A 65469-nucleotide genomic window follows, 5' to 3' on the forward strand; every position below is an offset into this window, starting at 1 on the left:
AGGAAATCAAAACGTGTGAGTACTGTTACAATCAAATGACAGTCATTTCAATGCAAAAGGCACACTTATGACAATTATCTATAAAAAATTATGTAGCATTGCATGCCTCATAGAGTCATGTATGTACAGTGAGTGGTGGGGAAATACATGGATCTTTTCTTACATATATTTTTTTTTATTTCCCAAGCCCAAACCCTGATGGTCCCACTAGCAGCAGGCAGTACGTTCAGATAATTTTATAATCAGCTAGGAATTTTATCGCCTCCTGGGTTTTGTGGATCCCCAGACATTTCCAAGCCAACCTTAAGAAATAACTCTCAAGTGAGTGCTGAGTTTATGTCAAGATACATCTATAGGGACATACCTGATACAGTTCTACCAGGAGCTGATCTGGAGGCAGCACCCTTTTTACTCTTTGAATTTTGAGGATCAGCTTCTTTGCTCTGTGGCATTCCTGGCAAACTGTTTATTCTGTCATGGAGAGGAGCCCAGAGACCCTGAAGAGGAAACTAATTTCCATCATCTGGACTGAAAACCTTCAGTCACTACTCAAAGTTAATGACTAAATGTGAGGATACTAACACAGCTAGATGGATACATTAATACAGGCACACCAAACTCAATTAAATTCATTCATTATACCACTTATCCTGTACAGTGTCATGAAGCCTGGAGCCTATCCTAGGGGACTTGAGGTACAAGGTGGGATACACCCTGAACAGGGTGCTAGTGCCTTGCAGAGCAAAGAAGCACACTCACACACTACAAGAAATTTGAATATGTCAATTAGCCTACTCCGCATGTCTTTGAACTGTGGGAAGAAACGAAGTACCAGGAGGAAACGCACCAAGCATGGGGGGAAACATGCAATCTCCGCCACACACAGGCCTGAAATAGGAATCAAACCCTCAACCTTGGAGGTGCAAGTTGATAAGCAAACTGCGGGAAATGGTGGCAAGGAAACAGTGCCAGGTAGTGTCACTACAAATCAGTCCCTGCAATACCAGGACAGGTGCTTAAGTTAACATAAAGTCCACTCTCACTGATGACTTTTACTGACTAGGGTACAAAAATAGTTTGCTGCAATTTAGGTTCTATAACTACTTAGTAACAGCAGTCACACATCATCACAGAATAATTGCCCTCATAAGCCCAGTCAGCTTCATGGTCATCAAGTGGAATCGTCCTCTGTCACCACACAAGCAGACCATAAAGGCCTCCATGCTATGCGAACTCCAACCAGAAGTGAGGCACCAGAAGGATCTATGATCTGATCTCATACTCTTTATTTCTATGATATATGAGAAGATCCCAAGACACTTAAACTCATTCACCAGGGGCAAGGTGTCTACTATCATCTGAAGTGTTCATTCCACTTGTTTCTGAAAAAGTACTATGGCCTTGGACCTGGAGCTCCAAGGCAATCCAAAAGGCATGCTAACAAGACAACACCAATTTTGCTCAAATAACTTCAGTCTATCCATCCTTACTACTACATAGTGATGGTTGCCTCTAATCACCATAGTATTCTTAAATCACCAAGATGTACTCTAAAATACTAGAGACAGCGCCCCTTAAAGGACAGCACTTCCTTAAAATACTATTTCCATTATTCAACACCAAGCAGGTGTTGTTGCTTAACAGAGCTTGTACATGGAATCATCTCCCCTTTTTGAGGCATCAAATGATTTTTAACACTAGAAGCGCCGAGCAGCGGTCATTTGACCGCAAGGGGGTAAAAAAAAAAAAATACTTCACACTCGATCAATTTCCAGGACCCTCCTTTCATGACTTTTCCTAGTTCTGTGAGCTTAATCACCCTGTATGCTTAAATTTTTTAAATCGCACCAGTAAAAGCCAGTATAAAGCTATTTTGCTCTTATTTACGTGAAATCGCTGACAGCTGCGCGGCGGCATGACGTTTCCTGTCTTTTCCAACCTGCGATTCTCATTTCTCTCAGCAGATGGCGCAAGGAATCGCGCAAACTATTTATGCGTCTTTTAGTGCGTATATGTAACTATCTCAGGTTTCATTCCATATATGCGGTTTATATATATATATATGCTTCCGTAAAATATCGACAATTCGCCATTCGTTCTGGCTTGATAATCAGCGATATTTTATAAGGACATTTAGGGAATTTCGCTTTACTTAATTTTATAAGGTTTTGAGAAAATTAATTCGTTCTGTTAGAAGCCTCCGTAAAATTATCTCTAAAACAATATTGTTTTACATATTACATATGTAATGGCCCCTCCTGAGGATATAAAGCCTCATTATTGAATGTAAATAAATCAGATCTACCACAGCAGATAATAAACTATGCTATGTCATAACCGAAGCAAACACCACGATTATGCCTCGTTTCGTTTAGTGTTGCTAGGCAACGGACCATGCGCCTAATCGGCGGGAACGTGGTTCACTTGGCCGCGGTGTATTATAAACCTGCGGAATGTTTTACTGCTTATGTTCATGTAATAAACGCGAGGGAAATGTGGAGGTGATGTGTGGCCACTGTATGAGAACTAAATCAAAGATTTCGGTAACTACACTGAGTGTAACATCTGCATAGTGACACTAAACAGCTGAACACCTTCACTTTCCCGTTTACCTCTGAGAAAGAAAAAAGCTGTATGTTGTTTGTTTATATTTAGAATGTTTATAAAAGTACACGAAGTAGGCGCGCGCGCGCGCGCACACACACACACACACACACACACACACACCTCCCCTGAGCCCTCGGTCAACATCTAATGACCGTCGATATGCAAATGAGTCAAGACGTAACCTAACGTGGTGTCGTGTCGGATTTCAGCGGTCACGGAGAGGAAAGACTTTGAACAGTTGCAGCGTTTTTTTCAGTTACAACAAGCACAGCGATGAGTCCACGTTGTTTCACTGGTTATGACATAGTGACACTAAACAGCTGAACAACTTCACTTTTCCGTTTACCTCTGAGAAAAAAAGCTGTATTTAGTTTGTTTATATTCAGAGTAACACCTTCCAACCACCTCTCATAGTCTATTGTTAGTTTTAATGATTTGGCTGAAACTAATTATCACTACATAAGTACCCCAACACCATTGATCATGAGTTTCAGCTGAAACTAATTCTATACATGCAACAGAAAATGTAGATGCAGATTCCAAATGTATAAAGATACATGCTATGTATATATATATATATATATATATATATATATGTATATATATATATATATATATATATATATATATAATGTGTGTATTCGATGCATGCTATATATATGTGTGTGTGTGTGTGTAATCGAGGCTGGCTCTATTCAGGGGCAAGAGGGGCAGCGCCCCATCAACTAAATGTCTGCACATGTTAATATATTCCTAAAATTAATATATTACAATTTGATAAACTGATCTGCGGTAGCAGAGAAATCCGCTAAAAAAGGGACACTACACAATACGGTATTAGATGTCCCTCATGTCTCTGTCCCTCTGCTGTGCGTATTCATTCACAGGCTGCAGCGCGCGCGCTCACACACACACACCTCCCCTGAAGCAGTTGCGGCGTTTTTCAGTTACAAAAAGCACAGCGATGAGTATAAGAATAAAATAAGGTAACAGTTTGATCTGTGTAGTTAGTGCCCTTGTATAGAATAAATGAATGAATAACACATTCCAACCACCTCTCAAGAGAGTGCCATAGTTTTGCAAAAATACTTGCAAAACATCAGCATACATTGGAGGGAACGTCTGAGGTGGTCAGTGATTGATGGCACGGTCGTTCGGAGGGGGTTGTGATCACACCTACAGTTCTTTTGTTCTAAGCTGTCGGTCAAATATCTCTCCACTTGAAATGGAAGCACAAAATTGAGGGGCAACATGCAAGGGATTTCAGCATCTCGACGCACAGTATAAGCTGTTTATAAAGAAGACACTGTTTGTTTTTTTTATTTTGTAATCTTTCTCGTGTTTACCTTGTACTGTACAATGTATATTTATTTTATTAATGAATTGTTGTGAATAAACTACATATGCAGTTGATTTACCAGAAAGGACTTTCAGTTTTTGTGTGCTAAACTAAACTTCAGGGTCGATTTTATTTTAAAAGTATATATATATATATATATATATATATATATATATATATATATAGGGAAAGATTAAGAAACACGCTGAAGCGGAATATATATATATATATATATATATATATATATATATAGCATGTATCTTTATACATTTGGAATCTGCATCTACATTTTCTGTTGCATGTATAGAATTAGTTTCAGCTGAAACTCATGATCAATGGATATAAAGCCTCATTATTGAATGTAAATAAATCAGATCTACCACAGCAAATAATAAACTATGCTATGTCATAACCGAAGCAAACACCACGATTATGCCTCGTTTCGTTCAGTGTTGCTAGGCAACGGACCACGCGCCTAATCGGCGGGAACGTGGTTCACTTGGCCGCGGTGTATTATAAACCTGCGGAATGTTTTACTGCTTATGTTCATGTAATAAAAGCGAGGGAAATGTGGAGGTGATGTGTGGCCACTGAATGAGAACTAAATCAAAGATTTACATTATAATACACCGCGGCCAAGTGAACCGATTGGGCGCGTGGTCCGTTGCCTAGCAACACTGAACGAAACGAGACATATTCGTTGTGTTTGCTTCGATTATGACATAGCATAGTTTATTATCTGCTGTAGTAGATCTGATTTATACAAATTTAATATTGTTTTAGCGATAATTTCACGGAAGCGAGTTCAGAACTAAATCGCTGCTCCGAGACGTTCAGAAGCTTCAAATAGAATGAACAAACTAATAACATTTTCTCCATACGATATAAAATTAAGTAGAGCTTTCCTTTTTGTTATAGCCCCTAGATGGACAAAGGAGGAGAAAAAACGGCAGAAAAAAGTCAAAAACTTTGGGTTATAATTCCAAACATGACTTGTTTTTTCCCTCTTCCTTTGTCCCCTTAGAGAATCTGTAGTAGGTTTTCTCAGTTGAATATGAAAAAAGATACCGCTTATTATCAACGCGGGAATGAATGGCGCATTGTCCAAGTGCAAGTTGATCTTGGAGCTAAACTATTTGCTTTGGGTGAAAGCGCCATCTAGCGATCATTGTGTGTCAGCAGCAGCTTCCCATTCAAAACAATAGGCGGTCAAATGACCGCTGAACGGCGTTTTTAGCAGGTGACACTGGCGCGGCGCTTCTAGTGTTAAAAACATCTTTGGAGTTACTAACTCCCTTTCCATGGAAACTCCAAACTCCTTCCATGCCCATGCTTTCACTTCTGTATCTCATTTGCAGCAGCCTATCTGGCTCTTGAATCCTGTAAGCATTATTTGGAAAATGTCTTTCTTCAACTTAATGGCTTCCTTCATCATTGGTGTCCACCACTGTGTGCAATCATTACTCCTATGGCAGGCATCAACTTCTTGGTACACTGGAAAAGTCATTTTGTTCGAGTGAGATAAATCTGTCTTTGACTAAACTTTACCCTGAATCTCTCCAGCTGCTTGGGAAGCTCATGACCTATAGGTTGAATCCACCTCACCACCAAGTTGTAATCGCCTGATGGCTCTGCCTCTTCAGTACACAAATGTCCACAAGTATGACTTCATGGCCACTGGTTTAGTGGTGTATTACCACATTCACATATTGACAATTTATGACTCACACAGAAGTCTTATATCCTTTCCTCACTTGGTTTCAGATCAGGGAGGCTGTACTTCCAGATGGTTTCAATCTCGTTTCAGGTTAACCAGTTACTCCCAGTGGTTTGACTCAGAATTTCAGCCGCAGGAGTTGACCCAAATAGGCCATATGTGCCTTGTGTTTTAGCATCATTTTTTAGAGATACTAAACTGACCCACAAAGCAAAAACGTCTCGGGTTACTTTGCTGTAACCCTGTTCCCTGAAAAGGCGAGATGCTGCGTGAAAACGCTATGGGAACATCTTTCTGTGATGCCGGTTGTGAAGCATGTGTATATCAAACATGCCAAAGTTTGGCATATATAACCTCGGTCAGGTGACATCATCTGATGAAGCGCACCTGCAGGTTATCAATAGGAGTGAACCGGAAACATTCCTTAATTCTGGTTGAATGAGCCCTGATTCCTAGAGGCAAAGTGAGCCCACGCGCCTCATAGGAGAGAGCAATAGCATCTCTCACCCAGTGTGACAAGGTCTGTGTAGTGGCGGCCGCCCCCTGGTTGCTTTCCCCATAGCATATAAAAAGCTGCTCTGACTTACGCCACTGGCTGGTGCAGTGGACATAAATCTGAGGAGCATGTACTAGACACAGTAAGTGAAGTCTCTCCTGCTTCGAAGCTGTAAAAGGTGGAGGACAGAAGGCTTGGCTCTAGTGGGTGGCCTCAACCGTTTAGCTCCACAAATGAAACGGGCAACTAAAGGGTGTTTTCCCCACAGTAACCCCATCAATCAGAACATGGCAGGCTGAAATAGCAGCTACGTACGTCCTGAGAGTACTAGGGCACAAGCCCGAGGACAACTTTTCCTGCAGAAACTCCAGCACTGAAACAATTCGGCAGTGGACTGGGTCTACCTGCTTAGTCATGCACCAACTTTCAAATACTTTCCATTGAGGGCATAAGCTTTTCTAGTGGAGGGAGCCCTAGCATTTAGAATAGTCTCACTTACGCTGGCTGGAAGACCAGCGTATTGTTCTCAATATACATGCTTCCCTTGGGAAACATCACTAGAAGGCATGGGATTAGTTTCCATTGTTATGCTGATGATACGCAACTATATATCTCAACAAAACCAGATGAAATACCCAAGTTGTCTAGATTAACCGAGTGTGTCCAGGACATAAAAGATTAGATGACCAATAACTTTCCTTTACTAAATTCAGATAGGACAGAGATGTTACTTATCGGCCCAAAATCCAGCACACAAAAGCTTTGACAATTTAGCCTGCGTTTAGAAGGATTTAAAAGACCTGGGCGTAATATTAGACAGTAACTTGTCTTTTGAAAATCATATTTCCAATATCACAAAAACAGCCTTTTTCCATCTTAGAAATATTGCCAAACTTAGGAGTATCCTATCCGTAGCTGATGCAGAAAAGCTAGTTCATGCATTCATGACCTCCAGACTGGACTACTGTAATGCATTACTAAGTGGTTGTCCTGCATCCTCAATATACAAGCTACAGTTAGTCCAAAATGCAGCCGCCAGGGTTCTCACTAGATCCAGAAAATATGATCATATAACACCTATATTATCATCCCTGCACTGGCTACCTGTTCAGTTTAGAATTAATTACATAATAGTACTACTTACATACAAGGCTTTAAATGGTTTAGCTCCCACATACCTAACCAGTCTTCTGATACGCTATAATCCACCATGTTCCTTAAGATCACAAAACTCCGGACTTCTGGTAATTCCCAGAATTTTAAAATCTACAAAAGGGGGCAGGGCATTTTCATATTTAGCTCCAAAACTTTGGAATAGCCTTCCAGACAGTGTTCGGGGAGCAAACATAGTTTCCCAATTCAAAAGTAGACTCAAGAGGCATCTCTTTAATCTGGCATACGCGTAACTCATCCTATAACCTCATACTCCAGTACACCTATCCTGAATGGCAACTACGCTAATTCTCTCCATCTTTTCTGTATTTTTCTACCCATCCCGAGGCATCTGGAGATTGTGCCAGCTTAAGTAGACAAAGGCCAACCCTGCAAGGTTTCTGAGGCATCCAGAGAAGGACCAGCTCCAGCTGGATTCTGCTTTATGATGGCTGGAGCTACACATCCTGCTCCTGTGCTTCCAGTGACCCAGACCCCATCTGCCCTCTGCACCTACTGACTCCCTGTGCTGAACTGGACTTCATGTTAATCTACACAATTTCTGTTATATTGAACTTTCACCTACACAACACACATGATGTTATTTCTATCTGTTATCACCCAGATGAGGATGGGTTTCCTGATTGAGTCTGGTTCCTCTCAAGGTTTCTTCCCATTGCCATCTCAGGGAGTTTTTCCTCGCCACCGTCGCCGTCACCCTTGGCTTGCTCATCAGAAACATTTCATTCATCATTCATTCATCTAATTATTATCTAAACACATTTTTCTCACACATACACACTTCCAAATATTTTCTTTTCTTTTCTAAAAAATAAAAAAATTCTTTAATTTTTGTGAAGCTGCTTTGAGACAATGACCATTGTTAAAAGCGCTATATAAATAAAATTGAATTGAATTGAATTATTGGAGATGGGTGTTGCCTGAAACACCAGTGGTGGCAGAGCATAAACACCGATCTCCTGGGGTGCCAGGGAGAACACTTCATTCTCGAAAGGAATTCTACGTGCCTCTCCCCATTGGGGGGCCACCCCCACGGTTCTGGGCACATGAGCCTCAGGACTTCTTTGTGAAGAAGACAGTATGCCGATCCGACTTCTTTGAGGTGGATTGCAAAGTGCGGCGCGCCGCACCCCAATCTTTACGAGGGGGTGCCTGGCTCAGAAAACTCTCTTTGTGTGCTTTTTACGCCCCGAGAGTCGGTCGAGACTGGGTGACTGACAGTTCCGACTCTTGAGCATGGCGGAGAAGGAATTTTCCGAAGGCTTGTTCATATAACTTTGCCTCACGAAACTAGTGGCGACTGAGTTAACGGCGTCGCCAAACAGGCCGGAAGGCGAGATGGGGGCATCAAGGAGAAATGCATGATCCTTATATTTGATGCCCGTGAGATTCAGCCACAAGTGCCTCTCCGCAGAAACCATCGCAGCCATAAAACGGCCGATAGCACGAGCCGTCTGCCTTGTTGCACGAAGAGACAAGTCTGTGGCCCGGCGTAATTCCAGAATGCCCTATCTTCAAGAGCCCCGCCAGTGCTCAAGTCTTTCAGCAGGTCAGCCTGGTAGGCTTGCCGTCATGATGTGCAGTGGAGCACCAACCTGACCTGCTGCCTGAAAAGCTTTTCCCTACAGGGAAGATGAAAGTCTACACAGCTTGGAAGGAAGTGTTAGCTTTTCAGGGAGGATGATGTTCCAGAAGAGAGATAGCCTAGAAGCGTCTCTATATTTACCAGTTCCTCGCTACAACAGCATGGTGATAATTTGCTTGTTGTGCTATAGTGACATCCTCCCGGTAAGAACGTGCGTTTCAAATGTGTTGGAGTAGTGCACTCTAAAAGCTTGGTGCTACCAGGAGAGGAGGGTGCTGCAGGTTTCTGTGACAACTATGATTATATACCCGGTTCGTTTCACCGCCACTACAGCTTAAATGAAAATATTAGCGACAGTTTGGTGATTTAATTTATATGTCTATTATGGCACGCTATTGATAAGTTAACCCATGTCATCATAAATGTTATTAGAAGAATTTTGTGCAATGTTTAATTTAAATAGAAAGTTCTGTCTTTCTTAACGCTGTCATGCAAAAGGAGTGATAAATCGATTCCTGAGCAACCGATGTCAGCTAATTCAGTACCTTCACTGTAGACAGCGCCTTGTAACATCGGACGTAAGAGGCAGCGACTTACTGTAAGAAGACTTCTAATGGACAGTTCGAGAAACACACTTAGAAAAGTAATCATTACTTATTACATAAGATATATCTTAAGAGTCTTCTTAGAGCGCAATGAGTGTGCGTTATCAGGAAACCAGACCCAGGAAACATAATAACCATTATGTTTTATTACATAGACATGTTGTGTTCTTCCTGAATTTCCTTTTAACCTAAATTTTTTCTGGAAAAAAAAAATGAGTACACACATTATCTATAAATAGGGCAAAGTTTTTGATCTAGGCTACGTTCAATCAAACTTATCACACTTCAGATAGTTTGTGTTCCTGTGCATTACTCTTCTGGAAGCCCTCCTTTTTAACCAAATATTAACGTGACTGATATCACGTCTAAAATTTGATGCTGACTACTTTAATAATAGTACTATTTATTTACATGAAATTTAATATGAAAATACTATAATGCAATGTAATGCAATAGTACCACTAATCCAGTGTACAAAAGCAACCACTGTAAGAGCACATTTTTGTGTTTCTGGAAATCACATGACTTCAGTTAAAGAGAAAGTAAAAGTTTGCTTAAAACGGCTGGGTCATTGACGGATAAGATTTTTAATAGGCCAATTTTAAAATACCAAAAATATGGATATGTTTGGCCATTTTCTAAACATTTGGAATGTAGTGTACACATGCCTTTATAAAGAAAAGTAAAAAAAAAATGACATTTTAATGTTTTTACACTTATTTTAAAATACATAGCCTTAAAAAAAGTCATCTGGGGTGACCGTAATATATCTCAAAATTTCCATTTTTATGTTTTATTAAGACTAGTTCAACTCATATCAGTAAATAGATAAACTGATAAAGAAAGATAAACTTTAGTGCCCTTTCATTTTATGAAAACCATTATTTTACAAGTTTATTCTATAATATCAGAGTCTCCCTCATTATCCAGTTACAATACTGATTTTTACTTCAAAAGCAAAAAAACTGGATTAGCATTTATACAGATATTACACATTCAACAATAGCATACCACTGATTAATATTTGAGGCTAAACTGATAGATATTTGGTTATGAATTTAGTGTAATTATTGCCATTTGTTGGTTACCCCACATGACATATGGTCGCCCCAAATGATAAGAAACCCACAGGTATAAAAATTTCAGTTAAAATGTACACAAAAGAGTTGAAGATGAAAGAAAATTTAACTCTTTTTATTCGAATAACATTTCAACATTTAAATATAACAAATCAGAAGGGAATCAACATTTAAAATTATATAATTTTTATTGCAACACACATTTAATGCTTCAAGAACTTAAGAAGCTGAGTATAGAATCTCTTTTTTGGAACCTTTTTGATTTATTGGACAGGGATGAACACTACTTGCATCTCAATTAACCTTTTAACATTCAAATATCATAAATAATAAGTTTATTTTTCTGGCCCTTTTTTTTCTTTTCTCATTGGAAGAGCCATATTTCATTCTTGTAATTGTGTGTTGTTGTGTTTATTTCATTTCAATTTGTTAGTTAAGCATTATACATTAAGTCCATTGAGTTTATTAGTTTAAGCACTTAGTATTATACTCGTAAGTTGTATTGTGACATCATTTTATAAGTTGTTCTGTGACATCATCCCACAGTTGTGTAGCTGCATGTCTATCACGCACGTTAGTTGCAAGTTGTTTTTACGACACGGAAGGATACAGAAAGGTGTGGAGAACACAAGCTTTTGACCGTGATACTGTGAGGTAAAGGATACAGTAAAATAAGTTGTTGTAACTGTAATCTACCGAAGCTACAGAACACAGCAAACGACTTGTCGTGACTACAGTGGATTTATGCAAGAAACTGTAACAACTGTTGTACTTTGATGTTGAGGTACTCTGCTCTTGCTGCAGGGTCGGAGTTGACTTTCTGTCTATGACGAGCAGTCTTCTATTTGCTTGTTAATCGTGCCATCTAGGAAATGGGTAAAATAGGTTAAAACTTGTTTTAAATGACTAATACATGTATAGTCAGATAAATAGAATGGCATTGTGTAGTTTTTTTTTTTTTTTTTTTTACATTTTTTCTGTAGGATTGTACTACAACAAAAAAATAAATGTTTATCCCTATAAAAGGAATGGAAAATGGCTGAATAAAAAAAAAGATAACATATACAAATAATTATGCTTAAACAATTAATTCTATGTATATAATTGATGTATAGAATATGAAAACTACAAATATAGGACATATATCTATCATTTAAAACACTCAGCAGTGGTCGCCCCACATGATACTCGGTCGCCCCATATGATGTTTTCAAGTTTACTCGAGTATAACAGGCTAACGGTTAGCCTCAGAAACCAAACAAGCTTCTTCTAGTGACAAAGCACTATCAAATTTGTGTGAAAAGAATTATAATTCACAGTTTTGGGGTGGTCGCCCCACATGATGACCAAAAGTGACTACGACATTACAGCCGTTAAAAAACAGCTTTTTCTTACTATATGGGAGAGACTGATTTACCTTACAGTTGTTTCCAGGGGGTCTTCACTTGTGTCTGGCTGATGCAGTATCCCATCCTTGAGATGTTTTTTAAAATAAAGGTCCCAAAATTGTGGTTTGTTGATGGTCGCCCCGGATGATATGGATAGAATCAACATAATTCGGACAACATTCGTTTGTATATCATGATAGAAATATATGTGCAAATGCTTTATAGTTTTGTCAATTAGTGTAAAACATGTTTGAAATTATGCCAACTAGGAATAGGGATATATTTAAGTTGATTTAAAGTGTTTTTAAACCAGTTTTCCTAACAAAAGTCAAGGCCGGACGGTTGCCCCATATGATGTTTTGGCACTTCGGATAGCAGAAAAATGATAAAAAACTTAAAAATTTGGAGAAGTTAGAGTGGTTTAGTAGGTAAAGAAGGTATAACAAGTAGATGAGAAATTTTTATGTATTTTTTTGTTTTTTCTGCAAAATAAAATTAACCCGGACAGAAAAAGGGTTAAAAAAAAACAAAGAGATTTAATCTTATAGTACAGTGATAATGTGGTACTTTACTAAAGTTTTTTTATACACTACCTCTCACTCATCATCTATACTGCTTTATCGTGTATTCAGGGTCGCGGGGGGCCTGAGACTTTTGGCACGAGTCGGTGTACATCCTTGCCAATCCATCACATGGCACACATACAGACACACACACATTACTGGCGATTTAGACTGTGGGAGGAAACTGGAGTACCTAGAGGAAACCCACCAAGCATGGAGAGAACATGCAAACTCCATGCACACAGAGACTGGAATCGACCTGGTCGGGAATCGAACCCAGACCCTGAATGTGCAAGGCAACAGTGCTTACCTCTAAACCACCTTGCCGTCTACAAAATATGTAAAGTTAATATAATTGTATTTTTTGTGTTCTTTGTTTTATTTTAACATCCTATCGGATTTTAAAATAGATACTAGGATGCCTTTTAATCTGTTTATTGTACTGCTAATTTACTGCATGCTAATTTGTTGCAAAAGTATCAAACATGCTGTAGTGACAGCTTGTTAACTTTCTCACATTTAATACCTGTTGTATACATATAAAAACATAAAATTTTAATTTTTTTGTTTGTTTGTTTATAATTCAGCACAATTTGTCTTAGGACTTTCCATGCTAGCACAACATGCAGGTTTTTCATTTTAAATCCCTTTATTAAATTTAATAACACATTATTTTATTTAGTGTACATAAAGTGCATCTATGTAAATAAACTAGTCTAAGTACCTGTCGTTAATGGGTAAAGAGTTCTAGTTTGAAATTGTGTAGGTTAAACCTAAAAATGTAATCAGTGAAATTATTATTTCAGGTTGAAGCCCACATACAGTACATGTCTGTCTTTCTGTATAGCAGAACTCTCTGTCTAAATTATTAATACAAATAAATCACATTCTGTAAGGTTAAGGTTGAGTATCTTAACCTTGTTTACACTAAGTTGTACTTCTTTTGTCGTCAGCCAAATACACTCACTGTTTAAAGTATATAATTACATCTGGCACATGACTGTTAATAATATCATTTTTACTTACTATTTTGATTTGTGAACTGGACTGATGCAGGTATGTTTGCTCTAATGACCGATGTTTTATCTCATAGTGGTGTTCCACATTATTGCTTTAATTAGCTCCATGGTTTCAGAACAAACTAGTTTTAAACTTCCCACAGGAAGAATAAATATACAACAATCAGTCGATACATCCTTAAAGATTCGTTTTTTAAACTTATTGAACCTTTTTTAGAGTAAACCATACTGTGTCAGACGTTTGTTTGTGTTTCGTGATGATTTGAGTGTTTTATTGGAGCAAGTGCAAGTCTAATCTGGCAAAAAAAAAAATCATATTTCTTTTTCATGTTACTTTTACTCAAAATGATTTAATTTGATTTAATAAATGGTGCCGGTTTAACTTCAGGCAAATAGAAAAGAACTGACAAAGTTTCATTAAATTCTGTCCAGCTGCTTTTACGTGATGCTGTAACAAAATCAGACATACAGACATACAGAAAAAGACTGCTTTTGGATCCTCCAATGTATGAAATGTAAAGATATAATTTAAAAAGCGATTTTTTTTACATAAAAAAATCTTTATTTTATTTATATAGAAGAAAGGTTTTGTCTGCACATGTACATTGGAGTGAAAAAGCTAAATCTAACCATTTAATTCAACTTAATTTAAGTTTAATGATCTCAGCCCACTTGCAGGTGGTGGGGGATGATGTTAAGAGACCCTTAAAGTAAAGTAGCAACACTGATTGTTAGATTACTCAAAAGCATTTCCTGTCCAACAACTATCAATATAATATATATATACTATATTTTTCAGAGCAAGCACACCTACGGAAACTGTTTTAATACTTACACATAAAATGTATGGCTTTGTACAGCTTTTCTGTACCTTTTATGACTTTAAAAAGCCATTGTGTGTTTGTATTGCTCCTCTGGTTTTTGACTCACTTCCAGTTTATGTTTTTTGTCTTTGTCTTTTTTCTGATTATTTGAATGGCCTGATCCATTTTTTTTAACTTTGGTTTAATAATTTTGTTATGGCTCTGTCTGCCTTTTCCTTAAATAAATAAATAAATAAATAATAATAATAAAAAAAAGTACTTCTGCTTCAAACCTTTAATTCTGACATTTGGACAAAATACAATAAATTGAACATGCATAATTATCTAGGGCAAGCATGTTATTTCAATTAGTAATTATTTTCAGAGGAAATAATTTTTATTGACATAGCAAGATATATCAGCTGTATCTATATGGACAAAAGTATTTGGTCAAACCTGCAATGACACTGTAGCTTCCACTCTTCTTGGAAGGCCGTCCACAAGATTTTGCAGTGTTTCTGTCGGAGTTCATGCCCATTCATTCTGTAGAGCGTTTATTAGGTCAGACACTGATGTTGGTTGAGAAGGCCTGGCTGAGGTCATGGAGTTGAGGTCAGGGCTCAGTCAAGTTCTTCCACACCAAACTCATCAAACCATGTCTTTATAGTCCTTGCTTTGTGTGCTGGGGCTACAGTCATGATGGAAAAGAAAAAGTTGGAAGCATAGCACTGTCCAAGATGTCTAGGTTTGCTGAAGCATTAAGATTGGCCTTCACTGTGGATAAGGGGCCTGAGTGAAACACCTGAATGTAATAATTACCAGGTCTGGCCAAATACTTTTGTCTAAATAGTGTATATATTATTTTTAACTAAGCAGTACTAAGGTTACACATTGAATGATTAAGTGAATAAAATATTTTTTTAACTAAAATATTTCACTATACCTAGAAGTGAATGTGATAAAAATTAAGATCAAATAAACAGCATAATGAAAATGTATTTCCTTAAATAGGCAGATTATTATATGACAAACCTTTACTTAATGTTCTTGCTGATGTAGACATTTTGCATGTTTTCTTTAACCAGTGGACAAAACATCTATATTTATCAAAAGAAGCACATGAGGAATAGCTGTCACACAGAGAAATGAGGGTAAGGTTTATACACTTCTCAAGTATTAATGATAAACATCAGATTTTTATCTACTTGATTGTCTTTCTTTGGTAAACACTGAAGACATTTGGATTTGAATTTACTTGTTGAATATGAGACAATAGGTCAAAAATGTTCTAGTCTGTACAGAGGGAGCCACGTCAAATAGCCGCGGCCGTGTGAATAGCGTGCGAATGGCGTGTGGCTGCCCTATGGATGGTGTTATCCCTCCTCCCTCTCCTGCCAGAAAGGTATGTCAAGATTTCACAGTAAACACGCCCATTCAAGCCCTATTTTTTCATTTACCTGGTTCCACTACTAGATAGCGCTTCGTTCTCAAGGACATGTTAACACAAGCCAGCAATTTAGCTGCGCCGAGTTGCAATCACGTGATTTTAACAACCCGCCCCCACCCCCGCCGAACTGACGCTGCCAAACTGCACTACAGAGATGAAGATGGCGGATTAATGGACTATTCGTGGTAAGTGGTGTTTTATTTGATAAAAAATAGTTTGGGGTAGTTTACAGTTTATTTTATAGTTTATTTTTTTATTGCTTGTTTTAAATCACTGGCAGCACCAGCAGCGGTCAGATGTGACTTTAGATAACTTAATGATCTGTTTACCAAGTCTGGAGTTAACATTACAGCTTACTGGCTTACTGTCAGTGTCACACACTCACAATGTCACTCCTCTTTAACTAAAAAAGATGCTAAAGCTTCGAAAATACTATTAATGTCCCTATTACAAAAGCTGCACTACCTGAGGAAAAGTGTGTGTGCTCCCTGAAAATACTGAGAGAATCTGACTGAGTGTTGTCTGGATAAATTCAGCATTAATTTATTATGAGTTAATCCTCAGGTTATTTTTGTGACTGGAATATAATGTGATGCAGTTCATGAGGGACACAAGATGAGGCTAGATATACAGGAGTTAGCGAGCTAAACACTCATAACCAGGTTTATGGGAGACAACTTTGTTTTAAATATTTGGGCTAATAACTTAGGAGGAGTGGAAGGTGAGAAACCTCAGTGGAGAATACTGACTATGACATGGTGCTAATTGCTCGGTGTATTCTTTTGGCAGGGGGGAGGGGTTCTTTAGACTTGTCTATGCACAAATGTGACAGACAAGAAATGAGCCAACGGAGAAATGCAGGAGCACACACAGGCACCTCTCCATCCACAAATGCTTTAACTGTTGTCTTGTAAATCGTTGATTAATCCCTTGAACACAGCTGTTCAGCATCAGTCCTAAACACAAGCGCAGGGTCTGTTTTTGTCCTTAATTAAAAGACATCAATACATTAATAATTTACACAGTGATAACAAATAAGTGTTCCATACATTACAGTACTGTGTATAACCAATTGCCCTAACAAACATACTGTAGCTACAGTGTACAGTACAAACAAAGAGTGTGTGTGCTGGGGGGAATTGGAAGATGAATGAGGATACCTCATTTACAAGACAAAGGGCGGTCAGAGTTGTGAATGTGCATCTCCGCTTTGCTCTTCGGTGTGTGTGTGTTTTAGGTTACTAGGGGTGCATTCTTAAATTCAGTCTGTCTGAATCTTTATAAACGCCAAGTTGGGAACATCATGTTTGAGAAAATAACAACAACAATTAAACACTTGATCATGTACGTCTGTGCTATTTTGTGCTTAAGTGACCCATATTATTTTTTTCTTAGTATAATGCTTTGGGTTTTAAGAACTTAATTAAAAGATAAACTTAGGAGGAGTGGAATGTGAGAAAGGTAAGGTAAGAAATCTCAGTGGAGAATGTACTGACTCCCCCCACTACTGACACAATGTTGATCTGTTAAAAAGAAATAAAACTTCATACATCCTTAATAAATAAATAAATAATAATAATAATTATTATTATTATTATTATTATCCCAGAACCTGGGATTTTTGTCCAAATTAAAGGGTAAATTGAGGAAGAAAATACATGGCTGACTCAGTCAGCCTAAAAAAAAAAGACAAAAGCTTTAGGATGAGCTTAATATTTTGCAGGACAATGGCCTACAACACACATTTTTGATTGCAAATAAAAATTATTACACTGGCCAAGTTAAAGTCCAGATAGAAATCCTATTAAGAATATATGGCAAAATTCGAATCAAAATCCAACCAATATAAAGTTAGCGGAAAAAATGTTCAAGAATCGCTCGCAAACCAGCTACAAAAAATATTCCTACAGAATTTACCAAAGGATTTCCTAAACCTAGCACTAGTCTTCAGCAGGTAAATGTTTACACATGCTGTGTTTACACAGTATTTTTTTGAAGCTATAGCATTTGTTCTCTTTGTTGTGTGTGTCAAGACCTTCTTACCCTCATAACAAACAAATGGATATGTCTTTGGTAATGACCTATCACTGCACAAAACACTGCCACTAAGCATTTGAACACAGAACACGTTTCCCAGTTAAGTGTCACAATCACTGTAGAATGTTTCACTTGCCAGTGACCACTGCCTGGTCTGTTTAACCAATACAAGCTTGAATTCCAGTTTCATGGTTCAGGGTATCATTTAGCTTGTTCATGTCTTCTGTATTGGTAATAGTGGCCAGCTTATTGTATATTTATCTATCTCTCTGTAATAAGTTTGAGCTTCAACCTAGGTTTTATTTTTATTCACAAAATGATAAGAGATGAGAAATGTATGGCCAATGTATTGTTAGAAACATATTTAATATTCTGTCATGCGCATCACTTTTTCCACATTTTGTTATGTCACAACCTTATACTAAAATGGATTAAATATTTTTTTTCCTCAGAATTCTACACACAACACACCATAATGACAACATGAAAAAAAAGTTTACTTGAGATTTTTGCAAATTTATTAAAAATGTATTACAAATTGAGAAAGCAGTGTACATAAGTATTCACAGCCTTTGCCATGAAGCTCAAAATTAAGCTCAGGCGCATCCTATTGTCCCTGATCCTTGGGATGTTTCTGCAGTCTAATTGGAGTCCACCTGTGGTAAATTCAGTTGATTGGACATGATTTGGAAAGGCACACACCTGTCTATATAAGGTCCCACATTTGACAGTTCAAAAAAAACCAAGCATGAAGTCAAAGGAATTGTCTGTAGACCTCCGAGACAGGATTGTCTCAAAACACAAATCTGGGGAAGGTTACAGAAAAATTTCTGCTGCTTTGAAGGTCCCATTGAGCACAGTGGCTTCCATCATCTGTAAGTGGAAGAAGTTCAAAACCACCAGGCCTCTTCCTAGAGCTAGCCATCCATCTACAGGTCCTTCTCAAAAAATTAGCATATTGTGATAAAGTTCATTATTTTCTGTAATGTACTGATAAACATTAGACTTTCATATATTTTAGATTCATTACACACAACTGAAGTAGTTCAAGCCTTTTAATTATTTTAATATTGATGATTTTGGCATACAGCTCATGAAAACCCAAAATTCCTATCTAAAAAAATTAGCAATCATGAAAGGGTTCTCTAAACGAGCTATTAACCTAATCATCTGAATCAACTAATTAACTGTTAACACCTGCAAAAGATTCCTGAGGCTTTTAAAAACTCCCAGCCTGGTTCATTACTCAAAACCGCAATCATGGGTAAGACTGCCGACCTGACTGCTGTCCAGAAGGCCATCATTGACACCCTCAAGCAAGAGGGTAAGACACAGAAAGAAATTTCTGAATGAATAGGCTGTTCCCAGAGTGCTGTATCAAGGCACCTCAGTGGGAAGTCTGTGGGAAGGAAAAAGTGCGGCAGAAAATGCTGCACAACGAGAAGAGGTGACTGGACCCTGAGGAAGATTTTGGAGAAGGACCGATTCCAGACCTTGGGGGACCTGCGGAAGCAGTGGACTGAGTCTGGAGTAGAAACATCCAGAGCCACCGTGTACAGGCGTGTGCGGGAAATGGGCTACAGGTGCCGCATTCCCCAGGTCAAGCCACTTTTGAATCAGAAACGGCAACAGAATCGCCTGACCTGGGCTACAGAGAAGCAGCACTGGACTGTTGCTCAGTGGTCCAAAGTACTTTTTTCGGATGAAAGCAAATTTTGCATGTCATTCGGAAATCAAGGTGCCAGAGTCTGGAGGAAGACTGGGGAGAGGGAAATGCCAAAATGCCTGAAGTCCAGTGTCAAGTACCCACAGTCAGTGATGGTCTGGGGTGCCATGTCAGCTGCTGGTGTTGGTCCACTGTGTTTTATCAAGGGCAGGGTCAATGCAGCTAGCTATCAGGAGATTTTAGAGCACTTCATGCTTCCATCTGCTGAAAAGCTTTATGGAGATGAAGATTTAATTTTTCAGCACGACCTGGCACCTGCTCACAGTGCCAAAACCACTGGTAAATTATTTACTGACCATGGTATTACTGTGCTCAATTTACCTGCCAACTCTCCTGACCTGAACCCCATAGAGAATCTGTGGGATATTGTGAAGAGAAAGTTGAGAGACCCAACACTGTGGATGAGCTTAAGGCCACTATCGAAGCATCCTGGGCCTCCATAACGCCTCAGCAGTGCCACAGGCTGATTGCCTCCATGCCACGCCACATTGAAGCAGTCATTTCTGCGAAAGGATTCCCGACCAAGTATTGAGTGCATAACTGAACATAATTATTTAAAGGTTGACTTTTTTTGTATTAAAAACACTTATATTTTTTTGGTCGGATGAAATATGCAAATTTTTTGAGATAGGAATTTTGGGTTTTCATGAGCTGTATGCCAAAATAATCAATATTAAAACAATTAAAAGGCTTGAATTACTTCAGTTGTGTGTAATGAATCTAAAATATATGAAAGTCTAATGTTTTTCAGTACATTACAGAAAATAATGAACTTTATCACAATATGCTAATTTTTTGAGAAGGACCTGTAAACTGAGCGATCAGGGAAGAAGGGCCTTAGTCAGGGAGGTGACCAAGAACCTGAGGTCCTCTGTAGAGAGATGAACCTTCCAGAAGGACAACCATCTCTGCAGCAATCCACCAATCAGGCCTATATGGTAGAGTGACCAGACGGAAGCCACTCCTTAGTAAAAGGCACATGGCAGCCTACCTGAAGTTTGCCAATAGGCACCTGAAGGATTCTCAGACCATGAGAAACAAAATTCTCTGGTCTGATGAGACAAAGATTGAACTCATTGGTGTGAATGCCAGGTGTCCCGTTTGGAGGAAACCAGGCACCGCTCATCACCAGGCCAATACCATCCCTACAGTGAAGCATAGTGGTGGCAGAATCATGCTGTGGGGATGTTTTTCAGCAGCAGGAACTGGGAGACTAGTCAGGATAAACTGAAAGATAACTGCTGCAATGTACAGAGACATCCTGGATGAAAACCTGCTCCAGAGCGCTCAGACCTCAGACTGGGTCGATGGTTCATCTTTCAGCAGGACAACGACCCTAAGCACACAGCCAAGATATCAAAGAAGTGGCTTCAAGACAACTCTGTGAATGTCCTTGAGTGGCCCAGCCAGAGCCCAGACTTGAATCCGATTGAACATCTCTCTCAAGATCTTAAAATGGCTGTGCACCGACGCTTCCCATCCAGCCTGATGGAACTGGAGAGGTGCTGCAAAGAGGAATGGGCGAAACTGGCCAAGGATAGGTGTGCCAAGCTTGTGGCATTATATTCAAAAAGACTTGAGGCTATAATTACTACCAAAGGCGCATCGACAAAGTATTGAGCAAAAGCTGTGAATACTTATGTACATTTCTTGAGTTTTCATTTTTTATTTTTAATAAATTTGCAAAAAACTCAAACTTTTCACGTTCTCATTATGGAGTGTTGTGTGTAGAATTATGAGGAATAAAATGAACTTAATACATTTTGGAATAAGGCTGTAACATAATAAAATGTGAAAAAGGTGATGTGCTGTGAATACTTTCCAGATTTACTGTATGTCCCATTGCATAATTCTATCAAGACAATCAATGTGTTCTTCCAGGTTAAATAATAAAATCTTCAAATGCAATTTTCACACTGAGGTAACTAAATTTAAAAACATTTATGTGCAACTGAAATATGTATAAATTTCACTTAAAATTTCAAAAATAGATAACAGCTATTAAAGTATTACATTTATAATGTAAAATATTAAGCAATTAAACTAATTATTCACACAATTAAATGAAAAACATGTTGCATGATGAGTAGTTTAAAGGTGCTATGATCATATAAAAAAATCAGCATCAACACATTGGCTTAGTGGTCAGTACTGTCATCTGGCACCCCCAGGGCCTGGGTTCGAATACTGCCTTTGTGCATGAAAGTCACATGTTTCCCATGCTTGGGGTTTCCTCTGGGTGCTCTGGTTTCCTCTCACAGTCCAAAAACTTGCAGATTAGGCTAACTAACATTCCCAAATTGCCCATAATGCATAAATAGGTGTGCGTGCGTGCGTGCGTGCGTGCGTGCGTGCGTGCGCGTGCGTGCGTGCGTGTGTGTGACCTGCGATGGATAGGCTCCTGGAATTGGCTTCATGCTCCCTGTGACCCTATATACATGATAAAGCAGTGTAGATCATGAGTGACTGAGTGATAAACACTCAGCAGTCACTTTAATAGGAACTTCTGTACTTACTCATGCCACAATCCGATCATTTGACAGCAGTAACATAAATAAAATTAGGCATGTATTTATTTCTACCTTTTCTTTTTTTTTTTTTTTTAAAGAGCAATTATTTCATGAGTTATCTGTCTGAAAAGAACTGTAAATGTATTTAATAATGCCTGAAGATAATTTTTAGTTTACTTGAATAGTTATTCTGTCATCTGTATCATTGGTTATCAAATTGTCTGTTTACATTAAAATGTAAATAAAAATCAGAATTTGTGCCAGATGTTCAGTTGTTTAAAAACTGTCCCTGTTAAATGTGATGCATCTTACATCTAGGGCCTCTCTCTGATTACCTAGGTCTGTTTGGACATGTTCAAAGGAGAGATTGTGAGCATATTGGTAGAAGGATGCTGTGGTTGGACCTGCCAGGAGGTCTAGAGGAAGACCAAAGAGGAGATTTATGGATGTAATAAGAGAGGCCTTGAAGTTAGTTGGTGTGAAAGAAAAGGAAGCAGACAATAAGGTTAGATGTAGGCAGATAATTCGCTGTGGCGACCTCTAAAAGGGAACAGCTGAAAGACAGAGAAGAAGAAAAACTAGGTCTGTTCTGAAACATTGAGCTTTGCTACAATAACTTATGACAACGACATTCTGAGTGGGATAGATACAATCCTTAACCAACATGCCAGAAGTAAATAAATGAAATTATCTATAAAGCCTGCATTATTTTTGGAGCCTCTTCCTGGGCATCCAGCAGTTCAATGACCATAGCCTGATGTAAGCCACATTGTCATACCACCTTGGGATACAGATGGTACTTACCAGAGTAACAAGTTTTCCTTGGCCCCACCCCCTGTGAAAATGGCATATTCAGAGAACGTCTCACCCGCAGAGGGTTGTGCATGGAACAGTGAGCTTCTATGTATTCTAAAATTGAAATTGTTACAGTTTTTGAATCCCTGGAATGGAAGAGATGGAGAATTTCCTCATCCTCAATTTCCTTTGAATTAGCTTGGTAGTGATCCATTTTTATAAAATTAATTTTAATATTCTATTAAAAAAAATACCAAAGAACATTATTCTATTTCAATTCAGTTCAATTCAATTTTATTTATTTAGCGCTTCTAACAATGGTCATTGTCTCAAAACAGCTTCACAAAAAATAATTATTATTTTTTTTTTTAGAAAAGAAAAGAAAATATTTGGAAGTGTGTATGTGTGAGAAAAATGTGTCTAGATAATAACGAGATGAATGATTGAAATTTCTCTGATGAGCAAGCCAAGGGTGACAGCGACAGTGGCAAGGAAAAACTCCCTGAGATGGTAATAAGAAACCTTAAGAGGAACCAGACTCAACAGGGAACCCATCCTCATCTGGGTGATAACAGATAGAGATGATATAACACCTAAAAGTGTTATGCAGCTAAAAGTACAGTACAATATAACAGAAATTCTTCAAGTCCAGTTCAACATAGGGATGAGTCAGTAGGTGCAGAGGGCAGATGGGATCTGGATCACTGGGAGCACAGGAGCAGGATGTGTAGCTCCAACCATAATAAGGCAGAATCCAGCTGGAGCTGGTCCTTCTCTGGATGCCTCAGGATCCTCGCAGTGTTGGCTTTTGTCTACTGAAGCTGGTACAATCTCCAGATGCCTCGGGATGGGTAGAAAAGTACAGAACAGATGGAGAGAATTAGCGTAGTTGCCATTCAGGATAGATGTACTGGAGTATGAAGTTATGGGATGAGTTACGCGTATGCCAGATTCAAGAGATGCGTCTTGAGTCTACTTTTAAACTGGGACACTGTGTCTAAGCCCCGAACACTGTCTGGAAGGCTATTCCAAAGTTTTGGAGCTAAATATGAAAAAGCCCTACCCCCTTTTGTAGATTTTGAAATTTTGGGAATTACAAGAAGTCCAGAGTTTTGTGATCTTAAGGAGCGTGGTGGATTATAGCGTTTCAGAAGACTGGTTAGGTATGTGGGAGCTAAACCATTTAAAGCCTTGTATGTAAGTAATACTATTTTGTAATTAATTCTAAACTGAACAGGTAGCCAGTGCAGGGATGATAATATTGGGGTTATATGATCATATTTTCTGGATCTAGTGAGAATCCTGGCGGCTGCATTTTGGACTAACTGAAGCTTGTTTATTGAGGATGCAGGACAACCACCTAGTAATGCATTACAATAGTCCAGTCTGGAGGTCATGAATGCATGAACTAGCTTTTCTGCATCAGATACGGATAAGATGCTCCTAAGTTTGGCGATATTTCTAAGATGAAAAAAGGCTGTTTTTGTGATATTGGAAATATGATTTTCAAAGGACAAGTTACTGTCTAATATTACGCCCAGGTCTTTTACTGTTGAGCTAGTAGTAACAGTACATCCTTCTAAACGCAGGCTGAATTGTGAAAGCTGTTGTGTGCTGGTTTTTGGGACGATGAGTAATATTTCTGTCTTGTCTGAGTTTAGTAAAAGAAAGTTATTGGTCATCCAATATTTTATGTCCTGGACACACTCGGTTAATCTAGACAACTTAGGTATTTCGTCTGGTTTTGTTGAGATATATAATTGGGTATCATCAGCATAACAATGAAACCTAATCCCATGTCTTCTAATGATGTTACCCAAGGGAAGCATGTATATTGAGAACAGCAGGGATCCTAAAACTGACCCTTGTGGGACCCCATATTTCACTGGCATTACACCAGACAGTTCTCCATTTAGATCTACAAAATGGTATCGATCAGACAGGTATGATCTAAACCATTTTAATGCCTGTCCCTGAATACCTATGTGATTTTGTAAGCGATCTATGAGAATATTATGATCTATAGTGTCGAACACAGCACTAAGATCAAGCAAGACTAGAATTGAGGTGCAGCCTTGGTCCGAAGCTTTACAAGTCGTTTGCAATCTTAACTAGTGCAGTTTCTGTACTATGATGATGCCTGAAACCTGATTGAAATTCTTCAAGGATGTTGTTTTCCTGCAAAAATGTGCATATTTGAGCTGATACTACTTTTTCTAATATTTTTTATATAAAGGGGAGGTTTGAAATCGGTCTATAATTTATTTCATTTGCGTCCAAATTAGATTTTTTAAGAAGCTGCTTAATAACTGCCAACTTGAAAGGTTTAGGGACGTGACCTAGATATAATGAAGAATTAATAATGTTTAAAAGTGGCTCTCCAACCGTATGCATCACTTCTTTCTAAAATCTGGTTGGGATTGGGTCTAACAGGCACGTTGTTGAATTAGCTGAGGTGATAAGTTTATAAAGCTCTTCCTGTCCAACACCTGTAAAGCACTGAAAAACTAAATGTGAAACTTTAGGCTGAACTAGATCATAAGATGCTATTAGAGGTTGAACTTCCGTTATTTTCTTCCTTATGCTATCGATTTTTTCATTAAAGAAGTCCATAAAATCGTCACTACTAAAATGTTGTGGAGTACTCTCTGCAGGCATCTTAGGTTTTGTTAGGTGGGCTACTTTACTAAATAAGAAGTTAGGTGGTAGTTTTAAGCATTTAAAAAGTAAAACAGCTGACCCTAACACAAGAAGAAGGTTAAACTCATTATTGTACAGTACAGTAAATGACAATAGAGTGGTGTGAAAAACTATTTGCCCCCTTCCCGATTTCTTATTTTTTTGCATGTTTGTCACACTTAAATGTTTCTGCTCATCAAAAACCGTTAACTATTAGTCAAAGATAACATAATTGAACACAAAATGCAGTTTTTAAATGAAGCTTTACGTTATTAAGGGAGAAAAAGACTCCAAATCTACATCGCCCTGTGTAAAAAAGTAATTGCCCGCTTTGTTAAAAAATAACTTAACTGTGGTTTATCACACCTGAGTTCAATTTCTGTAGTCACCCCCAGGCCTGATTACTGCCACACCTGTTTCAATCAAGAAATCACTTAAATAGGAGCTACCTGACACAGAGAAGTAGACCAAAAGCACCTCAAAAGCTAGACATCATGCCAAGATCCAAAGAAATTCAGGAACAAATAAGAACAAAAGTAATTGAGATCTATCAGTCTGGTAAAGGTTATAAAGCCATTTCTAAAGCTTTGCGACTTCAGCGAACCACAGTGAGAGCCGTTATCCACAAATGGCAAAAACATGGAACAGTGGTGAACCTTCCCAGGAGTAGGGCTGGACGATTTTATCGATTCTGCGATATAAATCGATATTTTTTTTCCAAAGGAAGTATCGATTTTTTAGCCGCGAGTATCGATACATACGTCCCATTCAAATCCCTCGTGTTGTTTACCCCCGTTCGCGTTGCAGGAAGAGCGATTTGGTCAGCCAGTCGCTAGTGTTGCTGTAGAGCAAGTTACCCGTACTAACTTTACACAGACGCAGATGTCTACCTATATTCAGAGAATGGCGGCGAATATAAATCCAGCACCTGCCCGGTTAAAAGCAGATGTGTGGGAGCACTTTGGTTTTAAAAAAAAAGAAGGAAAGCAACGACTTGGATAAAAGCATCGCGGTTTGTAAGCTATGTGGCACTAACGTTAAATATTCCGGCAATACCACAAATTTACGAGCACACCTAAAACGTCACCACCTAGACAAGTTTATGCTTACGGAGGTCCCAAAGCAGCAGCAGCCGCGTGACCCAAAACAAACTACTCTGGACATCGATGCCGGTTGTTCCCACAAGTTTCCATCTGCTTCACCAAGGTCGCAGAAAATTACAGAGTCCATTGCCTACTTTATTTGTCAGGATTTGAGACCGTATTCAGTGGTGGAAAACCCCGGCTTTAGGCGCATGGTGAACGCGATGGAGCCCCGCTATCCTATTCCAACCCGCGAACACCTCACCAAGGTTTGCATTCCCCGGCTGTACGCTCAGATAAGGGCACACGTTAAAGCCTCCCTGGCCAGCGCGGAGAGAGTTGCCCTGACGTGCGACGGCTGGACCTCGCGCACAACTGAAGCATATGTCACCATCACGGCCCACTTTATCAACGAGGAATGGGAGCTCGTTATGTATGTTTTACAAACCAGGGACATGCCCGAGAGCCACACCGGACACAACCTGGCAGAACATCTGAGAAAGGCCATCGCTGAGTGGGGAATCGCAGAAAAGGATCCAGTAATCGTCACTGACAATGCGTCAAATATGACAATCGCAGCTGAGGAGGCAGCATTCACACTTCATGTCAAATGTTATGCTCATACACTAAATCTAGCTGCACAACGTGCCCTCAAAATCACAGCAGTCGCACGCCTGCTGGGAAGGGTGAGACGCATTGTGAGTTTATTGCTCATGCTATTGCTCATGCCACATGCTGAAAAGAGAAACAGAGGCTTCTACGACTACCAGAGCACAGGTTGATGACGGATGTAGTTACCAGGTTAGTGTGTGGTTACTTTTCAATAGTTTGTTTTTTTATTAATTATTAATTTATTAATTACATTATTATTTAATTTGTTTAGTCTTTTATGTAAAGCATCCATGCTGTCTATAAATAAAATATAAATAAAGTATATTTCTTTTATTTAACTACAGATGGAATAGTGCGCATGACATGCTGGAAAGATTCCTGGAGCAACAACCGGCCATCTGCGACCCTGCTCTCGAGTGAAGTCAGGAAGACCGAGAAACATCTGTGCACACTGACTGAGTCGGACGTGACAACAGCTGAAGAAGTAGTCAGCGCTTTGAAGCCCATGAAAGAGGCTACACAGTACATGTCCAAGGAGAAGACCCGCACACTGTCAGTCGTCGCACCCCTCCAGGACACACTGATCAACGGACTGAAACCGATCGAAGGTGAATCTGCAGTCATAAAAGAGATGAAGGCTGCCATGGCTGGGGATCTTCAGAAGAGGTACATTGACCTCAAGGCAACTCTCCATGCATGTTCAGCGATGGATCCCAGATTCAAAAGTCTTCCCTTCCTGACTGAAGATGAAAGACAGGAAGTTTATGATAGACTGATTGTAGAGGCTGCAAGACTGAGCATGCAGCCATCAGAGGTATGGTAAGGCAGTGATGGTACTGCTAGTTTAAAAGGCAAATCCTACATCATTTTAAAATACAGTAGATAAATATTAAATAGTTTTAAAAGCATAATTAAATACTATAATGTTAACGGGTTTGAAGGCATATTTAATATAGTAATTAAAAGATTTATACAATAAAAGCTCATTAATTTCATTTCATGTTGACTTAGTCACTTTGGAGTGTGGATGAAGAGGACACAGCAAATGCTTATGCTGATGATGAGGGGATGGCATCTAAAGAAGATGATGAAGACGCTGTGGATGAAGGAGAGCAATTCATGGAAGGAGTGAGCAGTCAAGGTCAGTAGTATTACCAATTGTTATCCAGTGAAGCGCACTGTGTTGTCTGAACTTCTGTGTAGGAATTATGGAATGTGCTTAACTATAAAGTAATATATAAATATAAGTAATGTTTTTTTTGTTTTTGTTGTTTATTTATTTGAAGGTCAGCGTCCTCCACCCAGGACTCCAAGGCCGTCTTGTCCACTGGCTGCCCTTCTTGGTGAACGATACGGTGGTGGTGCAGCACGAACCAAGAAAAATACCCAAGAGGACGAGGCCAAGGAGCAGATGACCCGCTACAAGGAGGCAGATCTCCTGGAAGTGAAAGAAGATCCACTGGTCTGGTGGAAGGAGCACCAGTGTCAGTATCCACTCTTGTCTCAACTAGCTAAAAGGTACCTCTGTATCCCTGGCACTAGTGTTTCCTCTGAGAGGGTCTTTTCCACCGCCGGAGATATCATCACTGCTCAGAGAAGTGCACTTTTCCCAAAGCATGTGGATCAAATTATTTTCCTGAACAAAAATCTGAAGACAATGTAGATCACTTGGTCTGCAGTTATGTGGAGAGGAAAGTTTGTTTAGTGCTAAGATGGGTACAATTTTTTTCAACTTGAATTATTGTTTGGCTGCCATGGTTTATTTTTTCTGCTGGCTAGACTGGCTACCTCACATACGTGTAGGCTTACAGGCCTTAAAATACTCCGCTAAGTTTTAAGTTAAATGTTCTTAGTGACTTGAATTATTTAATGTTTTGGAGAAGCCATGGTACTACTATGTTTACTTACATGGCAGCTAGACTGGCTACCTCATGTTCATTGTCAAGCTAAAAAGATGTCAAAGAAACTGTTCAGAACAGGCCACTTGCACTTTAACTCTCCATTGTTAATTGCAAATTGGAATGTTGCACTTTATTTACTTTTCAAAGGCTTGTAAGCTACAGTTTGCACTGTTTCAATAAATGGAACTAATTTTCTCAACACATCTTTGATTAATTTTGTCCAGCATTTATTTTGCAAGCTGTCTGATGTTTTTTGAGTTTATTTCAATTAATTCAATCCAAGTAAATGAAACACTCACATGATGTCACCAAAATCACTCTGTCTCTTTTAAATCGATTAGAAAATGATGTAAGCGTATCGAATTATATCGAATCGTATCGAATTATATCGAATCGTATAGTTGGCTAAATATCGTGATATATATCGTATCGTGAGCTGAATATCGTGTATCGTATCGTATCGTGAGATTAGTGTATCGCTACAGCCTTACCCAGGAGTGGCCAGCCGACCAAAATTACCCCAAGAGCGCAGAGACAGCTCATCCAAGAGGCCACAAAAGAACCCAGGACAACATCTAAAGAACTGCAGGCTTCACCTGCCTCAATTAAGGTCAGTGTTCACGACTCCACCATAAGAAAGAGACTGGGCAAAAACGGCCTGCATGGCAGATTTCCAAGGCACAAACCACTTTTAAGCAAAAAGAACATTAAGGCTCGTCTCAATTTTGCTAAAAAACAACTTAATGATTGCCAAGACTTTTGGGAAAATACCTTGTGGACCGACAAGACAAAAGTTGAACTTTTTGGAAGGTGCGTGTCCCGTTACGTCTGGCGTAAAAGTAACACAGCATTTCAGAAAAAGAACATCATACCAACAGTAAAATATGGTGGTGGTGGTGTGATGGTCTGGGGTTGTTTTGCTGCTTCAGGACCTGGAAGGCTTGCTGTGATGGATGGAACCATGAGTTCTACTGTCTACCAAAAAATCCTGAAGGAGAATGTCCGGCCATCTGTTCGTCAACTCAAGCTGAAGCGATCTTGGGTGCTGCAGCAGGACAATGACCCAAAGCACACCAGCAAATCCACCTCTGAATGGCTGAAGAAAAACAAAATGAAGACTTTGGAGTGGCCTAGTCAAAGTCCTGACCTGAATCCTATTGAGATGATGTGGCATGACCTTAAAAAGGCGGTTCATGCTAGAAAACCCTCAAATAAAGCTGAATTACAACAATTCTGCAAAGATGAGTGGGCCGAAATTCCTCCAGAGCGCTGTAAAAGACTCGTTGCAAGTTATCGCAAACGCTTGATTGCAGTTATTGCTGCTAAGGGTGGCCCAACCAGTTATTAGGTTCAGGGGGCAATTACTTTTTCACACAAGGCCATGTAGGTTTGGATTTTTCTTCTCCCTAAATAATAAAAACCATCATTTAAAAACTGCATTTTGTGTTTACTTGTGTTATCTTTGACTAATAGTTAAATGTGTTTGATGATCAGAAACATTTTGTGTGACAAACATGCAAAAGAATAAGAAATCAGGAAGGGGGCGAATAGTTTTTCACACCACTGTAGCTCTGGTTCTGATTTTTCATGTTTGTTGTATAAAGTACTCAGATCTTCGATACAACATATTGTTATAACATTTTTATGACTTTAAGTTCTACTCTTTTTGCAAAATGGCTATTTGTGCTACCTGGCGGTCATTTTACGAATGACTTCAAGTTGACTACAAGATGTAGTTCCAGAGCCTATTTCCTTTGCTAATTTAAACCAGTCTGGCTTGCTTTTAACCCAGCTGCTGCTGGGTAAATATTGGACTAACTACACGCTGGGTTAATTTAACCCAGCGAAATGGGTAATTTGTTTAATCCAGCAAGATGGGTTAAATATTCAACCCAAAGGCTGGGTCATATTTAACTATAATGCTGGGTTCATTCTACCACATAAATTGGTCAAATGTTCTACCCAGATGTTGGTTCATTTTAACTGGAATATTGGGTTAATTTTACCTCACAAATAGGTTATTATTATTTTTATGTTTTACAGTGAATCTGTAAAAAAAACTACCCATGTCTATTAAACAGTTAAATTACTTTTATATACTGGTCTATTACAAAAAAAAACTTCAAAGTTTTGCAAACCACACTGATATGCAATAAACAACATCCTATTAAATGTTAATAGAAAAAAAAAACATTTATTTTCCAAACGCATGAGCAGATAATCCAAAACAAGTTTGACAGTACAAACAGGCTAGGGCAGCTTCTACAGAGCATTTTTTAAGATTTCTCTTACAAATTATGCGAGGTTTACATTTAGGCATCTTAGTATTCCTTACAGCAACAACAACACAGTGATCACTCAAGTCATTGCAAAAAACACCAACAGCAGAAAATTTGTGCGGGGCATTAGTCAAAATTAAATCAATTAAGGTGGATTTCTCTTGGCACTTAAAATTTGGACGAGTGGGAGAATTGATTAGCTGTGTAAAATTGACAATCACAAAATGACTTAAATTCATCTGAACAAGGTTTTAGCCAGTCCCAGTTTAGATCACCTACTAAAATAATTTCAGAATAGTCCAATCTGGATAAGAGTTGAATAAGAGTCTGCAATGCAGTACTCGGGGCAGAAGGAGGCCTATAACACCCAACAACAGTAACATAAAGGCCCTTGACCAATTCCACCTTTACTGCCAGAAATTCCAGCTGCTTACTGATTGATTCTGAATAAATTAACTTCACATTAAATTTAGATTTGACATAAATAGCAACCCCACCACCCTTCCTTGGTCTGTCAGCACGATACACGTTATAACCAACGTCCAATATCCATATCAGTGATTGATTTTGTCAGCCAGGTTTCAGATAACACAACGATATCTGCATCTGTTAAATTCACCCAAATTCTAAGCAGATCCACTTTTGGTAACAAACTGCGAACATTAAGGTAAATTACACTCAAACCAGACATGGATTTCACATCAGATGGCAATGGAATACACTGCAACTCAGGGCCTGGATTTGTCTGCACATTGCCAGATAAAAGCAGCAATAAAAATATTAACCATCTCTGTTTGCCATCAGTATATGAGGAATCTGTAGTGTTTTTAACATGAGAGTCCCAGTAATGTCCAAAGAGCCACAAATGTTGTAATAAGTACTCACCCAGTAAAAATGACTTGATTTTAGATTCTGCAAAAACAATAAACAGAGCAGCATTATGAGAAGAGCCATGTTAGCAAAAGATGTTAGCAAGACCAAGAGGAGCTGGCAGGGCCTCAGGATCCACGCAGAACCTGGCGATGTTAGCTGGGGCCTCAGGATCCACGCAGAACCTGGCGATGTTAGCTGGGCTGGAGATGGAAGAAGGTAGCTGAGCTGCTAGGACCTGGAGCCTAGAAATGGTAGCTGGGCTGCTAGGGCCTGAAGAGGCTAACAGGGCCTCAGGATCCAAGTAGAGCCGGAGACGGAAGCTGAGCTGCTAGGGCCTGGAGAGGCTAGGAGGGCCTCGTATACAAACAGAGCCTGGAGATGGTGGCTGGGCTGCTAGGGCCTGGAGCCTAGAGATGGTAACTGGACTGCTAGGGCCTGAAGAGGCTAACAGGGCCTCAGAGTCCAAGTAGAGCCTGGAGATGGTAACTGGGCTGCTAGGGTCTGGAGAGCTAGCAGGGCCTACGGATTCTTGCTGGCTGTTGGCGCCTGGTTAAGCTAAGTGGATTACTGATGTAAACACCTAGCCTTGAATTTAATCATTTTTCTGCTGCCAAGTAATCCATAATCCAATAAAAATTATTTCATTTAAAAACCAAAAAGCTCAATAATAAAAACTACTAAAAATTTACTCCCTATATGAGCATAAAAACAGACAAATGAGTATAGATAAAGAGACAAACACACATCAGACCATACATGCCGCCATCTTGGAGCCATGAAGCTGGCACCACATCTGATCATTCTTAACTAAGATCATTCTTAGTTATCGGAGAGAGTTTGTTATCTTTACGACAAAAGCCGTAATCAAAGCTTGTGATTCTGTAGATGAGCTTGTCAAGTATAAGATGCTTTTGCTCAACCAGTGAATTCAACACAAGCTTAACTTCATATGGCCCCACTCCTTCCAGGATATCGTGCATCTGCTTTGTGACTATGGACAGTGCGTAATAATTCAGTATCTTCCTGTGTCTGCACCCTCAAGACATCTCTATTTGCTTTGCACCACCGACATATATAATTTCCATGGAAGCTCTCAGTGTAGCCAAGAATGGTATTCAAGCCCAGATTGTCTCCCACCACCTGGACAGCTGTGAACTTAACAACACCATGAAAGTCAGCGATATCAACAGTGATGCCATCCTTCTCAAGACAGCTGATTTCTTCAACAATAGGGCACAGCACTGCATCAAGACCATAGGTCTTTGCATCATCTGATTTGTAAACTGCTAGAAGAAAGTGTGACCGCAAACTTGATAGCAGGTCTGGTGGCAAGCTCTTCATGATGAAATATATAAATCCTAACTTGTGAATCCCAGTCTTCGATCCAAGAGGATTGACAGTTTAACGGTCATCACTGTACAGCAGTAGCGGGACAGGAACTGCAACTTGTCGGACATTGCCAGTGGTGGAATCCCATTGCTGTACAAAGGAAACACTAGGCAAAAACTCCTCAACTGGCTGAATAAAGTTTCCTGATTTAGCAAAATATTGCATTTGTTTATAGTTTGTTTCCAGTTTTCAGAAAGGCTCAGCTGCATCAGAAAACTGCAACATGAGCTCTTCTACTTTTGGGCTTTGATCAAGACCAAACTGACTAAATAAAGACATAGTCTGTGATTGTAGTCTGCTCACAATATCGCAAATTAAACTAGAGGTCTGTTGTACTACAAAGTTTAAGTTAGAAAATGTCTGTGAAGATTTAGACTTCAGATTAGCTAAAAAAAGGGCCATCCGTTCAGTAATGTCCTCTTGCTGTAGCACATCCCATTCATCCTCAACTTCCTGTCCTAACTCCGCTTCAGCATTAAGTTCATCATCAGGTTGGGGCAGCCGTTCGAAAATTAAACCCTTCCCATCTGTAGTAATCTTAACTACAGTAGTTGATCAATTGGAATGGTTATTACCGTCGCGCTCACCGCCGCGTAAAAACGTCAGCGGCCAAAATAAATTTGTTGCATTTCAAAGTCATTCGTAAAATGGCCGCCAGGTGGCGCAAAGTGACATTTTCGCTCGTTGCCGTAAATACAACAGTGACCGTTATACAGCGTATCTCTGTATCTGTTTAATGTTATTTAAGTTCTGGATTATTTCAGGTACTTTAAACACATTGTTGGGTTGCTCATGTTGGCTCATATGAGATGTAATTTATAAATGAACACCTGGTTGGGTTATTTTGACCCAACAACTGGTTTATTCATTATTCTTTCCTTTCTCCAAATATCAGCCTGCAGAATGTTTGAAATATTACTGTTATTGTGTCACAGGTGTAGTTTTAAGAGTTGTTTAGGCAGGAATGCGTGTGTATACAGCTCAAAACCTCCATCAGTTAATAAAGATAGCGGCTATTTAGAAAACATGCCCAGTGATTTCTGAGCTTTAGGAATTCTCCCGGCGCTCTGTGCATAACACCGGGCCAACTCATGTCGGAAAGAATTTATAAACGGTTTCTAAACGTGGGCTATTGTTTTTTTTTTTTACTTATAGTATTTGTTAATTTAATTTAAATGAGATTTGGGCTCAGGACTTCAGAATCGTGATTCTCCTCTTTAATTTACTCCATAGTTTTAATCAGCGCTCAGCCGCATGCATTAAGTTTTCCAGAGCGCACCGGCAGAAGTAGACTAATGATTATGAACACGTCGGGAAAACAGCAAGCAGACTTTAAAAAAAACGTTTGCGTTCATTTTCTGACGCGCTCAAGTTCACCAAAAACAATACAGAGCAGCACAGCTTACAACACTTACAAAATCACAACGTTTTTTCGTCATTGTGAGTGCGCTTAAATAAAAGTTAAGTCTTATAAAGGCATGTAGTCTTATATAGTTTTATTATATAGTTTTTGCACATTAATCTGACACAGTTTTTTCAGCCTGTCACGGCGTGCGCCCAAATCAATATCGCTCCTCGCTCACTAGTTAGGCGGCCTCCCCTTCAGACATGCGAAGCAGCGGGACCGCAGAATTACACATGACTAGTGAGCTATCGTTGCTCGGGCTTGCACCCCGCGCTATAAAATACTCGGGGTTTGTTGGGCTACAGTGGATTTTACTACGCGCTGTGTATGCAGCGCGCGTGCAACAACGCGGAAGTGCAGCATGCAAGCAGGGCAAATGGAACGCGCCCAGGGGACTTCAAAGGAGCGAGAGGTGGGAGGGGGGCGGTCCGGCCATCCACGGAGAGCAGAGTCAGCGCGAGCAGACGGATGGCCATTGCACTAACACCGCGTAGTAAAATCCACTGTAACCCAACAAACCCCAATCATCACCAGCCGTGCCTTATTCCGTCATGTCATGTGGGCATTATAAGCTTTGTATTGAAAACTTCTAACTAAAAAGTGGCAGCTGGCACGCCTAAAAATAGACGCAGGTTATTTTTTTAATAGTCTAAATAAAAACCCTCCGATTTAATTTCCTATAGTCTAACCAGCGCTCAACCGCACGCATAGTTTTCCCGAGCGCGAGGATTTTTTTTGTGCTAAATAATGTTTATGCAGTATAAGAATTCCTATTAATCCTGGATTGTTCTTTTAGTGTCACTATAATGCTTTACAATGCCAGACAACATTCAAACACAAATTATTCACCCTCCCCAGGTGTGAATCGGCTGTTCTCACCTATACATTTAGAGGAACTGAAATGCACTTCTCCCCACTTTAAAAACCTCTTGAATCTGAGGCTCTTCTGGAGACTTTCAGTGATTTCAATTTGTGTAATTTTAATCTCCTGGAATCTAGATTCTAAAGTTGACATTGTTACCTTTTTTAATCATTGGAATGGAAGAACTTGTTATTTTCCTTATGATAGCATAAATTGCATTGTTTTTAATCAGTCTATACACAATAATATTCTTTGGTATTTTTATTTATTTATTTTTTTTAAACGGGTATGGGGGCTATCTTGGTTCATTAATCTCCGTGCCTGGTTTAGGTTTAGTATTCAGTGCGCATCTGTTATATTACAACTATCATAACACTCAAATACCTTTTATTGGGGGTTAAGTAACTGATGTGCCTAACATTTTTCAGCTGAGCCTTTGTTTCACTGAATAATCAACCACCGCGACACCCCCCTCTCTCTCTCACACACACACACACACAGAGCCGACCAAATCATTAGCACGTCCCTCCCCCAAACAGCACAGACATATACTTTCTATCCATTTACTTACACCTGAACTGAGTTGTTTGAGTAACATGGGTCGAACCCGTTACAAATCATAACAGTCTACTGCATTTCATTCTTATAATAACGCAAAAACACAAGCGGGGCGGAATGACCGGCATCAGCTGACGCAGTAGAACGTCCTAACACTGTTTTAATTTTATGGTCATTTATTTCAGTTAATAAATCTACTATAAATTTAAAGAACACAAGAAATAAGATGACACAAATCCATACACGCTTTTTTTTTTAATTACAAGTGATATAATCAAAAGGCTCACTGTGTTAACATTTATTGTGCTTAAATTTGATCCTAATAAGATTTGATTTAATTTGAATTCTAGAACAGTGGCAGCTGGAACACCTAAAACAGATGCAGGATTATTTTTTTTATAATCTAAATAAAATGCTTTTTTAAACGTGGGCTATTGTTATTTACATGCAATATTTGTTAATTTAGTTTAAATGGGGTTTGGTCTCCGGAATGTTGAGCATCAGGATCCTCTTCTTTACTTTCCTACGTAGAATCAGCGCTTAATCGCACGCATTAGGTTTTGTAAATTCGTTTAATGTTTAATAGTAAATAATGACCCCCGTTGCGCTGTACCACCGCTCGGAAAACCTTATGAAATACAAGTTTAGGACAATTATGATGATCTGCCACGGCGTGCGCGTGTGATGGGTGTACGCCCAAATCTACTATAACTACTCCCTCACTCCGTAGGCTCCCTGAATAGGCAGCAAAGGGACGGGAGCCGCCTATTTGTGCCGGCTGGCGATAATTAACGTTAATATGATCTCGGGCTTGCTCCGCATTATAAAAGCAAGGCGCGGAGGTTTGTCTGAGGTCTGGGAAGTACGTGATGTAATGGAGAATTTGAAAGAAGCATGTCAGTGGGGAGATGTGACGCGGCCCAGGGCTTTTAAACAAGGACACTAGAATTCCGCCCTTTGATCTCCGCGCTGAGGACAGCGCGAGAAAGAGCTGCGCGAGCTCCCGCGGCATCTTCACTCCCGCACCGTGCCCGCCCTCGCAGCCCCGCTGCCGAAGAGGAAAAGTGTGGTTAGGTTTTTGCGTCAGCGAGAACTCGCGCCTGCCATCGACAGCGGGAGAAGCGCCGTCACGAGGGAGCGTGCAGGAGCGCTGCCTCCGCGTGCTCAGTTCTGCCACTCGCACCAACACTTAGCATCAGCTGTGTGCCCGCATGCCAGTGTGGCACAGCCCCCGGAACTGCACATGCACAACCTTTATCCCATTCTTTCCTTTCTCCCTCCTTCAACACTTTCCTTCCCCATTTTGCCTAAATAAATTACCCTTTTCCCGTAAGACCTCGCCTCGTGTCCGTGCTTTATGGTGCCGCCCGTGCAACATGGGTCGAATCCGTTACAGATCATAACAGTCTACTGCATTTTATTCTTATAATAACGCACAAACACAAGCGGGGCTGAATGACCAACATCAGCTGACGCAGTAGAACGTCCTGACAATGTTATAATTTTTATGGTCATTTATTTTAGTTAATAAATCTACTATAAATTTAAAGAACACAAGATATAAGACGACACAAAACCCTACACGTGTCTTTTCTAATTACACGTGATAAAATTTAAAGGCTCACTGTGTTAACATTTATTTTGTTTAAATTTGATCCTAATAAGATTTAATTTAATTTAAATTCTACATTTGTATCGTCATTTTAGTTCTGTGATTATAAATTTGTTTAACTACAATGTTTTACTTGATTTTATCCGCTACTACGTGCAGTTCTAAAACTCCGTGTCTCATTAATCCAGCAGAGAATGAACTAAGGCATGAGGCGTCAGTCTGTAGTTATATAGCGCCACTCAACGGTAAAAGCCAGCAAACGCACAAAGCCAAACGGTACCGCCGAGTGCGGCGACGGTAGGACCTATAGTCCGATTGATTAACCACTGTACTTACAAATTCTCTGAAGTATTTTAGGAACTTTAGCCTTGGGCCAATTTTTGGGATTATGCAGTTCATGGTCCCCTCATCTAAAAGCAGAAGGCTTTCTTCATCTATTGCCTGATCCGAAAGACAAAACAACACAAAACACAAAGAGATCTTGTCAACATTAAAATCATAGAAGCTAGTTATCATCTGTAGCCTGACTAACAATACAATACATATAGAGCATGCTAAAAACCTATTTTAAATAAGGCATAAAATAAATGATCTAGTTTCATGACACATTTATTTAAAACAAGGTAAATGTGACAACCAGAAGGTAGCATATATGCAAATTCAATCTAATTTATAAATGGTTTGTCACAATCAAATTCTGGCAGTGTTTACTGTAGGTAGCCAATATGTTGCAATGTAGACTTAACATGCTGTGGGTGAAGGGTACAGTAGGTGGACAGGCGGTATGCGACTTTTACCGTCGCGGCGCACAGCAACTGCATTTGGGGTTGTGCGTTTGCTGGCTTTTACCGCTGAGTGGCGCTATATAACTATAGACTGACGCCCCAGGCCTTAGTTTGTTCTCTCCAGGATTAATGAGTCGCAGCATGGCTATAGTTGCATGTAGTTGCAGATAAAATCAAGTGAAACATTGTAATTAAACAAATTCATAATTACAGTAGTAACATTACAGTTCACATTTATAATTAAAATAAATGTAAATATTATTAGGATCGAATTTAAGCAATGTAAACGTTAACACACTGAGCCTTTAGGTTTTATGTGTAATTAGAAAAGCTACACGTGTAGGGTCTTGCGTCATCTTTTATTTTGTTTTCTTTAAATTTGTAGTAGATTTATTAACTGAAATAAATTAAACTAAACGGCCATAACATTAAAACATTGTCAGATTATTGTGCAAAAACTGTGCAAAATTGGCGCAGTGATAAAGCGCTCGCCCTATCATCCGAAATATCTCAGAAATATTTTAATTCTATGTTAAATTTTATATAAATTAAAACTACACTTACTAAAATAGTCAGCATCATACTTGTGATATCAGTCACAAAGTCAAAACTAAGTTGCAACAAGGACTTCCAAAAGGGTAGTGATTGTATCCATGCCTCGTTTGCTCAACAGCAAGACAGCAATGTGAAGGAAGTGAAGTGGCAATTTATAATATTTACAATATTCATTTATTAGGTTCACAGATGTGGCAGTTTGCTAAACCAAAATGTAGTTGACATTAACTAATATTAATTGTCATGTCATTGTTCTAACATTGGATCATGATATTTGTTTGTTTAATGTTTGCAAAGAGATTTTTCTTAAAAAAAGTCATAAATGCAGTAGATGCTCCAGATTCTGTACGTCTCTATTTACAACTTCAGTGGCGTTGGCAATGTGCATGGGGTAGAGCTTCTGGGGAGGAACACTGAAGTGGGTTGTGTGAGGGGCGTAGTATTTGCACAGTAGTAATTGCAGTAGGTGCACATTGCAGTTTTATGACCTCAACTTAAAACCTTGTATCTGCATTAAGCAGCATCAGTAACTGTCATTACATCATTTAAATATACACTTAACAATAAACACCGCCTTTTGCAAAGTGAAAGTGAGTTGCGCGTGCGACTTTTTGATCAAAAGACTGATAAACGTGTGCGGATATATGAGCAGATTTATCGATAAAACTACAGACATGAAATGCAACAAACACAAAAATATATGCTACTCGCTGAATACAATGCGACAGCACGCAGAATCCCCGGGCTTTGACTGCGCTTTGTCCATTCATTAGTAGTAGTGGTACACTAAAAAATGCTGGGTTTTGTAACATCCCTGCCACCTCAGTCTGGGAGGTTAAGATCTGGGTCACCGGATTACTGAGCCGCTGCTTTGTCTCCCCCTAGTGTGTCTGTGTGTGCATGTCTCCCTGTATTGTTATCAGCACCAAATTGAGATCACCTGTCTACCCTTGTGTGTGTCTCTATATATAGCCCAGCCGAATCCTTATCCCGTTGTCTGTTCACTCCCGTGCACCATTGTATTTTCGTCTGTAACTGATCTTATGCGTGTGTGTTTTCATAGGACTGAGCGGTGTCTGCAGGAACAGGTACAGTGCGGGGGTTAAAAGGAACCGTCTTTACGGTCAAGGTCAAGGCTGAGTGAGACTCAGTAGGCGGGGTTTTCAGACCCTTCAGAGCTATTAGTTCTTTTCTATGTTGCTTAACGTTGTCGAACCCTACCCGCCTGCAGACCCACAGTTTCAGTAGTTTTTTGATTTCTTTTTAGTTTTTTGTTTGTGTATACTTTGAAAGGAAAAAGGAATAAAACCTCTAAATATTTCATTCTGCATCTGCGTTCGCTTCCTTCTCCCGCAGACATGACAGGTTTCTGTAAACACATCATTGGGTTGTTTATGCTGGGACAAAATTCTGTGTTATTTCGGGTACTTATTCTGTGTTATTTCGATCACACTGTTGGGTTGCTTTTGCTATGAATACTAAAAATTCTGCATGATTAAATTCAATGCAAAAAACAGAAAAAGAAACTTCTCTGTTTCCATCCCTTTTGTTCTGGTGTTTATGCAGTAAACCCATGGGTGAACCCGATGACTTAAGAATTTAATTAAACACGAATATATATAAGTGGCATTTTAATTCAAATCCAACATTTTAATGGTTAGTGATTGGTGCATGGGCGTCAACTCGCACGTTCTGTAATATTCCATTGTCATTCATACTGCCGTTGTTTTAGAGCCCTTTACTAAAGCCTTCTCTGGTTAGTTAGTAAGTAAGTAAGTAAGCAAATAAAAGAGAAATGAATATATAGCTTTAAATGGTACTTCAGCATAGTAAAAGTACCCGAGCATGAGTTTATATATAATGAAAATATTATGTATAAAGAAGATCTAATTTATATATTCGTGTTTAATTAAATTCTTAACATTTTAATAGTTAGTGTTTTTGCAGACATTTACACTATTTTTGGGGAAGAGCTTGACTTGTTCAGGCTACTTTACACTGATTAGCAGTGCCCCGCCGTTACCAGCAGATCAAAGGAGCAGTTATCGGCTATGACACGTAGCCTTCTGAGGGCCAGGGTTGGTTGGTTTGTTGGAAGCATGTTTGAAGGAGAAAATAACGTCACAAACACACTACAATACAATACGAGACACACGCCACACACACACACACACACACACACACACACACACACACAAACTTGCCGTGCACACACACACACACACACACACACAAACTCGCCGTGCACACACACACACACACACACACACACACACAAACTCTCCGTGCACACACACACACACACACACAAACTCTCCGGGCACACACACAAACTCTCCGTGCACACACACACACACACAAACTCGTAGTGCAGATACACAGTGCCTAAAAAACATGCTTTAAAATCCATCTAAAATGTATTTATCAGCGTGTACTGTATAAACCCGCGGCTCGCACTTTCACTTAACGAAAGGCAGCGTTTTGATCAAGATAAATGTGTGCGTTTTATCAAAAAAAATTTAGTGAAGCCTAAGCACAAACAGAAAGGACAAATAAAGGGATGTATGAAACATTAACACCTTTATAGTGTTCAAATGAATAAAGAGTTACTGCATTATGTTTCAAGACATCCTTAATTTCCATTTTTCTCCTTATATTGTTACAGGGTGTTGATGATGTGTTGGTGATGGTGTCTCCGTTTAGAGATAGCGTGGGATTATTAATTAAGAAACTTACAAGGAAACCAAACGAAAACTGAAAACAAAAAATAAACAGAGCTCCGCCGTCTACACGAGAACGGACAGGATTCTGGAAACTAAAACAAAAAACTAAAGATGTTCTCGGGGCTTATGCCTTTACCGAGGATTTATAGAAAGAAAGAGAGAGTAGAGTTTGTGCTTTGTGCACTTTAACCCGAGAGCGCGCGATAAACTATGCGTGTCGCTCTCCCTCACTCTCTTGCTCATCAGATAGCATATTATCAGGAAATTAAATATATTTTAATACCATTTACACCAATACCATTTATTGCCATATCTTTCATTGTTTTGTCAGTGTTAAGAAATTACAAAAACTATATAAGAAACTTTTAAAGCACAAATTCGGGCATCTCATTCCATCATTATGAAAATAATATGAAGCACATATACACACGTTCATTATGAAATATCTGTTGTAAAACAAAATAAAATTCATGTTTGCCTCAACATTGGAAACAATATTGTTTTAGGCTCAATTCATCGTTGTACTTGGTCCGGCTTTTAGATAAAGTTCTTCCATGAGCCATCTGGCAGATGTTCAGTGAAGCACAAAACATTTATTTAAATTCCCAAATGTTGCTTGTGGCAAGTAACGGCATGCCACACGCCAAATTGTGGCATCTCGCAAAACACACATTCTTAATGCCGACATCTGTAAGTGATACCAAACTATTGAGCAGTAGTGTGAGCTACAAAATATTGATATGTACTGGATAAAATGCTATTTTATGCACTACTGGATAATGAGCAAGCTAAATAAACAGAATAACCAGTAACTGCTCAACATAATAATATTAATAATAATAATATTAGTATTAATAATAATAATATTAATAATAATAATAATAATAAACAAATAAAAAACTGCAACACCGTTGACTGTCATTAATGAATAGATTATTATATAGTTAGTTGGTCAAAGATTTATGAATTGCCTTAGTAATTTATAATTAAGTAAATAAGGTAAATGGAATGCTTTAGCAGGTAACTCAGATGTCTTCGATGTAATCTTGAACAAATCCTGCAATTGACTTTAATGCCATCAGAATAAGTACATCTTTCTTGTCATTTGTTTTCGTTTCCTCATAATAGTTGCTCACTGGGAAGATGTACTTCATTGGTGGACCAAGTCTGTGACTGCATTCAGACATCTAGACATACAGAAAATGTGAAAAGTCATAAAAAAACTAATAAATAAGCTTTTAAAAAGTTAATTGTAATTTGCATAAGAAAACAAACAAAAAACAGACCTAATGTGAACCAAATATTAGAGGAAATGGTTGCAATATGATTAACAGTAAACATACAGTAGGTTCAGCAGACCTTTTCTTTGATTTTCCTGCTTTTGTAAACCTCACTAAGATTATTTTTATCCCGTGAGCAGAGAATAGCATCAATCTTTGTCATCACAACCACATGAGGGATATCTGGCATATACAGATAGGGAAAACAAAAAAGAAATTTGTAAATATAGTAATTTTAAAATGTATTCTATGCCATTTTAATAAATTTAGGCTTTACAAAACTATTATTGATAATAATAATAATAATAATAATAATAATAATAATAATAAGTCATGGCCATTTTTACATAAACCATAACACCTCACAGCATAACTATTAAGCAAGCTCCATATAACAATTATTAACATTCTTTTAATATAACACTGAAATCCTTTAATTTTATTATTAAAGCAGGAATTGACCATTTCTAAATTGCTGTTTTTTTAAAAACATTATTTAAAAAATATTACTTTGTGCACAAAAAATAACAATGAAAACATACAGTAAAACAGTAAAATCATGGAAATAAAAAAATAAACCGAGCCAATTAAGGTAATAAACATAAGATTACTATATGTTATATATCTCTTTAGTAACTTACTCATTCTGAGTGCAGCCATCCGCACCATTTTCATCTTCTGAATAACCTCATTTCCCATTTGGGAAATGCTACTTGCAGACACTACACTCACTAAACAGTGAACTTTGTCATTTGGACCGGGGTCATTAAAGTCTGGGTCTGTCTCAGTCAGTGGAGAAGTAGGATTAAACTGAGAATGATAAAAATAAAAGCGATAAATTAAAATTGCTTCAATGCTTTAAAATATTGCATAATTTCTTAATGTTCACAGTTATAAATAATATATGGCGCATTGTTTTGTATTTTATATCATTGATCTGTTTTGTGTGAAGAATTATGATTAATTAAAATAAAAAAATTACTATTCTTTTTTTTTCTACCTTGTAGCCTTCCTTTACATGTCCATGCAATGCTTTAATGATGTCTTCAGGATGAATTCCTTTTTCGTCAGAAACTTCCAAACCCATAATGTCATTAAGGACAAATGGCAAAGCCACGCAATTTGCATCAGTGGTTTTGAAAGTCTTGTACTGTAAAAAGAAATGCACAGTTTAACAAAAGATTGTTTAAATGATCAAATACTGTTTTTAATTATTTCTTAAATAATAATTAGATCAATAGTGTCACGAGACAGGGCTTGCTAGACCTTGGTCTCGATATTAAGCTCAGCAGGGGTGTAGCTTGTTGTCATGCGCAGTTCTCTGGGAAAGTACACCTCCTACCCCTATGCGGGAGGCGTCAACTTCCACAACAAACTGACAAGACGGATCTGGAATGGTCAGGATTGTAGCAGACGTGAACCGTTTCTTGAGTTCTGAGAACAGCAGAACAGCTTTTTTACTGTTAGTGTCACAACGGAAACGCATTTTGGGAGAGGACAGGGTTGTTAAGGGGGCAGCAATGGAGCTTTCCCACAATCCGATATGTAATGATTTATAGTCTCACAGTCTCTGGGTGACAGAGAGTATAGGTAGCCCTTGGGAGGCATGGTGCCTGGGAGCAGGTCGATGGAGCAGTCATAGGGTCATTGGGAAGGCAGAGAGACAGCATTTACTGAAGATCTCCTTGAGATCATGAACTGAAGATCTCCTTGAGATCATGGTACTCAAGGAGATCCGGCGGTTTCTTCACAGATGCAGGGCTGAGGCAGGACGTTGCTGCAGCTCGCAAACAGGTAATGGCACATGACGGGTTCCAAGCTATGAATCTATTCCTGATCCAATCGATTTGTGGGTTTTGACCGGTTAGCCAGGGCAGGTCTAGGACAATAGTAGCGTGTGATCTACTCCATGATAAACAATTATGTCTGCTCTAAATGGTTGCCCGAGACCCTTAGGCTGACAAGATGAGTTCTGTGGGTGATAGATGGGAGCGGGCTGCCATCGAGCGCCTGAACCTTGAGGTGGGTCTCCAAGGGTAGAGCGGGGATTCCTAGAGCCTTGGCTGATGCTGCATCGATCAGATTGCGATCTAAACCTGAATCAATCAATGCCTGCACCAGGTGGGTTCAATGCTTGTGGATGAGGAAAATTGTAAGCAGATGGCATTGATCTGGGACCTTCCTGGAGTCACACCTCCCAGTCCTCCCAGCTGGGCTCAAGGATGCCCACTTCTTATGGGACAGTTCTTGAGCTGATGACCAGATCTCCCACAGTAGGAACAGGCACCATCCACTCTGCGGTGGCATCATTCTTCAGAGGAGATGCGGGTTCTGTCCAGTCACATGGGTCCCTCCTGAGGGTTAGTTTGTGGGAAGGGAACTCGTGGGAAGTCTCTGGGTGGTGAAAGTCTGGCTAAACTTCAAAGGCGTGAATCCACTCAGCTGGCTAGATCTATGAGATCTTAGAGTAACAAGGGAATTTCTTGGGAGATTAGCACATCCTGGAGTGTCTCAGTCAGTTCTTCGAAAAAGGTATCAATCAGGGCCCGACCATTCCACCTGCTGGAGAGAGCTAGGGTCTGGAACTCTATGGCATAGTCATAGGCTAAGCATGAACCTTGGGGGAGTTTAAACAACTGGTAACCGGCCTCCCGGCCGTGACATGAGCCATCAAACACCCTCCTCATCTGCTTAGCAAAATCCTCGTAGTTGGAGCAGCAGCGGTCATGAGCATCCCAAAGTGCAGTGCTCCAGTCCCAAGCCCGTCCTGAGAGGAGAGTTATCACGTATGTGACCTTGGAGCGTTCAGTGTAAAACATGGAGGACTGGAGCTCAAATATCAGCATGCACTGAGGGAGGAAGAAGCAACAGGTGCCCAGATCTCCTTCATAGGTGTGAGGGGCGGCTGCACTTTGCGCCGGAGAAAGTTGGAGCTGGGCCATGACATCAGCGAGAGTTTGCTTGGTGTTGAGCAGCTCCTGCTGGTAAGCTCCGAAAAGTGCACCTTGACTCTCCAGCGCCGATTTTTATGCAGTCAATATCTGCTGGATTCCTATTGCTGGCTGGACTATTCTGTCACAGGTGGAGCGGACCGAAGTGAATTCAGCAAATAAATGACAGCAACATTAAACAAGAGCGCAGTCGGAATGCGGAAGCGAAGGTCAAATACCGGGAGATCAGGCAGCATAGAGTCTAAGCCAAATCGCAAACGAGAGCAGTAGTCAAAAGGGGAAGCGTTAAATCAGTAACCAGGAAATTAAGCAGCGAAGCGACTATCCAAAAAAAAAATGTTAAACATAAGCCGTGGTCAAAAACAAGGAAGCGCTAGGTCAAGAGCCGGGAAATCAAGCAGCGAAGCGACAATCCGAATCGAAAAGCGAGAGACGAGAAAACGAGGAAACAAACAAACTTGGCAATGTGAAAGCATAGAAATAAAACGCGAGAGAATAGAGGCAAAATATACACAAGATAACCCAGCAATTTAAGCAGCCCACAGCGCGTGCTTAAATGCTGGAGTAATCAGCTGGGGATTAGAGGCAGGTGTGCAGACAGGGGGGAAACAGGGGCGTGGGAAAGGATACAGACAGGCTAGGGTAAACACGAGCACATGGAGAAAGTGAGAGTGTGGAAAAAAAAAACACGAGGCAGACAGGGCATAAATCAGGACAAATAGATAAAAAAAACTAATTTTATGCTTATGGAGACAAAACAATCTTACTTTTTTTGAGGGGATTGTTTTTTTAGGAAAGTGGTGTCAGGACTGTGTTTAGCAAATACCTTATGTAAATCTAAACATAAACAGTCAAAACACACAAAGAGATGATAAACAGCATAAATTTCAAATATTTTTTAGCTATACTACCATCCTGCAGAGTTTAAAAAGTCAATAATTTTGCATTTATTATTTGCAATCAATGCTTTGTTCATTCCATCATTCTATGCATTTTACATGTAAAGCATTGATTGCAAATAATTAATGCAAAATTATTGACTTTTTAAACTCTGCAGGATGGTAGTATAGCTAAAAAATATTTGAAATTTACACTTGACTTCAAGGCTGTTTTTTTTACACTCACATCAGTGTTGTAAAAAGGATCTCATACAAGGTGCTTTACTCCTCCTCAGAGTATTCTGCTTACAAATGTCCAGTGTTAATTCCAGCAGGACATTAGGGACTGCTGTGTTTAACCTTCACTAAAACACATACAGTATGTTCTATCTGCACTTTATCTTCGGCATTGTCCCCTCTCACTCACTCATTCTCTGTACCACCTATCCTGCACAACCTCACAGGAGGCCTGAAGGTTATCCCAGGGCAAGAGGCAGGTACACCCTGGATGGGGTGCCAATCCATTGCAGGACACACAAGCACATACAGTACACACTCACACACAACAGGCAATTTTGAAACACCAATTAGCCCAACCTAAATGTTGGTGGACTGTGAGAGGAAACCCAGAGCAAACTCCCTGAGGCTCACAACAAGCATTTTAATGTACAATTGTTACTGACATTTTGGGCAAATGACAAATAAGCTTGAAACTATGATTGTTTGACACCTGGAACATGTCACAAATATTTTAAACTTATATTCTGATTATCATTACAGAAATATAATTACTGTACTGTAATTATGTACTGTTGAGGCAGTACAGTGGCATAGTGGTTAGCACTCAGACACCACACAGCCAGGATCTAGAGTTTAATTCCCACAGGTTTGTGTATTGTGGAGTTTGCATTTTCTTTCCGTACTTGCTGGGTTTCTCCGGGTACTCCAGTTTCCTCCTACAATCCAGAGACATGTAGATTAGGCTAACTGGCATTCCAAAATTGCCCATAGTGTGTGGATGTGTGCGCTTGTATGCTCTACAAAGACTTGACACCCCATCCAGCGTTTACCCAGCCTCGTGCCCTGAGGCCCGCAGGATAGGCTCCAGGTTTCCTGCCACACTGAACTCTAAGCTCTATAGAGAATGAGTGTGTAATTACAATAAAATTAAAAAGTGCACATCAGTTCTTACTGTTTTTGTGCAGCTCTTTCCTGCAGATGACTCCTCCTTTGCCTTGTCTACAATTCTTCCTTTGAATACGCTCATTATGGAGTTGATAAAGCAGGATTTTCCAGCTCCAACTGGTCCGTGAAGCAGTATTCTGAAATGGCTGATTTCTGGATGGTTAAGCCGAAGTTGTCTTAAGTCAGATTTCAAGAGTTCTTTGGAGCTGTTTAGGAAAAATTGGTTATGGTTTAACTGAAATACAAGCAAAAGGTAATTTTCTGAAAGCCATAATGTTTTCTACATTATTATTATAATAATAATTATTATTATTATTATTATGGCCCAAGCACTATAGGGTGCACAGGACCCTCTTGTTTTCCTAAGTGTTATAAACAAATTCTCCTGCCATTTTTGGACTTTTTGGGGGTCTTAACATGCTCAAAAACTCATGAAAATTGGCAGACAGGTTGGAATCTGCTGCCATTAGGGTGCCTGAGGGTCATGGGCTCAACTCAACAGGAAGTCAGTTATTTTGGGTTGTTCGCAAAAACGCACCAGATGGATTTTGATATACAGTACTCCTCCTAGGGAATTTATACAATCGCCACCAAACTGTGCCGATGTGATTTAAACACATTGAGGATGCAAAATTCTAGAGGGATTCTTTAATATCTCAAACGGGCCTTAAACTTGTGCTGAAAAGTGGTTAATAATTTTCTGGCATTATATTGAGTGACATTATATTGAATGACATGTTCAGTGACATCACGTTCAGTGACATCACATTCAGTTACATCACAATAAACATAAGAGTGTGACGCTTTTTGGCGCAGGGTATCTGGGCCACGGGCGTAAATACAAGATATTTTGCTGCAGAGCTCATTCACACTTGCACATATGGACATGACACTCATGTGCTCATTGCTCAGCTCATTGAGCCGAACAATTTTCCCACTGCATATTCTGGGCTCAACTCAACAGGAGGCCAGTTATTTTGGGACATTCGCAAAATGCACCCGATGGATTTTAATTTATTCCTCCTAGGGAGTACATTATACAATCGCCACCAAACCAGGCTGATGTGATCTTAAGACATTGAGGATGCAAAATTGTAAAGGGATTTTTAATATCTCAAACGGGTCAGCCATGATCACGCCTTAAAGTTATATTAAAAAGTGGATATTTATTTTCTGGAGACATCATCTTAAGTGACATTGAAAAAATGGTTAAAAAAAAAATAAACCACTTACCTCCAGTCCACCTCTCTCCAGGGTTCATCAAAGTCTATAAATAAAGATATAATGCAGAACTTACAAAAAGGAACATGAACTAGTTATAAAAATTTATTTTTTATAAATAATAAAATAAAATATATATATTTTTTTTATTTCAAACTTTTATTTTTATTTAACTTCGTTAAAATCATTCCAACAAAGCAGTCTAACCTTTTACAGGCGCTGGTACCCATTTTTGCTGATTTTCTTCCTTTAATACTGATCGTCTTTCCAGGCCAAAAAGTATCAACAAGATGAGAAAGAAAATGTTTTAGTGGATCACAATGCTGGCACCCTGTAAAACCCAAAAATGTCTTGTGTTTAATTAAAAGTATTTTGTTCTGCTACAGCAAAAACATAAAGGTACTTACCCAGTCCCAGCTCAGTGCAACCGTTACAAAACTACTAAATCATTTTGTTCTTTCACTTTCACCTAATGGCCAGCTACCCCCACCCCCCCCCCCCACCCCCCCGTCTCAATTTCTCTCCCACACATACTTGCACGAACACACACACACACACACACACACACACGTCTTGACAGGAAATATCTGATTCATGGGTGTATAGTATGTTTCTGCAACACTGCATCTGACCACAAGCACCAAATATGTACTCACTCACTCTCTCACTCACTCACCGTCTATTTGTCTGCTTGGAGTTTATTAGTAAACCTCTGCTCTTATACACATTTGCATCCTTCTCCACCTTCCTCTCTAACACATCTACTGCATGTAGAATATTAAGGAGCACTGACTTGAATTCCTTTTGTAATTGAATAAGGTTCCTTTACAAACATTATACAAACAAATAACATGATATTACATCATGTTATTTAAGAACAATGATATGGAAATTAATATTAGGTAATGTTAGCAATGTTGTGGGTTAGCAAACTGCTGCTACTGTGTGGCCAAGAAATTTATATTAGCTAGCATAAAGTTTACCAAATCAGAGAAAATACGAGGGTGAGTCAAAAATGATCCACACTATGGCTGTTTAACCTTATTAATCTAGTGATGACCATCATGTTTTATTACGTAGACATGTTGTGTTCTTCCTGAATTCCCTTTTAACCTAAATTTTTCTGGGAAAAAAAACTAAAGAATAAGTACATACGTTATCTACAAATAGGACAAAGTTTTTGATCTAGGCTACGTTCAGTCAAACTTACAGTAGCACACTTTAGGTAGTTTGTGTTCCTGTGCATTACTCTTTTGGAAGCCCTCCTTTCTAACCAAATATTAACTTTGTGACTAATTATCACCTCTAAAATTTGACGCTGACTACTTTAATAATTGTAGTTATCATGATATGAAATTCAATATGAAAATACTATGATGCAATGTAATGCAATAGTACCACTAATCCAGTGTACAAAAGCAACCACTGTAAGAGCACATTTTGTGTTTCTGGAAATCACATGACTTCAGGTAAAGAGAAAGTAAAAGTTTGCTTAAAACGGCTGCAAAAACAAAGAGATTTAATCTTTAGTAAAGTATGTTCTTTTAAGTGAGTGTGTGAACAGTTATGTGTAAATTTCTATTTATATTGTATCTTCTCAAAAAAACTCAACCAATCAAAGATAATTTACCTGAAGACCTGTGGATTGTTCTCTATTATTATCTATTTATAATGAAGTTAAGTTCTGCAATTAATTTTATATGTAATATTGGACCTAATCTGGTACAATGCGTATAAAAACCCTGACAAAGAAGTCTGTGTATCATGCATAGTGTCCACTGTAGAAGCCTCTGGAGGCTGTGTTATGATCTGGGGTTGCTTCAGTGACTTATTCAGCAACATTATGGGGCAATAAAATGAAATCAGCTCACCACCTGACTGTACTAAATCACCAGGTCATCACATCTATGGAGTTTTTTCTTCCCTGATGGCACGGAGCATATTCCAGGACTCGGATGCATGAGGAACCATTTTCACACATGAACTGGACACCACATCATCACTGGACAAAAGTATTTTTGGGCTGCATGGTTGACTCAGTCCTTCAGCTCAGTTTAAGCCCAGATTGGCTAATTATTGGTGTTTCCTCTTTGGAGATTTGCAACTACTTAACACTGTAGGCTTACTGAATTAGTTGATTGCTTAATTACTTAATGAAGATGATAAATGTTTTGAATGCTTTGGGCCTGCATAATAGTTTAATATCTATAAAACATTATTGTAAAGTTACTCTTGCATCTCTTTTTAACTATAAAAACATGTTTTGTACATTTTGTTATGAATTATTTTTTAAAATAATCGAGAACAAACATATATTATGATTGTTCTCGATTATTTTAAAATATAATTCATAACAAAATGAGCTGAATATATTTTTTTATTGTATGAATTGCATATAAAAATTCCTTCCTAGCTTGGAACATGCTTTGAAAGTTACCAACATTAATAATTCAAATTTGGGACTCTAGGGATAGGCTCCACCTGCGACCCTGTATACAGGATAAAGCAGCATGGACAGTGAGTGAGTCGCTGAGTGAGTTTCCTCCCTGCAATGCCTACTGCACAAACTTTGTTAACATTTTCAAAAGCATTCAGTGAAATAACTTTAGGCTTTTGTTTGATATTGAAAGTGTTTGTGGGACATGATTTCAGTTTTGAAGAATTTAACAGTGTACTATGAATATTTAAACATTTTTATTAAAGGGTTTGTGATTGATTAAACTTTTAAGGAGTCACATTCTTTAAGCATAGTATACATTTTTTAAAAATCTTATTAGATCAATGTTTAACAGTTTTATACAAGTTTCTATTTTTTTTACTTTAAGGAAAATCAATTTAAATTAACTAAATGTTGATATAATTAAATTATTTGAATTTAAATGTTTTAATGACATCCAAAAAACACCAGGCAAAGGTGACAAAACTATTATTGTGATATTTCTGTGTGAAAAAATGTAGCTTAAGTGAAATACAGTCAAACAATGAAATGTTATTTTGAATAATAGACGTACCTCAGTGATAATGACAGTAATCATAAACACATACATATCTACACTACAGCCTTTTTACTATCCTGCCACTCTGCACTAATGTAGGAGTAAAAAAAAAAGCTTTCACTTAACATTTTCATGAGATTTTTGGTCTCTTAGAGCCTCACGGGCAATATTCACAATCTGCTCAAGCGCCTTGAGGATCAGAACATCCAGGTCATTGACTGTGTCGATCTCCTCATGATAATTCTTCACTGGGAAGATGTGGCTCATTGGAACGCCCAGCAGATCTTTACACGTTTCCATCTGAGGACAAAAAAAAAAATCTAAATAAATAATTGATTAAGTAATACAGTTAAAGTTATACCCCAGAAGCACTTAGGAGGGTTAGGGTTGGAGTTAATAGCCTGTGCAGATTACTGGTAAACTTTTTGTTGTTTATTATTGACAGCAGCCATGCAATAATATTTTATTATTAGATTTATGTAGGTTTCAATATATCTGTTATATCCTGATATCGTAATGCACTACAATTCTACTATACATCATTAATTACAGAATTACCTTTTCTTTGATCTTCTTGCTGGTGTAAACTTTAGTTATGTCATTTTTAACCAGTGGGCAGGCTTCATCAACTTTTGTCATGATGATTACTTGAGGCAAATCTGTACAAGAGTATGAAGAGTTTAAGAGTCACAGTAAAATGAAAACAACAAGTTAAATATGATATGAAAGGACTAAAACACTTGTAGAGCATGCAGTTATAGGAAATCATAAAGGATTAAGGGATGTGATAAAGCAGAGTTGCTATATCTGATTTTATGCCAAAGATCATTTACTGTACTTATAATAATCAGAAATTTCATTAGGCAAACCTTGCTCCCCCTTTTGCCTTCAGAGCCTGCTGCTATTTGAGTACAGTGTCATGTTCAAGAAACCAGCTTTGTGATATGGCTGTTGTAGCCCATCTGCTTCAAAGTTTGATGTGTTGTGTCCAGAGATGCTCTTCAGGTTAGATTGCGGGCCAGGCCTTCTCATACAACATCAGTGCCTGACCTCATAAATGCTGTACAGAATAAATAGGAGGGAATGACAAATTCCCATAGAAACACTAAAATCTTGTAGACAGCCCTCCAAGAAGAGTTTAAGTTGTTATAGCTGTAAAAGAGGGACCAACTCCATATTGTATTATTTGTTTTTGGATATAATGCCATTGCAGATTTAGCCAAATACTCTTTTTTATTTTTTTTTCTGCATATTTGGTTTTGATGGTGTACTTCGCAAGCTTCAAACTGTCAGTGAGTCTTAAATCGACTGCTGGACAGAATTTACCAATCCTTTTGCAGTACTTAGATATTTGCCTGAAGTTTAAACTGCACCATATTGTAGGTGAAATCAAAACGTTGAGTAAATGCTATGAACAGTTACATGACTTTAAAATAAGCCACTAATAAGCTACTTGCTCCATGTAACCAAACACTCACACCTATAGATTTTAATTAGAAAAGCTGAACTAAATATTTTTAATATATATTTTTTTAATTAGTTCATATTTTCACTTTCGCTAAAATAACAGTGAATTTTAACAGGCTTGAGTAGTTTTAAGACAAAAGTTTTTTTTTTCCCAGATTTTCTTCCTAATTCAGTCATGTTCAATTCCTCCCCATCACTAGGGGGCTCCCACATTAAGGCTACTACCACTCAGAAGACTATCACATGTTTTTCCTCCGAACCATCTTTTCGAACTGCTCGCTCACGCACTGTTGGGGGCGGAGTAACACACTTGGAGGACAGCGCTATCCGCCCCTTCCACATGCATGAGCTCACAGGCGCCCTGATTGGCTGTAGAGCCGTGATTAATGTGGGAGCACGAAGTACCTCTCATCCCTCCCCTCTGAGAGAGCTCGGCCAATCAGTTCTCTCTAGACCGCCGGCTGCGAGAGGTTACAGCATCACGTGGGATTCGAACTCACGATCTCCAGATGATAGGGCGAGAACTTTACCACTGCGCTACTCTAAGGCTCTAAGACAAAACTTAATCTTTATTTTATCTCCTTTTTGGATTTCTCATCTGTGATTAATTTTTCATTTACTAAACAAAAAGTGTTCAAACCTACCTGGCACTATGTGAAAAGGTAATTGCCCCTTTTTGCTAAATCATGAGTGAACTGTAACTACAATTTTTGAAAAGCTAAGTTAAATTTCACTTAACCCATTCAGGCCTGATTATTGCCAGACTCATTGAATCTAGAAATCACCTAAATAGAACCTGTCTCACAAAGTGAAGGATTCTCAAAAAAGATCTTAAAAAGCAACACAATCTAAAGGAATTCAAGAACAGAGGGGAAACAAAGTAATTGACATATATCAGTCTAGTAAGGGTTACAAAGAAATTTCTAGGGCTTTCGGACTAGCGAACCACAATGAGAGACAAAATGAGAGAGTGGTGGTAGTGTGATGGTCTGGGGCTGTTTTGCAGCTTCATAACCTGGACGACTTGCCATCATTTATGGAGAACCATAAATTCTGTGCTCTCCCAGAAAATCTTAAAGGAGAATGTTCAGTCATCAGTTTGTGACCTCAAGTTTAAGTGCCCTTGGGTTATGCAGCAGGACAGTGATTCAAAACACAGAAGCAAGACCACTTCTAAATGGCTTGAAAATATAAAATTAGGGTTTATGGAGTGGCCTAGTCAAAGCTTAAAATTTAATTAGATTGAGATGACCCTAAACAGGCTTTTCATGCTCGAAAATCCTCAAAGTTAACAATTTTGCAAAGACGAGTGGGCCAAAATTCAGCGACAGTGATGTTAAAGACTTATTGCCAGTTATCACAAATGCTTACTAGTTATTAGGTTTAGAGGCAATTACTTTCTCACTTAGGACCAGAAATTTAATAGCTGCGCAGGTGGCACAAGGCAAACTCAAAATCTTGGTGGTTGTAATGTTTTTAATAATGTATTTAATGTTACGGATGCTCTGTGTATGTATAATATATAATAAATAAGTGTATTATATAATAAGTGTATATAATATATGTATATATAATACAAGGTGACACAAAAAAATGGGAACTCTTTTACAATCCAATAAAACTAGAAGTAATAAAAGAAATAAATTTTATTCATAGTAATTAAAACCTAAAACTTGTAGAAATACTAAAGTATATTTAACTAAATGTTACTAACCTGCAGTGCTACCACCTGCTAATGGCTACCGATACGCATTTAAAAAATTCCTGTTAGTCAGTGTCACCTTATATATAGTTATTAACTAGTTACCATCAAGATTGCAGAATATCTGAAACTGTTTATTTTATAACAGCTAGAAACAGTTTCTCTAGGGTTAGAGATGATATACGGTACAGTCAGTCAAAAATAATTATATACACTTCAGGAAAAGAAAAACTACTTTTATATTATATTTTTCTTTTCCAGAAGTGTGTATACATTTTTTTTAAATGATTATGTATATATTTTTATTAAAAATATTTACCTATTTATTTGAATTCTAACTGTCATAGCAGGACTTACTTAACTCTGAAGCCGCCTCACGGATCTGTTTCATCTTGTTAATAATCTTTACATCTATGAGTGACACGTTGTTTGCTGCTATAATGTAGACCAGGCAGAAGATTTGATCAGAAACATTGGGATTGTTTTTGTATGTGGAGTCATTCTTGGATGCTGGATTAACAGGATTAAACTGAAAATTAATAAATGGTTAAATATTATTCATAATTACCCACACAAAAATCATTTTTTGTGAGTTACTATTAAACTACAGTTGTACTATGACAGAGTATTTAAACAATATTTTAACATATACAGTAATTACAAGTTTAATATTATAGAGTGTAAGAATGCTGAAAGTAGTTGTTTTGTCTTCTTTTGTAAATTCAGAATATTCTACTCACTTTGTATCCTTCTTTAAGAAGCCCGTTGAAGGCAGTGACAATGTCCTGTACTTGTACACCTTGGTTATCTCCATTTTCAAGTCCCATGATATTATTGAAAACAAAAGGTAAATTTTTGCCATCCTTTTCCCTGATGTAATGGGTTTTGTACTAAAAGACAAAGACAAATTGTTTATGATTGTTTTTTTCTCTTGATTTTTTAAAATTATCAAAATATTGAACTATGTTGTGCTGTGCCACTTTAGGAACTGAGGTTGACACCGTAATATGCTTTTACACCTAATACTTGGTTGGCAGGTATTTTCATAAAATGAAACTGTTTTTTTGTTTGTTTCAGGACCACCTTATTCCCCAACCAGAGGGTAATTGCTTTCCTCACTTGCCTACAGAACTGCAGTAAGTTGGAGAACACATAAAGATTCCAGTTATGCTGTATATGTCTCCATATTAACTTAAACACACCTCATGAATGCCACATAACACACAGTATAACTGCAAAACAATTCCTGATATTCGTTATCACCCAAATGAGGATGGATCCCCTGTTGAGTCTGGGTACTCTTAAGGTTTCTTCCTATTGCAGTCTCAGGAAGTTTTTCTTGCCACCGTTGCCCTCAGCTTGCTTGTCAGGGTCAAACTGATCATTTTGATTTTATACATATTTTATCCCTCATTTTGTACTTATTTCCCTAATTTTATTTTAATTCTGTAAAGCCGATTTGCGATAATAACAAGTGTCAACAACATCATTGGCGGCTCAGTGTTAGGTTTTTAACCTAACATACGGAAGGCCTGGGTTCGATTCGCAGCCAATGCCCAAACCCCAGCCACTGGATGCAGTGCCGGTCCCAAGCCAGGGTAAAATGGGAGGTTTGCATCAGGAAGGGCATCTGGTGTAAAACCTGTGCCAAGTTGTTGTGCAGATCGGTTGGCCTGCTGTGGCGACCTCTCAACGGAAGCAGCCGAATGACTAACAACAACATATGCCACATGCTGTAGGACATTTTAAGCCTTGTTTATGCTTTAAGACAAAAATAGCTTAACAAATTAGCTTCATGTTTTTAATGCACACCATGTCACAGGACCATTCCAACGTTTAGCTGAAACAAGCCTTGGAACATTGTTTACAAGAGGATCAAAAGATTTTTTTTCATGATCATCTCATGAGTTTGGAAAGTTTTCACACTCCATAAAACCAGGGGCCAGGGGTAGCTCAGTGGTTAAGGCATTGGACTACGGTTCGGAAGATTCCAGGTTCAAACCCCACAACCACCAAGTTGCCACTGTTGGGCCCTTGAGCAAGGCCCTTAACCCTCAACTGCTCAGATATAATAAGGTAAAAATGTAAGTCGCTCTGGATAAGAGCGTCTGCCAAATGCCTAAATGTAAAACATTTTCTTTTGGAAATGTGAAAACACCCTTGGTTGGTCTGAGGTAAGAAAGCAAACCACTAAACATTTTAAGGCACTTACAACTTTTGTGAAACTGGTTCCAGCTGTTGCATCAACAAGAGCTCCACTGGTGATTCGATCTTGGAAAGCATTATTAATTGAGTTTATGAAGCTGGACTTTCCTGCTCCAACTTCACCAGCAACCAGAATCCTCACAAACTTAATCTCAGGATTGTCGAGTGTAAAGTTCCTCAGTTTCTCTTGTAAAGTATGTTTTTCCCTATCATCAACAAAAAAAGAAACAAGATTTGGTACCATCTTGTCATTTCATTTCTTAGTGATTAGAATAACAAACTTTTAAGGCTCGGATCAGTGGTAAACACTGTCGCCTTGCACCTTCAGGGTAGAGGGTTTGATTCCTGCATCGGGTCTGTATGCATGAAGTATGCATGTTCTCCCTGTGCTTGGTGGGTTTCCTCCGGGTACTCCGGTGCCCCCCCCCCCCCCCATTAGGCTCATTGGCATTCTCAAATTGCCCATAGTGTGTGAATGAGCGTGTGACTGTGTGTATGCATTGGATTTGCACCCTGTTCTGCGATGGATTGACACCCTGTGTGCCTCGTGCCCTAAGTCTCCTGGGATAAGTTTTTATTTTTTTATTTTTAAGGTCACTGGTGTTCATATAAGCATTTCACTGCATATCGTACTGTGTATGTGACAAATAACATTTTAATTTTGACAGGCTACAGGCCCCCAATGACCCTGTATACAGGATATAGATGATGAGTGATGATAAATAATGTAGTCAGCAAATAAAATAAAATCAGAATCAAAACATGGTAAGCTGATATGTAATCATAAATTACAATTTTGATATTTACAGGTATTGAGGCTGAAATAAGAGCATGGTCATGAAAAGACTTACAGTATATGGAAAAAAAGGTAAAGGTAGATTTTATTTTTATCAAAGCTAATGCAACTTACCCCATTTTTCTCCAAGGTGTATCATATTCTAAAGAAAGACAGAAAAACAAAATAAGTTGTGGTTGTGCATTTACATAAGAATTGAAATTTTATAAAATTTAAATTCCTTAATATATTTATGAGATTCAAAGACACTATTTTTTTTGTTAGAGGGTTCAAATACTTATTTCACTCAATGAAATGCAAATCAGTTTCTAAATTTTATTTAAAGTTAGTTTTTCAAATTTTCTTTTGATGTGCTATCTGTCATTGTTAAAATAAACCTACAATTAAAATGATACTGTTCTGAGACTTTTCATTTCTTTGTCATTGGACACAAAATCAGCGAGGGGTCAAATAATTATTTCCTTCACTGTAGTTACTTCCAGATTACTTTCCATAATTAGAATAAGAAATTTATACAAATAATAAATTGTAACCAAATAATAAGGCATTTTAATGTAATTATGTAATATTGAGTAATATGATGCTCGTCATACTGCTTATCAAACTTACCTAGAGATGGAGATTTAGATTCAGACGATCCCATTTTTTTTAATTCACTGATGAAAAATCTGAAAAAGATTTAATATTTTAATGTTTAATATTGGGTCTCAGGAAGAAAGATACTTCTAGATATATGCAGTCATAGAAATAACAAATACTCCAAAAACATTATATTTCAAAATTTAATTTGATTTTTTAATTTACAAATTAGTAAAGACATACTTACTGTTTTTCACCAGTGCAACTGTCAGAACAGCCACTCAGTTCCTCTTTTATACCCAAAGGTTTTAAGCCCAGCCTACTTTTTCTTTTAACACACACACACACACACACACCTCTTTCATTTTGCCTTTGAGTCATTTGCTCTTAATTCAAAAATACAAATACAAAGCACACTAATTTGCAAATACAGAAGATTATAGATAACCTCTCACTATCATTATATTCTATTGCTAAAAAAGTACTTCAGTACTAATTTTATTTTTTCAAAGATCTTCACACAATGAGCATAACATTTAATCTAAACTTTTCAGGCTCTCTTTCTCAAACACGCGCACACACACACACCATCAACCACATTGTAACCTAATAACACTTCTTGAAAGAACATAATTTATTGTAAACTGAAAGTGAAAGTATTTTGGATAATATTCACAGTCATTTACATAATTTTTTGCTTTCTCTCTCTCGCTCTCTCTCTAACACACACATTCTCTTTCTACACTCCTTACAGTTATTATTATTATTATTAATAATAATAATAATTATAATAATAATAATAACAACAATATTAATAATAATAATAATATAAAATAATAATAATAATATATATTTTTATTAATAGGCACACAAAAACAAATGGTACTTGTAATACAGACTGTCCAATGTTCAAAAAAAATTATTCATAATATTAGAAAAACATGGAGACATTTTTTTTAGATCACCCACACATGATGTGAATAATTTTACAGTTTGGTTCTTCATACACCCATTAGACTTAGTATTATAGAATATGTGAAACATGATTCATCATGATGCTGTAGAGAGAATACTAAAGACACAGTGAAATTATTTTGATCTTAGAATTTATACTAATTATATTGATATATTATACTGAGATTTATTAACGCAATACAACACTGTAAATCACAACATAGATTCCTTTAAATACATAGGCCTGAAAATACATGCACCTGTTGATCATGTTGGAACTTAACAATGTGCAACACAATAACATACTGCAGGTCATCCCTCACTCTACAGATTCTACAGATTTTGGCCAGATTAAATTCTGTCTTATCCACAAAAATTAACTTATTTATCAGCATCCAAGGCCATCACACTCTAATTAAAAAGAAAATCAGTGATTAAGGTAGAATGATGGGGAAACTATCACAAACAGGCAGTCCCTGTTGTTTTACTCTGCTCACATCTGCATTTCTCTCAAAAGGCACACGGTATAAATGTTTAAGGGACATATGGTTGGACATTTTTTTAGCATGAGTGCACTGCTTAGCTAATGTACACTGCAATTCTTAACAAGAGAAAATATCACACAGTCAAATTTTATTTTTAGTCAGGGTTGTATTGTGGGAGCAGGTAAGGCATAAGCGCAGAGGTTAAGACTTAAGATGTTTTTAATAATATAAAGAAAAACAAACATACAGACAATAAACAAGAACGACTTAAGCATGACACTATGATATAAAGAAAAAAAATGGAGCATGACGAAAGGGCAGTTTAAACAACTTAACTGAACAGCAGTATAACATCACAGATGCAAGGCCAAGAAGCAGCACTTAAACAAGCTATTTATAAGCAACTTAATGAGCCACCAGGTGAGCGCTTCCATAACCTGACCGAGGTGCATTCTGGGAAACGTAGTATAACAACAAAAAACACAAAAAGAACTCAGTCTCTGAGCGCAAAGTATCTCTAGGGGTTAACCCTGACAACTTTATTAAAATAAGATTACAACAAACTAAATAGCTTATATTATTAAGCTTATTCCCTAATTTGACTAAAATTGTAAGTGAGATTTTCTTGTTCTATTGGCAGAGGAATTTGTCTTGTGAGGAATTATTGTGTATGTTGCAGTGAAAATGACCTATGTTCATATAAATCTGTATAGTTAAGGAAAGCTCTGAAGAAGATTTGCTTTTGGTAAGCATTATTGATCAAATTTACAAAGCTGGACTTTCCTGCTCTGAATGCATTGACTACCAGAATGTTCTGAATGCACTGGCTATCACACTATCAGAATCCTGGCAAACATTCACTTCTTCATTATAATTTTACATAATAAATATTTCTTTCTTTAATACTTAAAAAAGTAAGACAAACAGACAAACAACAGGCAAACAAACTGCTACATAATTTTAGGGGGTCCTTAAGGAACGGCTTAACGACGCGGGTTTCGCAAAGGGCGAAACCGCGCAAAAAAACTCTGCACTATTCAGAACGGGCAGATCCGCAGGCTGCTACCCCACAGTTCTGATTAGTGTGGGTTTTCTGATACCTCTGCATTTCGTGTGATCATTTAGGTAGCACTGGTAAGGTATCGGGGCCAAAGAAAAGAAAGACAAAGACAAAAAAAAGGGAGAAAGAAAGGGAAATGATTCTCATGGCTCACAGGTCAGGTAGGAAGGCCTTCTAACCAGAGTGCTTAAGGACCTAGAGAAGTCACTGCATGGGTTCCAGGATTCACAGACACTGACTGCAATGCAATTGCATCCACGTAATAAAAATAGTTACAATATGTACTATGTTCATTTGTCTATTTACTTTTGAGCCGGTAAAAATTGACGGACTTTGTAAAATGGCTTTAATTGTCAGGGACTGCCCCTAGAGGGCACTGTGGCCGTGTTTGTAGTCTTGTTAGAAGACCCAGTTTCCCAGAAGGCACCTCGGTCAGGTGATGATGAAGCTTCAACTGAGCCGAGGTGGCTCATTAGAGACGTTATAAAAAGCTGTTAGTTCTGGGAAACTGGGTCGAGGGATGGCGGAGAGGGCTGGAGAAGGAGCTTCGATGGAGGGAAGTGATGTTAGTACCGGAAGTGATTCAGAAATGGAGGGAGAATGTAGTGGTAGGAACACTGGAATGAATGAGTGGAGCAAAATTGTAAATCGCAAGAGAAAGAAAACGAGTATAAATGAATCAGGAACTGACAGTGAAAAGGAAAGAATGATTGCAAAAACAATCAACAGCTGATAGCAATTTTGTTGGCTAATCAATGGGTAGAGGAAGTTAAGCCAACAAGGGCAGTTATTTGCTCAGACTCTATATCATCTCTAAATAGTTTGTCAGGTGGGACATCAACAGTAAGGCAAGAATTGATTTATGAAATACTTATAAATCTGCTTAGAATACAAAATATGGGTTTAATACTGAAGTTCGTATGGGTACCTGCTCACGTAGGAGTACAGGGGAATGAAACAGTTGATAAATTGGCTAAACAGGCATTGAAACATATGATTGTTGAAGTGCAAATTCCATTAAGTAAAGCAGAAATAAAAGGAATAATCAAAAATCAAATCAATAAAAAGTGGCAAGAAATGTGGGACAGGGGAATAAAGGGTAGGCACCTATATAGCATTCAAAAACAAGTTGGTAAAGGGAGACTGTGCCTCAACAACAGAAAAGAAGATATCATTATTACACGGCTGTGGATAGGACATTCTGGTTTAAATCAGACATTATACATAATAGGGAAACATCAAACTGGATTGTGTATACGCTGTAGTGAAGTAGAGACAATTGAACATGTACTGCTACATTGTACAGCATATAATAGAGAAAGAGGCGAGTTGACTAAGAAATTGAAGGAACTAAGTATAACTAATTTCAATTTAACAAATCTATTGAGCTGTGCTTCAGAACAGTCAAGAGTGCAAAAAGAATTACTTTATTACCTCAAAGTGACAGGATTAGAAGGAAGAATTTAAGTTTTTTTTTTTTTTTTTTTTCGTAACCCCTGTCGAAGCTTCACACTCCAGTCCAGTTGGTGGCGGTAATACACCATAAGTTGGCATGTCAACCGCCAATAAACGATACAAGAAGAAGAAACTGGGTCGAGCATTAAGACTGTCTAGTGGGCATTTGTTTTGTTTACTAGGAATTTATGTTTAAACTGGCTCTGAAGACTTGGGCTCTGTTATATGTAGATATGTGTATTTACTTTAATTTGTGTTTGATGTGAGTACTGTTTGTGTTCTCTATTCTTTTGTTTTTAGGTTTTAAGTTATGTTTTGTTCTAAGCCTAGGTGTGCGTGTGTCGCTCGTTAGAGCGTGAGTGCGTGGTACGCCACTCTTAGGAGCATAGGTGTGTGTGTGTGTGTGTCGCTCTTAGGAGCGCACGAGTGTGTACCAGGCTTAGAAGTCTCTATGTGCTGTATGTTTAGTTAGTCAAAAGTCTCTGTGAGTTGGAGAGAACCTGTGGGTTTAACATTACAGTATGTCAAAAGAACCTGAGTGTGTTATCTGTGAAGAACCTGAGTGTGTGTGAAGTTTAGAGAGCCTATAAGTTTGTTAAGCCTCCGTAGCCGGTACTTTGGTTATTTAGTTTTGGGGAAGTTTTGTTTGTTTACTTGTCAATAAAAGACTGGTTATCTGACAAGAACCCTCTGCGTTTATGCCTGCCCTTTATCTGCCCACGGCGATGTAACATCAGCCTTTACACCTGAATCGTGACATTAATTCCTAAATTGTTAATGCAATATTTTTTTTTTATTGAATGCTTTTAATCAAAGCTGTAAACGCATACGTTATTCATATTTCCACTTTTTCTGGCTTCATTTCAAACACATTGTGGTAATGTACAGAGGCACAAATGTGAAAACTGTTAAAACACATGCTTATGGATCTGACTGTAACTAGGTTTCATTGTTGCTATATTACAAAAGCCACTTTGGAATGTCAAATTATTACAGAGGAGTACAGTATGTACACACAGGGCAGTGGTGGCCTTCAGGGCAGTGGTGGCTCAGTGTGTTAAGGCTCTGAGTTACGGATCGGAAGATCTGCGGTTCGAGCCCCAGCTCCGCCAGGTTGCCGCTGTTGGGCCCTTAACCCTGTCTGCTCCAGGGGCGCCGTAAAAAAATGGCTGACCCTACGCTCTGACCCCTGCCTACTAACAAGAAGCTGGGATATGTGAAGAATAAAGAATTTCACTGTGCAGTAATGTATGTGTGACGAATAAAGGCTTAACTTAAAAAAACATTCACACACTCATGTAATCCCTTTTATTGGTCAAAGACTATAAACCTATAAACCAAATCCCAGATGAACCAATATTAACTTAAGCTCAGAATCCCCCTGGGGACTGGTACTGAGACAAGATATTGATACCCACTACACCACCATGCCATCCACAAATTCTAGTATATGTATAATGAAAACTTGTTATAAAAATCCTTATTAATGGCAAAAATTAGTTACATTTATGGGTCTGCTTACTCGAGTGAGCAGCTATGTTGAAAATTTCGCTTAGCCCTTTGTTTGAAGTGAGGTCCCGAAAAATCTTTGTTTGTGTAAGGGTTAACCCCAAAGACTGGTTTTTGTTGTTTATGTTTGTAGTTTTGTTTGAGTTAAACTTCTGTTCCCAGGTTACACCTCGGTCAGGTGACGTAGGGATTCACTTGAACCGAGGAAGATAATTAAGTTCATTATAAATAGCCTGACTGAGTATCGGTCAGGCGTCTAGCTTTTGTTGTGTATATTATAGTTGCTGTGAATATGTTTATGTTGGTTCAAGTAATTTAGTAAAGTTTACAAGTGCTCAGAGAAAGGAGCTTTTGTTGGTTTTGTTTTGTGCTTTATTTTAAATAAAGACAAGTTTTTTGAACCACCACCTTGCCTCCTGCGAATATGCCACACCAACACAAACGCCAGCGGAGAAATCATGACAGAAAGCTAGACCGTAAAAGTGGCATAGCGGAGGTTTCTCCCCCAGATGTTTTTTGTGGGGGAGCAATCACCATCTCGT

General features: G+C 38.4%; 2 protein-coding genes and 1 pseudogene across 2 annotated transcripts; all 3 read right to left on the bottom strand.

Annotated features, from left to right (window-relative positions):
- Positions 1 to 452, bottom strand: part of LOC128506376 (caskin-1-like) — an 11751-nt pseudogene extending 11299 nt beyond the window's left edge.
- Positions 453 to 42213: 41761 nt separating this feature from the next.
- LOC128506601 (interferon-induced protein 44-like) lies at positions 42214 to 50165 on the bottom strand. Its single transcript, XM_053477129.1, has 8 exons — positions 50127 to 50165; positions 49927 to 49982; positions 49732 to 49765; positions 48506 to 48704; positions 44485 to 44634; positions 44126 to 44294; positions 43564 to 43667; positions 42214 to 43391 (listed from the first exon to the last, which is right to left on the bottom strand). Exons 4-8 carry the CDS (start codon positions 48578 to 48580, stop codon positions 43230 to 43232), a joined length of 660 nt encoding a protein of 219 aa, XP_053333104.1. The 5' UTR covers positions 48581 to 48704; positions 49732 to 49765; positions 49927 to 49982; positions 50127 to 50165; the 3' UTR covers positions 42214 to 43229.
- A 603-nt stretch (positions 50166 to 50768) lies between these two features.
- On the bottom strand, positions 50769 to 59547 carry LOC128506600 (interferon-induced protein 44-like). The gene is made up of 7 exons (XM_053477128.1): positions 59495 to 59547; positions 59000 to 59027; positions 58097 to 58295; positions 56625 to 56774; positions 56242 to 56413; positions 53274 to 53374; positions 50769 to 53015 (listed from the first exon to the last, which is right to left on the bottom strand). The coding sequence occupies exons 1-7, from the start codon at positions 59526 to 59528 to the stop codon at positions 52833 to 52835; spliced, it is 867 nt and encodes a 288-aa protein (XP_053333103.1). The 5' UTR covers positions 59529 to 59547; the 3' UTR covers positions 50769 to 52832.
- Positions 59548 to 65469: the final 5922 nt, after the last annotated feature.

Source organism: Clarias gariepinus, chromosome 18 (genome assembly GCF_024256425.1).
Source record: "Clarias gariepinus isolate MV-2021 ecotype Netherlands chromosome 18, CGAR_prim_01v2, whole genome shotgun sequence".
NCBI lineage: Eukaryota > Metazoa > Chordata > Actinopteri > Siluriformes > Clariidae > Clarias > Clarias gariepinus.

Bases quoted from the DNA above. Each gene is read 5' to 3' on its own strand.
- LOC128506600 (XM_053477128.1), bottom strand. From the start codon at position 59,528: ATGGGATCGTCTGAATCTAAATCTCCATCTCTAG. The intron at 59,028-59,494 runs GTAAGTTTGATA...GTCTTTCTTTAG, and splicing joins ATCTAAATCTCCATCTCTAG to AATATGATACACCTTGGAGA. The intron at 53,375-56,241 runs GTAAGTCCTGCT...ACTCTTGTACAG, and splicing joins TGAGGCGGCTTCAGAGTTAA to ATTTGCCTCAAGTAATCATC.
- LOC128506601 (XM_053477129.1), bottom strand. From the start codon at position 48,580: ATGAGCGTATTCAAAGGAAGAATTGTAGACAAGGCAAAGGAGGAGTCA. The intron at 44,295-44,484 runs GTAGAAAAAAAA...TATCATTCTCAG, and splicing joins ATGTAAAGGAAGGCTACAAG to TTTAATCCTACTTCTCCACT. The intron at 43,668-44,125 runs GTAAGTTACTAA...TGTATATGCCAG, and splicing joins GATGGCTGCACTCAGAATGA to ATATCCCTCATGTGGTTGTG.